Below are 72089 nucleotides of genomic sequence, written 5' to 3'. Positions count from 1 at the left end.
AGAATATATTTAAATGGAAAAGTAATAGAAAATATTTATATACAATACTTAAACATGCAAATACTTGTAGACTAAAGCCTACAAAGAAGACCCACGGTGAAAACCCATGGATAGGATAACTAACAATACTTACCTCTATCATAAATAAGTTTGTTAAAGCATCGAATCTTGGTCTTCAATTTTTTTTTGCATATATCTTTGACTATAGTAAAACCTATTTATTATACGCATACAATTAATTTTTTTTAATTTTTATCATTCTATGAAAGGTGGAGATGAAAATTATTTGAGCATGAGAACCATAAGAAATATGATCTATTCCCATTGTCATCTAAATAGAAATTTCTTCAAGCTCCATAGTATTATGATGCAAAACCTTACTTCAATACTAATTAGCATGAAGGAACATATTCTCATGATCACCAAAATAAAATGTGTTATGTTCAAGCATAACCTCATACTTGGCTAAATAATGCTACTGCTCTAGATAGTCAAAATACTATAACCAAATTTCACCATTAATGTTGATATATTATTTTTAATAATTGATCATAAAGTTGATTCAAATAAAATTGCATGTGTAGTGTGTAGTTCAAAAATTACAACTTACTTTTATTTATTCATTTTGTTGTACCATATGCATCCTCTCTCTTTGGCAATGCATCTATGATTGTCTCATGTTCTTCCATAGAGAGTGTCCATACATGTTTATTAGTAGGTCTCTCATAATATCTATCCAATTTTGTATTAGTTGCCACTACCAAATGTGAGTAGTGTATAATATTCTTCTCTTATTCATAACCTTCAAATGTATCCAATTCGTTCTTTCTTGTTAGATATTTGTGTATCAAGGTGCAAACAACAACCATAGAACCTATTGGATATTCATAACCGTCATTATCTACTCAAGAATGCATTAACTTATATTTTTGCTCTACACATCGAGCCAACCAATACTCTGTCCCCTCTTCATTATCCTCAAGTGCAACAACAACATAGACATACCTTCTAATCCAAGTTCAATTAAATATTTGGTGAGAAATAAAACTCATATATATAGACAAGCATTCATATACATACTATTTAATAGACCAGAATAAATTGAATTGAATTTTACCTTCTTGTATAAGATTTGAAATGTAGTCATAGTCATCTAATGCAAACATATGATCACTATATTTATTTGTTCTTTCATATTGATCATGTATTTCTGTGGGCATCAATGATCTTTGTTGCAATTCTTCAACTGATTTTGTATTCTCACAAAATTGAAAGAAACAAGCAAGGTCCCTTATGAATGTAGTCCATGTGTTTGAATTAGAACTGTTTTAGGAATTCCATTGAGCTGATTCACTATTTGTATTACAAGCATGTCAAGTAGTAATATTGTCTTGCTCAACTAACTATAAGAAACATCAAATTTTTGAGTTGTTGTTAGTTGATCCTATAGATAACTTTGAATTGCACCAATCCACAATTGCACAAACATCTCTAAATTTCACCGCATCCTCAAATTTTAGTTGTTTTCTAGCAAGATCTCTTTTTACATAAGTATTATCTCCATTATGTTCTCCTTTACCATGTCTTGCTTTAAAAAAAGTCTACATATGTTGTATATTGGTTTCCTTTGTTGGCATTTTTAGATTGTTGACATTTTTGCATATAGATTACATTAATGATATGTTGTCATTGATGTCAATTGAACTGGTGAATGGTATTCATGATATTGTTGATGTTATTGTTGTTATTCCTATTGTCTTGTAACCGGTATGATAAACTTTGAGGAAGATGTTGTAAAGCGGTATCTGGAAGTTTGTAAGTTAAACCAGTGTAAAGGGATAAACCTTTTTATGTTATGTAACCGGTAAACCCTACCTATTGTTTTTTGTTAAACCCTAGCTGATCAAGTTTGTTGGTTTAAGATCTAATGATGAGCGGTAATGATGGAGACACGTGTGATCATTGAATGAAGATAAGTTTAGATTGATTTGGCACATTTTTTGTCTTGGAAAGGAGAAAAGTGGATTGCATCTAATGCATAGTGCGTGATGAGTTACAAAGTCCGATGAAGCAGTGATCACAGAGCGGTTGGAATTTTATTGATTAATGTGAAGAGATTGTTATGATTTCTAATGGTCAAGATTGTACCAACTTGTTTGTAATCTTGATGATGAGAATTAGGTTTTTGTTGTGTTACTGACTTAGTTGATTTGTATTTAAGGTCAATGATATTGTTTTGTTAAGTGTTGGAAAAGTTGGCAAGATTGGCAAAAACTATTTGAGTGTGTGGTTGCCTAACTGGCAGATGGATCTACAGTTTGAGTAAAGGAAGATTGAAGCTTAAGAAGGATCTGATCAAGCAGATGTAGTGCTATTCAGACAAATCAAGAAAACCTATTGTTTTCTAACAATTACAATAGAAAATTAAATCCCCTAATTGTGTTAGCTCTAACAAGCTTGGTTTCTTTCTAAATCCCCTCACAAGGTGGTCCATTAGTTTGGATTCTCAAATCCTCCAACAAGGTTACTCCTAATAGGGTATTGTGCTTTTCATCAAGACATATTTGTAAATCCCTTAACCGGGTGATTCCTAACATAATCAGTTCTTAACAAGACTTATTGTAAAAGCTTTAACAGGCTTGGCTCCTAATAGGGCGAACTTTAGAAGAGTTCAGATAGCTATCCTTGTGAGTCTCATCTCACTGTGGTTTTTACCTATTTGGGTTTTCCATGTATAAATATTTGTGTCAAGTGGTGAATACTTGTGTGGTTATGATCTTATTTGTTGATTTGATTAACTACTTAACTATTCTGATAAGGCATGATAACTGGAAGCATTGAGAGATCAATATGTTGACATATGATTAAGCATTTTTTATGTTTACAAGATTGAATTTGTTTACTATTAAGTTGTCATAACAGTCAAACCGGTTCATGTTGGTTGATTTTGGTAATCTTTGAGATATTATCTTGACAGAGTTTGTTGATAAGTTTATTTTTCTGATTGGGAAGTTTGTATTAGTTTTTCAGTATACTGATTCACCCCCCCCCCCCCCCCCCCCTCAGTAATCTACCAGATACTTATTCTTTCATCATACCATCAATTGGTATTAGAGCACCCCAAGTCCTCTTTAACCTAAAATCCTAAAAACTTGAGGAAAAGATCCTGTAGATCATGATGAAGAAAGAAGGTCCGAAGTTCAACAAAGATAACTATAGGATATGGAGTGACAAAATGAAGATTTACGTTAAGAGTCTTGGTAGTCAATATTGAGATCATGTAGAAATTAAGTATACTACACCTATTGGAACTCTTACTGATGATCCAAAGAAAGAACATAAAGAGAGTCATCAAGGATTAGAGGCTAATATCAGTTCCCTGTCTGATGTTGAATATGTAGATGTTCATGGTATTGAAACTACATATGAAGTACAGAAAAAACTTGAAGAGATTTATAGCAGTGATGAACATGTTAAGATTGCTAAAGAGGAGAGTTTAAGAGGAAAGTTTGATGACATGAGAATGTCTGAAGGTGAGAATATCCAACAGTATGGTCAAAGGATAAAAGAGATAGTTGGTGAAATAAAGAGTGCAGGAGGGAAAGTGGAATATTCCACAGTGATCAGTAAGGTACAAAGAAACCTACTACCAGTCTATGCTATCCAAGTTGCAGCTATTCAGGAGCTGAAATCTATCGACAAAACAAGGGTTACTCTTGACTCTATCATTGGCAAACTTACCACTTTTGAACTAAATGGCTATGATGGTAGTGTACAAAAATCATAATCTACATTCAGAGCTTCCATCTCTAACCCATATGTGAGAAGAAGTAGAGATACCAGCCACAACTATGAATCTAGATCCAGTGGAGATGTTGGTGATGAAGACAGTTTAGTGGAGCTTGAAGCATTGTTGGCAAAATGATTGCCTAGAGGCACTAGGAAATACAGAGCTATTAAGGAAGACATATCACATCAGAAGGCACTAGTGTCTAGGATGGATAAATATGATGATTGGATCATTGATAGTGGTTATTCACATCACATGACCATTGATTGGAGCAAATTTATTTCCTTGAAGGAATTTGATGGCGGTGTTGTCAGATTTGGCAATGACTCACCCTGTATGGTTAAAGGTAAGGGAGTTATTTCTCTTAATGGGAAGAGCAGTGCTGACAATGTCTATTGGGTTGAAGGCCTAAAGCAAAATCTTTTGAGTGTGGCACAACTTAATGATAGAGGATACCCACTAGAGTTTAGAAATGGTATGTGCAAAATATTTTGCAACAAAGGTGAATTGATTGCAATAGGAAAATAGACTAGAGGTAATCTATTTCATCTTAATCCTAAAGTTAGCAACGATTTGATTGTAAAGGTAGATGATAGCTAGCTTTGGCATAGGAGATTTTATCATATAAACTTTGATAACATTGTTAAAGTGAGCAAGTCTAAGATAGTAAGAGGTATACCTCAAATAGACAAACCAATTAATGCCCTTTGCAAAGAATATCAATTAGGAAAGATGACTTCTTCAACTTTCAAGAGCAAGTCCTTCTCAGGAGAGAACTTGTTAGATTTGGTTCATACTGATCTATGTGGACCAATAAGAACAAGAAGCATTCAAGGTGATAGGTATTTAATGATCTTCACTGATTATTGTTCAAGGATGATGTGGGTCACATTCTTGAAGGATAAGAATGAAGCTTTTGGTAAATTCAAGGCATTTAGAGCCTTAGCTGAGAAAGAGAGTGGCAAAAAGATAAAATGGCTGAGAACAGATCAAGGTGGTGAATTCACTTCTGAGGAATTCACTAAGTATTGTGATTAGAATGGTATCAAGCGGCAACTTTCTACACCAAGGACACCACAATAGAATGGTATAGCAGAGAGGAACAACCGATCAGTGGTTGAAGCAACTAGAACTATGTTGATCCAAGGAAATGTAGTGAAAACATTTTGGAGAGAAGTTGTAAGTACAACGGTCTACATAATGAACCGAGTTCTGGTGAAAAGAGGTAAGGACAAGACACCTTATGAGTACTAGTATGGGAGATCACCCAATGTTAGTTATTTTAAGATATTTGGTAGGAAATGTTTTATCAAAAGAGGTGATTACATAAGCAACTTTGAAGCTAAGAGTGATCTAGGCATATTTCTTGGCTATTCCACCAGGAGTAAGGCCTACAAATGCTTCAACAACTGGACACAGAGAATTGTTGAGAGTGCCGATGTTTGTGCAGGTGAATGTCTTGAAATTTTAGAAGGAACTAGTTTAGAGAGAAAGGATGAAGATCCTTGCATTTTTCTTTTGGAACTTGAAACTGTTAAATCAGAAACCGGTAAAGCAAATCCTGATGTACTTGTTCAACCGAAACAAATAAATTTAGAGGAAGAAGACAATGAAGAAGTTGAACCTAATGAGAATGATCATGTTATTGCTAGATATGTGAGATTGAATCACAGTCCTGAGCAGATTATTGGGGATAAGGATGTTTGAGTACTAACTAGAAGGAGAATTAGAGAGAACTCTTGCATGATCTTCACCATTGAACCTAGAAGTGCTAAGGAGGCATTTGGTGATGATTATTGGGTTAAATCTATGGAGGAGGAATTGGATCAAATTGAGAAGAATAGCACTTGGACCCTAGTACCCTGACCGATAAACAAAAATGTTATAGGTACTAAATGGGTGTTCAAGAACAAGTTAAATGAAGATGGTGTTGTAGTTCACAACATGGCAAGATTAGTTTGCTAGGGTTATGCACAAGAAAAAGGATAAGATTATGGTGAAACTTTTTCAGCAGTAGCAAGACTAGAAGGAGTAACAACATTACTTGCATTTGCAGCCCATTAGAAGTTCAAGGTATACCAAATGGATGTAAAGTCTGAATTTTTTAATGGGATATTGGAAGAAGAAGTTTATATAGAGCAAGTGTATATAGAGCAACCTAATGATTATGCATTGACAGATAAGGAAGATATGGTATGTAGATTGCATAAAGCTTTATATGTATTAAAGAAAGCACCCATAGCATGGTATGAAAGACTTCATACAAATCTGATGAAGATAGGCTTTGCAAGAACTAGTGATGACAACAACATTTATCTCAAATCTGAAGGAGATGAAATACTAGTCAGTGAAGTATTTGTTGATGACATTATATTTGGAGGTGTTATCCTAGATTTTGGTAGTGCTATGGACTGGTATGTTGTAGGGTGAAAACAAGTCTTTGATGATTGATACAAGTTTGATAGTTTTCTCTAATTCTATGTTAGACCCTGCTTCCACTCTTTGCATTTTCTCATATATTATCTCTCCTCGAGGAGGAATGATGTTATCAAGAGGTGATTCTTCTTTGTTGGATATTGGTTCTTGAACATGATGTACTTCTGTCGATGCTACCTTCTTTTGAATTATGGGCTTCTCTTGATGTTTCTTTCATTCTTGATATTAACGTTCTTTGTGTATTGTCTTTGCTGACTCAAATAGTGCTTCCTGCCAGGAGTCCTCCTTGTATTTCTTCTTGGGTTTCCAATGAGGTTTTTGGTATTTGCTTGGTGTCTTCCTTAGTGGTAGAAGGTGTTCATAGTCCAATCCTATTTTGTCTTTACTAAATTATGAAGGAGGGGCTAAAGGTTCTATGACACCTTCCTGACATTTGTCGATAGGTCCTTTGCCATTGTCTCTCATTTGTTGCATGATCAAGTAGCCTTTTCCGTACAGGTGTGTTGGTATAGCTACTTCCATAGTAGTTGCTCTGTCATTGTATTCCTCATCCTTGTATAGCTAGCTAAGGATGTCTTTTTCTTCTGATTCATGTGCTAGAGTACCTAGTTGGATAAATTTTCCATCAAACTTGGTGATGGGCTATGTTACTTGATGTGTTGATGCTATAGGTAATCCATGAGATTTGGGTGATGCTGGTAAGTTGGCTAAATACAAAGGTTCCAAAGATTATTTGGCCATGCCTTGCTCTTTGATTTTCATTTTCTACTTGAAATCCATAGATAGTGATTTAGACTTTTCTTGTTGAAGATCTGGTGCTGCAGAATTTTGTTTTTCTCTGTTATGTGGAACCAAGCTATCTTGGGCTGCCCCCATAGCATTACAATGTTGAAAAGGGTTATGATCTGCTAATATAGAAATCTCCTATCCATTATAGGGGAATTTAACACATTGATGATAAGTGGAAGGTACTGCTTGCATTTCATGTATCCAAGGTCAACCCAATAAGATATTATATGTGAGGTCTATGTATAAGACTTGGCACATAGTGTCCTTTTGTATTGGTCCTACTTGAATTGGCAACAATACTATTCCTTTGGATGATCTTTCCTCATCATCATATGCTTTGATAGTGATCTTTTTGCATGGATCAATAGACTCCTCAGAGAAGCCTAATGCACGGATAAGTATCAAGGTACAGATATTGAGTCCAGCTCCTCCATCTACTAATACTTGTTTAACTCGATGTTTATAGACCATGACTTCAATATGGAGTGGATTATTATGTGGATGGCTTAATGAGATATTATCATGTTCTGAGAAGGTAAGGTTATGAGGCCCTGTGATGTGAGCCACCATGGCTTCGAATTTGTCAGCATCCAGATCTTGAGGTACATTTGTTTCCAATAATGCTTGCTCCAATATGTCCTTGTGTTTTGGTGAAAGTTTTAACAACTCCAGTATAGATATTTGAGTAGGAGTTTTATGCAATTGACTGACCAGATCATATTGAAGTTTGGGTATGGTGTTTTTTGTTGACATATGCCCCTTCAAGACATATTTTTGAGCTTTGGTTGTTACATTAATGGATTCATGTTCACGCTTGTCTTTGATTGTGATGACATTTTCTTGATTGTCTTCAGCTGATATATGATTGATGGTGTTATTGTATATGTGATTGATACAAGCTCCATGTGTATTGTTTAAGGTTGAAGCTCCATCCTTGTTGTAGTTTGGAAGATGATTCTTAAAGGCTCCATGGTCACTATTTGTCTTGATACCATCGACTGTTAAATCGCCTCTATCAATCATGTCTTGAACAATGTTTTTCAGTTTCATGAAATCATTTGTTTGATGACCTTTGTTGCGATGAAAATCACAAAAGTGTGACTCATTCCACCAGGGTGGTTTTATTTGTGGCTCAAAGTTGTTGATCGCTAGTAAGGAGATAATTTTGTTTTCCAGGAGTTCTCTGAATGCTGACTCTAATGATTGCCCTAGTGGTGTGTAAACACATTTTGGAAAGTTATTGTTCTTACCTCATGAATTTGTATTAGGTCCTCAATTAGTGTTATTGCTTTAGGTATTGTTGGTGTTGTTTGTGTTGAGTTGATCTTGATTGGTATTTTGTGCATAAGTGTTATTGCCTTGGTTAGCACCTTTCAGATTCTTTGTAGCTTGAGGATTACCTGATAATGCTAGCACTGGTTGCTTGGATTTTGTATCATTTGATTCATTTTCGCCTTCATTTCTAGTGTTTTTGTTTCTGGTCTAGAACCTGGATTTGTCTAAGTTGTTGTTGTTTTTATTGTTGTAGTTTGATGAATTTGTTTCTTCTTTGAAGAATTTCAATGTTCCTTTCTTGACACATGCCTCCTCTACTTGGATGCCATTTTCAATTAATTTGGCAAAAGATGGTATGCATTATAGCTTGAGTATGTAACTCATCTCACTATTCAAGTTGTCGATGAAAATTTCTATTTTTTCTTGTTTGGGTACATCGTGAGGATGTCTCGAAACCATACGTCGCCACCGTTGAAGGAATACCATGAATATTTCATTGTTTTTCTGCTTGGTGTTACAGACATCTAGCATAGTGGTAGCATGTTGAATGTTGTAGGAATATTGAGTTATGAATTTGTTCACTAATTCATCAAACGATCTGATAGGAGGTGTGATTTTGGATAACCATTCCATTGTTTGTCCTCCCAAGCTTCTTGGGAATAACCTCATCAAATAGGTGTCATCATGAGCAAATTCAAGACACATGGCACACAATTCCTGAACATGATCACGAGGATTGCTTTTCCCATCATATTTGTGAAATTTGGGAATATCTGAGTTTGGGGGAAAAGGTACCATTTTTAACGGTCTATCAAAAGGATAAGGACAAATTTCATTTAAGGAATACTGTACTATTGATCCTTGTTGCATGTCTTGCATTTGTCTTTGCAGCATTTGCATTTGCTATGTAAGAGCAACCAAGGCTGCATTCATTTGCCAAGGGAAGAGTTCTTCTCTTCTATTGGTTCTAAACTAGTATGGCATGTGTAGTGGTATGTTTTGCTCCAGGATATTTTGCTCGGGTATATTCTGCTCTGGTATGTTTTGCTCAGGTATGTTTTTCTCAGTGTAACCTGGGTCTTCTTCTCTTTCATGTTCTTGATAAGTGTAGAGGTTAGAACTCATTATAAAGCTGTTGGAATCAAATTCTTCTGGAATCCTAACTCCTTTGCTCACAAGCATGAGTAGATATATTTCTTTATCAACCTCTATGAGTCTTTCCATGAGTCTTTGGAATGAGGCACTTTCTTGGCATTCTTGAAGGAGTTCTTCAGTGATCTCCATATCTTCTAGATTTGGGAAGTCGAAAGGATTTGATAACCTTTGCTCTATGTTGAACTCTGGCTCTATTTCCCTTTGTTTCGTTGAGAGTGAGTAATAGTGGGCATCTAGTAGAAGCTTTCTGGGACAAAAGGAATGAACTCTTCTTTGATGTTTTGTTCAGGAGTTAGTGGTTCAAATCACATTATATTGTAAGTGATTCACTCTTCAGGAAAGAAAGCCGAATTGATCTTTCCTCAATTTATGCGTTGACTGAATGCTGATTTTTAATAGAATGCTCTACTCCTTAATGGTTCCTTGTCAAATTCGTTGGTTTTGTTTTGAAGGTATAAGCGGATATAACGAAGGAATGTTCAATGAGATTTGAAGAGTTGGTGATTGATGTATAAAAATTTATTCCATTTTGCAAGTTTCAGAGAACTAGGTTGTTGTTTCATCAACTTAGTGTTATGATAAATACTCTTTCTTCTTAGAATATGAGGATTAGTCATGCACAAGTGATCAATGGTTTCCTTTGATTTGTTTTGTATTTAGATATCTTGTTTGGAAACAAAAGTTTTACTTTATCAAATGAAGGTTTAGATGCTCCCTCATGAAAAAGTGTGTCAAATGATGTGGAATAAGAGGTTTCCCGATATGGAATCTCGATTTAACAACTTGGAGCTTAAAACAAGTATGTTTTTGGATAGAAATTCCTTTTGATTGAAGGACCTATTGATGCTTGTGATGAGGTTTCCTGATTTTGATAGGAGAAATGTGTTTTATCTTGTGACTAGTTTTCAGATTTTAACAACTTTGTTTTATCGATAACTTGCTTTGAGAATAGGTTTTGATACTCTATTTTGATTCTCTATTTGATGAAGTTTAGGCTAAGGAAGGAAAACTCCCTAAATGGTTTTTTAGATTTTTCAAAAATAGCCTCTGTTTTTCCCCCTGTTTTATTAGTTTTTGCCACTCGTAAGGACCGAAACCCAAAGCGCTACATAATTTCCTCAATGCGTTAGAGAAAAGAACCTATGCACTATGCTACCCCTAGTGGCACCCTAACTAGTTTGCTTTGATTTTGTTTCAGTCTAAAATTTTATGCGCTAATATGGGCTGCTAATGTGCTAACTGTTGGTCTCTATGAGTTAATATTTGGTCTCCATGCGCTAAACTAATGCTTCAATGTGCCAGACTATTTGGAAAAGGCACTATTTTAAACTGCTAGTTTTGGATTTCTATGAAGCACCAATGTTAAGACTTAATGCACTAAGGTGAAGGTCAAATGCACTAAAGGATTGTTTCCATGCGCTAAGAAGTTGCTCTTATGCACAAAATTGCCCTGATAGTTCAACTTGGTTGTTTTTCTAAAAAATTTGGAACGTTGTTTATAGTTATGAATGATGATGGATGATATCCTGAAGTAACAACTGAAAGCACGACACAAAAGAAGCAACCATTTTGCTTATTCTAAATAATGAGTGTATGTTCTACGAGGATGTGTTCAAATCCCCAATGTTTTAATAGGTTTAGATACAATAACATACAATTCAGTTAGACTCTTTATTCAAGGATCATAACTAATATCATATCCCACTAGTCTCGATACTCCGTCAGCTCAAACAACCATGTCAACCCCTAGGGGGCGCCTGTTTTTTTGCCTTTTACTAGAAATTAAATCAAAGTGAATTGCTTCACAATTGAATAGTTATCTTGAGAGATATATGGTGAGCGATCTTGGGGGTGGATTCTTCCCCACCCTTGCACTAGGATATTACAAATGTTTGGATACCGACTCGGCTCAAAGTTTCTATGCTAAAGTTCATAATCAAACTTCCTGTTCGGTCTTCAGTGATAAACTCCCTCAGGAGGCTTCCCAATCTTTAGAACAAAGGCTTTACATATCTCAAGGATGATGGGGGAAGACTAATCGCCGAGCAAAACCATTGAAGGGATATTCACCAACCTCCACTTTTGATTATAGTGGGTTGGAACACTTGGCTTCAAAGTCTTTCTCCACTTAGGTCGTTCCCTTCACATCGGCCAAAGAATGACTTTAAGAGTTTTTCAACACCTCAGGAAGGTAGGCCTGCTAAAGGATTTAATGCAATAAACACTGAAAGCGTAAGAGTGGTCACAATTTTTGATCACCCAATTAAGGGGAGAGCATATTCCTTCCACTGTCGTAGCAAAGGAAACAAGTGTTCTTTATAACTCTTCATTGCAATGATTTGTTAAAATCTATATGGAGATTTTGCTCCAGAAAAACATGGTGTTTATTTTATCCGTTCAAAGCAATGATTTTCTAATCTAGGAAAAGAACCTAGTCAACAAAGAAAAACTTTGATGTTTGGTCAACAAGAGAAATTGATCAAAAGGGGAAGATCTTCCCTCTTTAATTGTGAACAAAAATTTAAAGTGCGGTTCATTTTCCTTGCAAAAATTTAAAATTGATCCTTTTATGCACCAAAGGATGGTGAGGTTCTTTTTTTAAAGCTTTTTGTTTGCATAAATGAAAAGATTGCCTTGTTCCTTTTAGAGCCCAAAGTGAAAATTTTTCTCCTAGAAAAAGCAAGAAAGATTGTTTTTGTGGTTCTTTTTATAGCCCAAAATAAGGTGAGTTCAATTTTATCCAACAATAATTAAAAACTCTAAATTTTAACTAACTTAACTAAGTTAGTAAAAATTAAAACCATTTGTAATTCTAAAAATAAAACTAAGCTCCACCTGCAAGAAATTTTCAAAATCTTGCAAAATACCAATCAAAACAGTTAGAAAAATCTTGGATTTTGTGGACTTCTACAAGTCTAAATTTAAGCTCGGTTACAATTTGATTTTTGTTTTCTATCTGTGATGTGCTATAGAAAAGACTGCACGTGCTACAAGATAACAGGGATGCGCTATTGGATAGACCCAATGCATTGAAATGTTTTCGAAATGCGCAGCTATGTTATGTTCCCGCACCGAGACCTACAGGAAAAATGTTAAAATGGATAAGTGCTAAGTGATGGTCTGCACACACTAGGAAATGAATCCCACGCGCTAAACAGTGAGTCGAATGTGCTATAATGTAATCCAGATGTGCTAAGGGATGTTCCCTATGCACTGATTCCTGTTTCCTGCATACCTGCAAAAGTGGTTAGATTCAAAAACCGATTTGATTAATAGGGCCGAGCCCCACAGTGGGCACCAGAAATGTATGCGGGAAAAGCAGGGCGATGAAACTTAAAATGTGAAAATTATGTTCAAAGAGGCTTGTCCACACACCCACAGGACTTCTTGGTGCAAGTTATGGAGTCATGAAGAATCAATCAACTTACCAAGGTAGGTTCCATGGTTCTCTATCTCACAAGGTCCCTCAAGCCAATGCCTTTGCTCTCAGATCAATGAGCAAAGTGACTTAGGGATGACTAATGCAAGAACGAGGGATGCTTTTGATTGATTTTCACATGAATGCATCCTATTTACCCATGATTCTACAAATGAGTTAAACTAGATTATAAGATGACAAGGTTAGTATAAATACTATCCTAACATGATATACTAGTTAATGATTTAAGCTAATGATAAAGGAAATATTCTAAAATGCTATATTAGTTTAATTACTATTGAAAAGAGAGGCTAAATGTATTGATAAAATTGAGCATAAATGAGATACTAAAAGCTTGGATGATCTTTGAAATGGAGGAAGGAGAGCTCTATTTATAGTGAAAATAGGGCAATGGAGGGTCAAGATTGGAGGAGTTATCAAGGGTTAGGATTGAAAGTTATCAATCCATGTTTGCAATTTTCACCAATGAAATGGTAACAATTGTCAACATAAGATTGCTTGAGAGAAGAGGTAGGAAGCATTAAATGCTTGAGGGGACATGATGGTTACCCTAGGGGGTTGGGTTAGGGTTAGGCTAATGTATATTCATTTTATCCAAGGGATAAATGAATGTGCAAGGGTTAAATGGCTACCTTAGTCAAAGAAATAAATGATTTGAACAGACCCATGAGTCAAAATGATGGTTAAGTTAGAGGAAAGTCTCTAACCAAAGGTAAAAGGTGAGTTAACCATAAATGGTTATGTAAGAGCCTTTAATGGTTTGGAAGACTTTAGAGGTTAACCATTTGAAGACATAAAGCCTTTAATGGTTATTGAAGACTTTGAAGGTTTTTGAGAAGTGACTTACTTTTATTTAGGAATGTGACAATGATTAGGATAGGATTAGGCTAATTAGAAGGAGTTAGAAGAATCTAGAAGGGATTTAGGCATGCAAGTGGATTTTGTAGGAGAATGCAAATGAGAGGAATTTTGGGATTTTCAATTAAAATAAAATCATTTATTTCAATTAAATGGTGTAATTTGCATTTGGATAAATATTTAAATAAATATTAATTTATTTAAATGTGAATGTGAATTTTGTATTTAAATAAATCTTAATTTATTTACATGAGAAAAAGGAAGATAAAGCTTTAAATGCTTGAAGACTTTGAGGGAAACCATTAAAGGCTTAAGAAGACTCTAGAAAGAAGCCATTAAGTCCAAAGACTTTAAGTTTGAAGACTTTAAGGGAAACCATTAAAGGCTTAAGAAGACTCTAGAAGGAAGCCATTATGTTTGAAGACTTTAAGGGAAACCATTAAAGGTTTCAAGTTGGTAAGGATAAATAGGATTTTAAATAAATAATTTATTTATTTAAAATAGTTGTGCAACTTGCATTTGTAAGAAAATACAAGTGGGTGGAGGATAAAGGATTAATTAAAATAAATTGCTTTATTTCAATTTGGTTGCAAGTTGGAGATTTAAATAAATTAGATTTATTTAATTGGGGTAAACTATTTAATTAAATGTAAATTTAATTAAAAGTGGAGAGAAGGGATTTAATTAAATAAAATGATTTATTCAATCAAATGATATAAAGGACTTAAGTGAATTTAAATAAATAAATTGAATAATTTATTTAATTAAATAGAAGAATGTGGTGATTTAATTAAATTAGATTTAACTAAAATAGAGGAATGAGAATAAAATGAACATTAAATATTCATTTAAGAATATGGTCATTTTTATATGTCTACATTTTGCCCCTCTTTGAAGTGACGTGTGTGCACATGTTGATTCATAGAAAATGATGTGTCATCATGATTTGGTTATGATCAGTGTGATGTCTTGTCGAGATGCTCATTTCGTGCCCCAGATTTTGATAAATGATGTTGATAATGCCCCCTCGGGAGATGAATCAAAATTTTTAAAATTTGATGTGTTTTGATTGCATTTTAAATTTTTGTCTTTGTTGAACGCGATAAGTTTATTCATCTCCCGATAATGAGCATTTGATATGAGACCATGAGCAATTTACGTATTGGTCCATGCAACCCTAATTTTCATTTACCCCATAAGAGGGAAAAAGTGATTTATTTTGTCTCATTTGTGCTTTGCTAACTTTGGAGAAAGTGACATTTGGAGAAAAAGATAATATGTCGATTCCTTTTGCTTCTCATCGATTTGAGCGCATTTGGAGGTATCAGAGGCCTGCCATGTATAGACCACTGGTAAGTCATCATTTTGGACCCCTTTGTGATTTTTGTTTTGTCATTTTTGATCATGTTTTTGAATTTTTTCCACGTGAATTTAACGGTTTAGGGCATCTAGGTTAAACCGTAGCGCATATGATAGGTTGCATAGCGCGTAGAGTTTAATGAAATTGGGTAGCATCTAGGTAGATTAGGATAGCACAGTGGTGAGTTAGGGTAATGCTTAGGGTTAGGTTAGCACATCCAGAATATAGGGAAGCGTATAGGAAGAAAAGGGTAGCATGTAGGAAAGACCTAGCACATAGGGTTAGCAGGGGCTCGCATGGGTAGTGTAGGATAGCACATAGGTATACCCTAGTGCATAGGGTTAATGGTGTATTGCAGGTTTAGGATAAGATAGCGCATATGGGGTTGTAGCACTTAGGGTAGTTTTGGTGGCGCATAGATAGGATAGGGTAGCGCATGAGTGGAAAATGTTGGGTAAAGTGGGATTTTGGATGAAGAAAAAATAGGTAGGTTTTTGCCATTTTTCTGGGGATAAGTGTGAAGTGGAAGTCTGTGTGTCTGTTGTCATTGTTTAGATAAGTTGTCCAATATGAGTTTCGATATAACTTGATTTGATTTGCAATGTTTCAAGTTGATTTTGATATGAACTTGATTTGATAAGCATTGTTTCAAGTTGATATATATGTGGAACTTGAGTTGTTTTACAAGTTGATAGGGTTGTGGAACTTGAGTTGTGTTACAAGTTGATGTGAATGTGGAACTTGAGTTGTTTTACAAGATGATATGAATGTGAAACTTGAGTTGTTTTACAAGTTGATATGATTGTGGAACTTGATTATATTTTGAATGTTTCAAGTTGATATGAATCTGATTTTGATATGAATTGAATTGATGAGGAAACTGATATTGGACTTGTTTTGTTTTTGACAGGAGCAACTTGCGGTTGTTCAGTCGCGAGAGCGATTTTCGAGACCATGGTCATGGATACCATGATTGACGTAGGCTGACAGGGATATCATTGAGAGGTGTGGCCTATCCTCTTTGTTAGAGATGCCCCAGTTTATCATTAACCAGGGTTGGTTGATAGCGTTGGCCGAGAGGTGGCATAGTGACATGAACACCTTTCATTTGGCTATTGGTGAGATCACAGTGACACCGGAGGATTGCTACCAAATTTTGTAGATTCCTATGGTAGGAGCACTTTTACCTAATGAGCAGGTAGAGGAGGGTGGGACAGAGGCACTTTGCCAGATTCTACAGGATGATATGGTTTGTGGATATGAGATCCCCTGGCAGTTCATAGATTTGGATTATGCTTCACTTCCATCAGTACTGGTAGGATTCATAGGTGGTTTCTTATGTCCTGACCGTAGGTAGGTCGGAGGGACTGGCAGTAGGGTGGGGGTTGGTCCTGGATGATATGGTGACACAAGGTGGAGATGGTGGTGACAAAGGGATTCAGGTGGAGAGAGCAGTGCGGCGAGCTATGGTGGATAGAGGGAAAGGAGGCTTGGCTATTGGAGCTAGGAGTGAGGAGAGGATAGGAGAGGTGATAGCAGTGGTGGGAGGGACTAATGAGTTTAGACAAATGGTGTAGAGGAGGAGGTCAGATGTTCTACCCCCACTAGTGCCGAGGATAGGTAGAGGGATAGGGGGTACCACTTCGCAAGTACCCCTCCAGATTCAGATTTCGATCCACCACGAGGATGCTTAGATTAGGTCCTTATAGTTATCAGTGTAGCACCTATAGACACAGTTACTGGCACATCAGCGATAAATTACACAGCTAACCACTGAGCAGGATACAATTTTGGAGCAGTTGGGTCAATCTGAGGCTTGAGCAGAGGCTTTGGAGAGAGCGGTGGCGGGTGGCTCAATGAGAGATACCCTGAGAGAGGTGGATTTGAGAGCCAAGGAGGTGGAGTACTACCAGAGGCATTATGAGGATGTGGTTCCCAAGGAGCACTGAGTTCCGAGTTTCACAGCTTCAAGATCCAGTCAATCCAGGGAGACTAGGTCGAGGACAGAGAGTAGAGGTGTGACAGGGCCTGTTCGTCAGGATCCACCTGGGGATCCTAGTGCTAGGACATCTGCTACGAGACCATCACCCTCGGGAGATAGTCATACTTGAGAGACATTGTATCTATTGTATTTTGATCATTTTATTGTATTTGGCACATACATGACATATTTTGCACATTGATCTTTATATATATATATATATATGATACCTTTTTCTTCGATCCTCATGTGATGTGTTATGGATGATGCTTTCTATATGATGTTGTTGCTTCTATGATGATGATGCAATGCTTAGATAGATGCATGTGATTTGATATGTGATGAATATGATATGATAATGCATGATGTATGAGATGTATCTTGAAAATGAGATGTATGATAATAATATGTTGTGAGATGTATCATGAAAATGAGATGTATGATAATGATATACTGTGAGATGTATCTTGAAGATGAGATGTATGATAATGATATGATGTGCACAACTAATTGTAAAATGATATGTAACTAATTTTAAAAAGATATGCAACTAATTGTAAGATGATATGCAACTAATTTGAGCATCTTCATTCTGCATTTATCATCCCTGTATAGTCACATGTTTTTGCCTTCTTTGTAGGTATCATCATTGAGCATTGATTTGTTTGAGATATGTTGAAAATTTATACAAGCATAATGGTATAGTTGAACCATATGACCTGAGAAAAATTTACATGATTTTTGATTTTGCAAGATGGCACAAGCATCAAGGTATAATTGAACCAGGACAACCTGAGTGCGGATTGCATATAAAAAGACAAGATTAAACCATTTGTATGCACAAAGTGGATTCATGTCTTCAGTGATATGCTTTGAATCACGTCTTGAGACAAGTATTTGCATAGTACAAATGATCACCTCACAGATAGAAAACTAAAAAGATATTGGAGGCTCCATGACTTTCTCTAGCTCGATGAATCGTTGAGAGAATGTAGAGGATCCAATAGTTCAAAAAGTTTTTAAGTACAAAATAGTCAAAAATTCATGTAAAATGCAAACATTTGATACCTCAGAAAATCATCCATCACGAGTTGTGAATCTGTTAATTGATCAATGTTTGGTTTTGTGATTGTTGATTTGTTTGTTGGATATGATTGGCTGAGTTTACCACAAGTTTTGATCAATGCTGCCCCTAGTTGAGTTTTCCTCTTAATGTGGATATGTACAGTGATTACCAAGCCATGGTGGGATACGATGAAAGGATATGTGGATAAACCAGGATAGTGACTACGCTAAGTATGTCCTAGATAATGTGATAAAAATGTCGGGTGATGGCCGATAGTGCTTGACTAGGGATATAACGACTTGGTAGTAAATATAGATAGAGGAGTTGCCTACTCACAGTAGTGCCTATTGCCAGGTTTTCACCAGTTGCTTTTATTGTACCTTTTTATTTTATTTTTCTTGATTTTTCTTGATTTTTTTATTTTTCCATGCATTAGACTACTCAAGTGTAGTATTTCTTCAAATGTATGGTGTTAGTTGGTTCGTCGAGCACATCTCCTTCTGAAGTTGTTAGTTGATAAGTACTTGATCCATAGGCTGATCGGATGACATAGGGACCTAACCAGTTAGGTTCAAATTTCCCTTTCTTTTCCCGATCTTGCTGATTTCTAGGATTTTCCTTGAGTACTAGATCACCAATTTAAAAAATTCTGGGAATGACCTTGTGGTTGTAGCTTTTGCACATGCGTTGCTGATATGCTTTGAGGTGAGTGTAGGCATATTGTCGTATTTCATCTAGAAGTTCAAGCTCTTGCAGTTGGTTGACTCGATACTCTTCATCTGGAATTAGGCCTTTCAAAGAGACTCTGAGAGATGTAATTTCGACCTCCAGGGGTAAAATTGCTTCAAATCCATACACCAATGAATATGGTGTAGCTCCCATTGGTGTGCGGATGCTAGTTCTATATGCCCAAAGTGCTGGATTGAGTTGTACATGCCAATTTTTTGCCTGCATCATTCACTGTTTTCTTTAGGATTTTCAATATTGTTTTGTTGGATGCTTCTGCCTAACCATTCCCTTGTGGGTAGTAAGGTGTGGAAAAATGATGTTGGATTTTGAATTTTTCATAGAGTTCTCACACATCTTGGTTCTTGAAAGGTTGTCCATTATCTGTGATGATGGAACTTGGAATGCCATATTTGCAGATCAGATAATTAAGGATAAAAGAGGTGATTTGTTTCCCAGTTATTGTGGTCATGGGGACCGCTTCAATCCATTTGGTTACAGTTATAATGAACTTGTGTCCATTTGAAGATGAATGATGAATTTTGCCGACTAACTCCAGTCCCACTGGCAAAAGGGCCAGGATGTTGTGAATGGTTGCAGTTCCCGTGCTGGTGCATGTATAAGATTGCCATGGATTTGGCATTTAGGACACTTTTTTGTAAAATGAAGAATCTTTTTCCATTATCGGCCAACAATATCCCATTCTTAGAAGTTTTTTAGCAAGAGTAGGACCACTTGAATGTGTGCCATAGATACCTTCGTGAAGCTTTTGTAAAGCAGAATCAGATTCATTACGATCAAGGCAATGAACAAGAGTACCATCTAGACCTTGACAATATAAAGTATCAGCAGTGAGAGTATAATGGTCTGCTTGCCGGATAAATTTGCGTTTTTCGTTTCTAGATAGGTCAATGGGGATGATATTGCTTTTTAGATAGTCATATATCAGTCCGTATAACGGAGAGTCAGAACTGGTCAAGGCATAAATAACATGGGATTCAAAATGGTCATAGGATGGGGAGAATAGTTGCTCTACTAGAAACTCGTAACAACTCTATTGCTCTAGAATTTGTAGCAGTGAAGCGATAGTAGCCATTGCATCAATTGCTCTATTGTCCAACCTTGGTATTTACTCGAAGGTGATATGTACAAAATATTGTTTGAAATCATCCACCATTCTTTTGTATGGTAGCAGCTTATCGTCCTTCATCTGATAGTGATTGTTGATCTGATTTATAACTAGTTGTGAATCTCCGTAGAATTTTAGTTCTGTGATTCTCCATTCTACTACCATTTTGATGCCTATGACTAGTGCCTCATATTCAACAACATTATTTGTGCATGGAAACATGAGCCTATATGATCTTGGTATGGTGTGCCTTTTAGGAGTGATGAACAAAATGCCAGCACCTAAGCCATGTTCAGTATAGGATCCATCAAAGTATAGGGTCCATTGTTGTGTGGAAATAGTAAGAACATCCCTGTCTGGAAATTAGATCTCCATTGATTGTTTTCCAGGAAGCGGTTCTTCAGCTAGTTGATCTGCAATTTCTTGTCCCTTTATGGCTCGTTGCTCTATGTAGTGGATATCAAATTCACTAAGAATCATGACCCATTTAGCCAATCTGCCTATAAGAGCTGCTTTGCTAAGTAAATATTTGAGAGGATCAATTTTTGCTACGAGCTGGATTGTATGCATTAGCATGTAATGTCAAAACTTTTGAGAGGAAAATACCACTACCAGACAAGCTTTCTCAATGAGTGTATAGTTGAGTTCATATCCATTTAATGTCCCATTGATGTAATATATAGCTCGTTCCTTTCCTTTTTGATCTTCTTGTGCTAATAATGCCCCCAGTGTTATATCTGTTGTTGAAATGTAGAGAATGAGTGGCTTCTCTGCTATCGGTGGTACTAGAATTGGTGGGTACATCAGGTAGTTCTTGATTTGATAGAATGATTCTGCACATTTGGCTTCCCATCTGAATGGTACATTTTTTTGTAGTAGATGGTTGAATGGTAGACTTTTATCTGCTAGTTGAGCAATGAATCACCTGATTGATTGGAGTTGTCCGTGTAGAGATCTTTAAGTTGGCTGATATTCATTGGTGGTGGCATTTCCATTATGGCTTGTACCTTTGCTGGATCTACTTCAATACCCTTAGCTGAAACTATGTAGCCTAGTAACTTGCCTGATGTAACCCCGAAGACACACTTCTTAGGGTTGAGCCTGACTTGGAATTTTTCCAATCCATCAAATATTTTCTCTAGTATGTCTAGATGCTTTGCCTGAGTAAATGATTTAGCCACTAAATCATCCACATAGTCTTCCATGAAGGTGTGCATCATATCATGACATATTGTTGTCATTTCTCGTTGACAAGTTGCCCCTGCATTCTTTAGGCTAAAAGGCATGAATTCCAATAGTACTCTCCCCAAGGACAGGTAAATGTTGTTCTATCTTGATCCTCTAGGGCTATCTTGATTTGATTATAACCCGAAAAACCATCCATTAGTGATAGCATTGCATGGCTTGCTGTAAGGTCTACAATTATGTCAATACTGGGTAAAGGAAAGTCATCCTTTGGACAAGCTTTGTTGACATCTCTAAAATCAATGCATATTTTGATACTGCCATTTGGTTTGGAAACTAGTACAATGTTGGAAATCCATTCAGCATAGTTGATAGGTTGGATAAATCTGACGTCAAATAGTTTCTTCAGCTCAGCTTTGACCATGAGTGCTACATGTGGATTCATCTTTCACAATTTTTGCTTGACTGGCTTAGCTCCTAGAGTAATAGACAAGTGATGCATGATCAGATATGGATCAATCCTAGGCATATCTGCATATGACCAAGAAAAATTGATTTGCTTTTCTTTGAAAAATTTGATAAACTCTAATCTTTCTTCCTCTATCAAAGATTCTGCAGGGTGTATGTTTTTGGCTGCTTGTGTAGTACCAATGTTGATTGATTGAGTGGGCTCAATCAATATGGGTGATCACTCCTGATAATGTTCAGAAAGAGTATCAAGTCTCCCATATTTAGGTGCCTTAAAAAGGTTTTCACCCTTAGATGCATCCTTTTTTTTTACTTTTTTGTGATCTATTGCTGCCATTGACTGATTTTCAGCAGTAGATCCTTTACTTTGTTCACTTTTGTGACTGAGAGACTTGGCACTCCCCTGATTGCATATGTCATTAATTTATTCACTGGTAGAGTCTATTTCCGGGTTAATGGTACATAACTAATTGATAATGGATTCATCGTTTGGGAAAATTGGTATGTCATGGTTTTCAAGTTCATCCTAGTCTATGAGGTCAGGAAAGACAAGTGGTAAGGAGTCATTAGGTAGATCAAGTTCAGCTACTGTAAGTGTTAGGATGGAGGTATCATTGCGGTTGGCCAGGGTATTAAAGAAGTTAAGGATGTTGCCAAGGTCTTCGATGGTATCATCTTCCGTGTAAACTTACTCATAATGTTGCTGCTCACTTTCTGTGGCGTCATAGATATTTTGTGGACCAAATTCAAGTAGTCTAGGTTCTGTGTCGCGTTCTTCTTGAGAGATGAGTGTATGACTGTCATTTTCAGCAATATCTTCAGTAATATTGGAACAACTGCCCCATTCATATTCATTTGAATAACTCTCTGAGGTATTATCCCAGATTCTGGCAGTGCTGTGGAATGGTATGTTGTACGGTGAAAACAAGTCTTTGATGGTTGATACAAGTCTGATAGTTTTCTCTGATTCTGTGTTAGATCCTACTTCCACTCTTTGCATTTGCTCATATATTGTCTCTCCTCGGGGAGGAATGATGATATCAGGAGGTGATTCTTCTTTGTTGGATATTGGTTCTTGAACATGATGTACTTTTGTAGATGTTGCCTTCTTTTGAATGATGGGCTTCTCTCGATGTTGCTTTCGTTCTTGATATTCATGTTCTTTGCATATTGTCTCTACTAACTTAAATAGTGCTTCCTACAAGGAGTCCTCCTTGTATTTATTCTTGGGTTTCCACTGAGGTTTTTGGTATTTGCTTGGTGTCTTCCTTGGTGGTAGAAGGTGTTCATAGCCCAATCTTGTTTTGTCTTTACTGATTTGTGAAGGAGGATCTAAAGGTTCTATGACGCCTTCCTAACATTTGTTGATAGGTACTTTCCATTGTATCCCATTTGTTGCATGATCAAGTAACCTTTTCTATATAGGTGTGTAGGTATAGCTACTTCCATAGTAGCTTCTCTCTCATTGTCTTCCTCATCCTTGTATAGCCAACTAAGGATGTCTTTTTCTTTTGATTCATGTGCTAGAGTTCCTAGTTGGATAAATTTTCCATCAAACTTGGTGATGGGTTGTGTTGCTTGATGTGTTGATGCTGTAGGTAATCCATGAGAGTTAGGTGATGCTAGTAAGTTGGCTAAACACAAAGGTTCCAAAGAGTATTTGCCCATGCCTTGCTCTTTGATTTTCATTTTCTCTTGAAATCCATAGATAGTGATTTAGACTTTTCTTATTGAAGATCTGGTGCTGAGGAATTTTGTTTTTCTCTGTTATGTGGAACCAGGTTGTCTAGGGCTACGCCCATAGCATTACAATGTTGAAAAGGGTTATGATCTATAGATATAGAAATCTCCTGTCCATTGTATAGGAATTTAACACACTTATGATAAGTGGAAGGTACTGCTTGCATTTCATGTATCCAAGGTTAACCCACTAAGATATTATATGTGAGGTCTATGTCTAGGACTTGGCACATAGTGTCCTTTTGTATTGGTCCTACTTGAATTGGCAACATTACTGTTCCTTTGGATGATCTTTCCTCATCATCACATGCTTTGATAATGATATTTTTGCGTGGATCAATAGACTCCTCAGAGAAGCCTAATGCACGGATAAGTTTCAAGGTATAGATATTGAGTCTAGCTCCTCCATCTATTAATACTTGTTTAACTCGATGTTTATAGACCATGAATTCAATATGGAGTGGAGTATTGTGTGGATGGCTTAATGAGATATTATCATGCTCTGAGAAGGTAAGGTTATGAGGCCCTGTCATGTGAGCCACCATGGCTTGGAATTTGTCAGCATCCAAATCTTGATGTACATTTGTTTCCAATAATGCTTGCTCCAATATGTCCTTGTGTTTTGGCGAAAGTTTTAACAACTCCAGTATAGATATTTGAGCAGGAGTTTTATGCAATTGACTGACCAGATCATATTGAAGTTTGGTTATGGTGTTTGTTGTTGACGTATTCCCCTTCAAGACATATTTTTGAGCTCTGGTTGTTGGGTTAACGGATTCATGTTCACGCTTGTCTTTGATTGTGATGATGTTTACTTGATTGTCTTCAGATGATATATGATTGATGGTGTTATTGTATATGTGATTGATATGAGCTCCATGTGTATCATTTGAGGTTGAAGCTCCATCCTTGTTGTAGTTAGGAAGAGGATTCTTAAAGGCTCCATGGTCACTGTTTGTCTTGAGACCATCGACTGTTAAATCGCCTCTATCAATCATGTCTTGAACAATGTTTTTCAGTCTCATGAAATCATTTGTTTGATGACCTTTGTTGCGATGAAAATCACAAAAGTGTGAGTCATTCCACCATGGTGGTTTGATTTGTGGCTGAAAGTTATTGATCGCTGGTAAGGAGATAATTTTGTTTGCCAAGAGTTCTCTGAATGTTGACTCTAATGATTTCCTTAGTGGCGTGTAAATGCATTTTGGAAAGTTATTATTGTTACCTCATGAATTTGTATTAGGTCCTTGATTGGTGTTATTGCTTTAGGTATTGTTGGTGTTGTTTATGTTGAGTTGATCTTGATTGGTATTTGGTGCATAAGTGTTAGTGCCTTGGTTAGCACCTTTTGGATTCTTTGTAGCTTGAGGATTACCTAATAGTGCTAGCACTGATTGCTTGGATTTTGTATCATTTTATTTATTTCTGCCTTCATTTCCAGTGTTTTTGTTTCTGGTCCAGAACCTAGATTTGTCTAAGTTGTTGTTTATTGATTGTTGTAGTTTGATGAATTTGTTCCTTCTTTGAATGATTTCAATGTTCCTTTCTTGACACATGCCTCCTCTACTTGGATGCCATTTTCAATTAATTTGGCAAAAGATGGTATGCATTGTAGCTTTTGTATGTAACTCATCTCACTATTCAAGTTGTCGATGAAAATTTCCATTTTTTCTTTTTCGGATAGATCGCGAGGATATCTCAAAACCATATGTCGCCAACGTTGAAGGAATACCATGAATGTTTCATTGTTTTTCTGTTTGGTGTTACAGACATCTAGCATAGTGATAGCATGTTGAATGTTGTAGGAATATTGAGTTATGAATTTGTTGACTAATTCATCAAATAATCTGATAGGAGGTGTGACTTTGGATAACCATTCCATTGTTTGTCCTCCCAAGCTTCTTGGGAATAACCTCATCAAATAGGTGTCATCATGAGCAAATTTAAGACTCATGGTACAAAATTCCCAAATATGATCGTGAGGATCACTTTTCCCATCATATTTGTCAAATTTGGGAATATCTGAGTTTGGGGGAAAAGGTACCATGTTTAACCATTTATCAAAAGGATAAGGACAAATTTCATTTAAGGAATACCATACTGTTAATCCTTGTTGCATGTCTTGAATTTGTCTTTGCAGCATTTGCATTTGCTATGTAAGAGAAACCAAGGGTGCATTAGTTTGCTAAGGGAAGATTTCTTCTCTTCTATTGGTTCTAAACTGGTATGGCGTGTGTAGCAGTGTGTTTCTCTGGGATGTTTTGCTTGGGTATATTCTGCTCTTGTATGTTTTTCTCGGGTATGTTTTGCTCAGTGTAACCTGGGTCTTCTACTCTTTGTTGTTCTTGATAAGTGTAGAGGTTAGTCCTCATTCTAAATGTGTTGGAATCAAAGTCTTTTGGAATCCTAACTCCTTTTCTCACGAGCATGAGTAGATATTTTTCTTTGTTAGCCTCTATGAGTCTTTCAATGAGTCTTTGGAACAAGGCACTTTCTTGGCATTCTTGAAGGAGTTCTTTAGTGATCTCTGTATCTTCTAGATTTGGGAAGTCGAAAGGATTTGATAACCTTCGCTCCATGCTGAACTCTGGCTTTGTTTCCCTTTGTTTATTTCATTGAGAGCGAGTAACATCGGGCATCTAGTAGAAGCTTTTTGTGACAAAAGGAACGAACTCTTCTTCAATGTTTTGTTTAGGAGTTAGTGGTTCAAATCATGATATATTGTAAGTGATGCACTCTTCAAGAAAGAAAGACGGATTGATCTTTCCTCCTTGATTTAGGCGTTGACTGAATACTAATTTTTGATAGAATGCTCTACTCCTTAATGGTTCCTTGTCAAATTCGTTGGTTTTGTTTTGAAGGTATAAGTGGATATGACGAAGGAATGTTCGATGAGATTTGAAGACTTGGCGATTGATGTATAAAAATTTATTCCATTTGGCAAGTTTCAGAGAACTGGGTTGTTGTTTCCTCAACTTAGTGTTATGATAAATACTCTTTCTTCACAGAATATGAGGATTATTCATGCACAAGCGATCAATGGTTTCCTTTGATTTGTTTTGGATTTAGTTATCTTGTTTGGAAATGCAAGTTTTACTTTATTAAATGAAGGTTTAGATGCCGCCTCATGACAAAGTGTGTCAAATGATGTGGAATAAGAGCTTTCTCGATATGGAAACTTGATTTGACAACTTGGAGTTTAAAACAATAATGTTTCTGGATAGAAATCCCTTTTGATTGAAGGACCTATTGATGCTTGTGATGAGGTTTCCTGATTTTTATAGGAGAAATGTGTTTTATCTTGCGACTAGTTTTCAGATTTTGACAACTTTTATTTATGGAGAACTTGCTTTGAGAATAGGTTTTGATACTCTGTTTTGATTCTCTGTATGATGAAGTTCAGACTAAGGAAGCAAAATTCCCTAAATTGTTTTCAAATTTTTCAAAAATAGCCTCTATTTTGGCCCCTGTTTTATTAGTTTTTTCCACACGCTAGGATAGAAACCCAATGTGCTACAGAATTTCCTCAATGCGCTAGAGAAAAGACCCTACGCGCTATGCTGCCCCCTATGATGCGCTAACTAGTTTTCTTTGATTTTGTTTTGGTCTAAAAGTTTATGCCCTAATATGGGCTACTAATGTGCTAACTTTTGGTCTCTATGTGCTAATATTTGGTCTCCAAGTGCTAAACTGATGCTTCAATGCACCAGACTGTTTGGAAAAGGCGCTACTTTAAACTGCTAGTTTTGGATTTCTATGAAGCACCAATGTTAAGACTTAATGCGCTAAGGTGAAGGTCAAATGCGCTAAAGGCTGGTTTTCATGCACTAAGAAGTTGCTCTTATGTGCTAAATTGCCCTGATAGTTCAACTTGGTTGTTTTTCTGCAAATTTTGGAATGTTGTTTTTAGTTTTCAATGATGATGGATGATTTTTTGAGGTAACAACCAAAAGAACGACATAAAAGAAGCAACCATTTTTCTTATTCTAAACAATGGTGTATGTTCTACGAGGATGTGTTCAAATCCCCAATGTTTTAACAGGTTTAGATACAATAACATACAATTCAGTCAGACTCTTTATTCAAGGGTCATAAGTAATATCATAGCTCACTAGTATTGATACTCCATCAGCTCAAACAGTCATGTCACCCCCTAGGGGGCGCCCATTTTTTGCCTTTTGCTAGAAATTAACTCAAAGTGAATTGCTTCACAATTGAATAGTTATCTTGGGAGATATATGGTGAGCGATCCTGGGGGTAGATTTTTCCCCACCCTTGCACTATGATATTACAAATGTCTGGATACTAACGCGGCTCAAAGTTTCTATGCTAAAGTTCATAATCAAGCTTCCTGATCAATCTTTAGTGATAAACTCTCTCAGGAGGCTTCCCAACCTTTAGAACAAAGGCTTTAAGTATCTCAAGGATACTAGGGGAAGACTAATCGCTGAGCAAAACCGTTGAAGGGACTTTCGTCAACCTCCACTTTTGATTATAGTGGGTTGGAACACTTGGGTTCAAAGTTGTTCCCCACTTAGGTCGTTCCCTTCACACCAGCCAAAGAATGGCTTTAAGAGTTTTTCAACCCCTTGGGAAGGCAGGTCTGCTAAAGGATTTAATGCAATAAACACTGAAAATGTAAGAGTGGTCTGGATTTTTGATCACCCAGTTAAGGGGAGAGCATATTCCTTCCACTTTCGTAGCAAACAAAACAAGTGTTCTTTTTAACTCTTCATTGTAATGATTTGTTAAAATCTATATGGAGACGTTGCTCCACAAAAACATGGTTTTTATTTTATCCCTTCAAAACAATAATTTTCTAATCTAGGAAAAGAACCTGGTCAACAAAGAAAAACTTTGATGTTTGGTGAACAAAAGAAATCGATCAAAAGGGGAAGATCTTCCCTCTTTAATTGTGAACAAAAATTTAAAGTGTGATTCTTTTTTTCTTGCAAAAATTTAAAATTGATCCTTTTATGCACCAAAAGATGGTGAGGTTCTTTTTTTAAAGCTTTTTGTTTGCAGAAATGGAGAGATTGCCTTGTTCTTTTTAGAGCCCAAAGTGAAAAATTTTCTCCTAGAAAAAGCAAGAAAGATTGTTTTTGTGGTTCCTTTTATAGCCCAAAATAAGGTGAGTTCAATTTTATCCAACAAGAATTAAAAACTCTAAATTTTAACTAGCTTAACTAAGTTAGTAAAAATTTAAACTATTTGTAATTCTAAAAATAAAACTAAGCTCCACCTGCAAGAAATTGTAAAAATCCTACAAAATACCAATCAAAATAGTTAGAAAAATCTTGGATTTTGTGGACTTCTACAAGTCTAAATTTAAGCTCGGTTACAATTTGATTTTTGTTTTCTGTTTGTGATGTGCTATAGAAAAGATTGTATGTGCTACAAGATAACAGGGATGCTCTATCGGATACACCCGATGCGTTGAAATGTTTTCCAAATGCATTGCTCTGTTATGTTCCCACATTGAGACCTACAGGAAAAATGTTAAAAAGGCTATGTGCTAAGTGATGGTCTGCATGCGCTAGGAAATGGATCCAATGTGCTAAACAATGAGCCGAATGCGCTAAGGGATGTTCCCTACACGTTGATTCTTGTTTCCCACGTACTTGAAAAAGTGGTTAGATTCAAAAACCAATTTGATTAATGGGGTCGAGCCCCACGGTGGGCACCAAAAATGTATGCGGGAAAAGCAGGGTGATGAAACTTAAAATGTGAAAATTATGTTCAAAGAGGCTTGTCCACACACCCACAGGACTTCTTGGTGCAAGTTATGGAGTCATGAAGAATGACTCAACTTCCCAATGTAGGTTCCATGGTTCTCTATCTCATAAGGTCCCTCAAGCCAATGCCTTTGCTCTCAGATCAATGAGCAAAGTGACTTAGGGATGACTAATGCAAGAATGAGGGATGCTTTTGATTGATTTTCACATGAATGCATCCTATTTACACATGATTCTACAAATGAGTTAAACTAGATTATAAGATGACAAGGTTAGTATAAATACTATCCTAACATGATATAATAGTTAATGATTTAAGCTAATGATAAAGAAAATATTCTAAAATGCTATATTAGATTAATTACTATTGCAAAGAGAGGCTAAATGTATTGATAAAATTGAGCATAAATGAGATACTAAAAGATTGGATGATCTTTGAAATGGAGGAAGGAGAGCTCTATTTATAGTGAAAATAGGGCAATGGAGGGTGAAGATTGGAGGAGTTATCAAGGGTCAGGATTGAAAGTTATCAATCCATGTTTGCAATTTTTACCAATGAAATGTTGACAATTGTCAACATAAGATTGCTTGAAAGGAAAGGTGGGAAGCATTAAATGCTTGATGGGACATGATGGTTACCCTAGGGGGTTGGGTTAGGGTTGGGTTAATGGATATTCATTTTATCCAAGGGATAAATGAATGTGCAAGGGTTAAATGGCTACCTTAGTCAAAGAAATAAATGATTTGAAGAGACCCATGAGTCAAAAGGATGGTTAAGTTAGAGGAAAGTCTCTAACCAAAGGTAAAAGGTGAGTTAACCATAAATGGTTATGTAAGAGCCTTTAATGGTTTGGAAGACTTTAGAGGTTAACCATTTGAAGACACAAGGCCTTTAATGGTTATTGAAGACTTTGAAGGTTTTTGAGAAGTGACTTCCTTTTATTTAGGAATGTGACAATGATTAGGATAGGATTAGGCTAATTAGAAGGAGTTAGAAGAATCTAGAAGGGATTTAGGCATGCAAGTGGATTTTGTAGGAAAATGCAAGTGGGAGAAATTTTGGGATTTTCAATTAAAATAAAATCATTTATTTCAATTAAATGGTGTAATTTGCATTTGGATAAATATTTAAATAAATATTAATTTATTTAAATGTGAATGTGAATTTTGGATTGAAATAAATCTTAATTTGTTTACATGAGAAAAAGGAAGATAAAGCTTTAAATGCTTGAAGACTTTGAGGGAAACCATTAAAGGCTTAAGAAGACTCTAGAAAGAAGCCATTAAGTGTGAAGACTTTACGAGAAACCATTAAAGGCTTAAGAAGACTCTAGAAGGAAGCCATTAAGTTTGAAGACTTTAAGGGAAACCATTAAAGGTTTCAAGTGGGTGAGGATAAAGAGGATTTTAAATAAATACTTTATTTATTTAAAATAGTTGTTCAACTTGCATTTGTAGGAAAATACAAGTGGGTGGAGGATAAAGGATTAATTAAAATAAATTGCTTTATTTCAATTTGGTTGCAAGTTGGAGATTTAAATAAATTAGATTTATTTAATTGGGGTAAACTATTTAATTAAATGTAAATTTAATTAAAAGTAGAGAGAAGGGGTTTAATTAAATTAAATATTTATTCAATCAAATGATATAAAGGGTTTAAGTGAATTTAAATAAATAAATTGAATAATTTATTTAATTAAATAGAAGAGTGCGGTGATTTAATTAAATTAGATATAACTAAAATAGAGGAATGAAAATAAAATGAACATTAAATATTCATTTAGGAATATGGTCATTTTTATACGTCTACACCATCAATGCGAAAGTGGGAGATTGTTGGCATTTTTAGATTGTTGAAATTTTTACATATAGATTGCATTAATGATATGTTGTCATTTATGTCAATTGAACCAGCGAATGGTATTCATGATATTGCTGATGTTATTGTTGTTATTGCTATTGTCTTGTAACAGGTATGATAAACTTTGAGAAAGATGTTGTAAACCGGTATATGGTAGTTTGTAAGTTGAACCAGTTTAAAGGGTTAAACCTTTTTATTTTATGTAACTGGTAAACCCTACCTATTGTTTTCTGTTAAACCCTAACCGATCAAGTTTGTTCATTTAAGATCTAATGATGAGCGGTAATGATGGAGACACGTGTGATCATTGAATGAGGATAAGTTTAGATTGATTTGGTGCATTTGTTGTCTTGGAAAGGAGAAAAGTGGATTGCATCTAATGCATAGCGTGTGATGAGTTACAAAGTCCGATGAAGCAATGATCATGGAGCGGTTAAAATTTTCTTGATTAATGTGAAGAGATTATTATGATTTCTAATGGTTGAGATTGTACCGACTTGTTTGTAATCTCAATGATGAGATTTAGGTTTTTATTGTGTTACCAACCTAGTTGATTTGTATTTAAGGTCGATGATATTGTTTTGTTAAGTGTTGGCAAAGTTGGAAAGATTGGCAGAAACTAGTTGAGTGTGTGGTTGCCTAACCAGTGGATGGATCTGTAGTTTGAGTAAAGGTAGATTGAAGCTTAAGAAGGATCTGATCAAGCAGATGTAGTGCTATTCAGATAGATCAAGAAAACTTGTTGTTTTCCAACAATTATAACAGAACTTGAAATCCCCTAATCGGGCAAGCTCTAACAAGCTTGGTTACTTTCTAAATCCTCTCATGAGGTGGTCCATTAGTTTTGATTATCAAATCCTCCAGCGAGGTTACTCCTAACAGGGTATTGTGCTTTTCATGAAGGCATATTTGTAAATCCCTTAACCGAGTGATTCATAACAAAATCAGTTCTTAATAGGACTTATTGTAAGAGCTTTAACAACCTTGGCTGCTAATAGGGTGAACATCAGAAGAGTTCAGATATCTATCCTTGTGAGTCTCATCTCACCGTGGCATTTACCTATTTGAGTTTTCCACATATAAATATTTGTGTCCAGTGGTGAATAATTTTGTGGTTATGATCTTATTTGTTGATTTGATTAACTACTTAACTATTCTGATAAGGCATGATAACTTGAAGCATTAAGAGATCAATATGTTGACATATGATTAAGCATTTTTTATGTTTACAAGATTGAAGTTGTTTAATGTTAAGTTGTCATAACAGTCAAACCGGTTGATGTTGGTAATCTTTGAGATATTATCTTGACAGAGTTATTTGTTGATAAGTTTATTTTTGAGATTGGGAAGTTTGTATCAGTTTTTCAGTATACTGATTCACCCCCCCCCCTCCTAATAATCTACTAGATACTTATTCTTTCATCATACCATCATCCTTGTGAGCCATTCTTAGCCATTCAAACTGTTAGATTTGTGTGAATGTTGTCATTGATGTCAAACCTGGTAATCTAATTTGGACTGGATGTTGCACGTTGAGCAGCAATGGAAGATAGGTATGTATGTGATATGAAGCAGTAAGCTACGTATGATCTACTGAAGTCATTTTTGAAAGATTCTCTTCTCTGGAATATTGTGTTTTTCTTATCATAGTTTGTATCCAGTTCCAATACCAACTATGTGAGTTTTGGTATTATTTATATTAGTCATATCAGTTGTGCTAATTGTATCAAGTATTAAAGTTTATATTGCACCATGCTTTATGTTCCAAAATATGTGGCATCTATACCTTGGAGATTGAAGTTGTTGTTCTTGAAGTTTGTGCTTATGGGTTCGAGTCTATGGGTTTGGTAGACCCCTGTTTTGTTCCAATAAGTAATACGTTTTGGAAAATGGTCTATGAAGGAAGTGTGTAGTAGATTGGTAAAAGCCATTTTGTTTATCCTATTTTTGGTCAAGGCATGTTTTGGATAATGTTTTGATCCAAGCAAGTATATTATTGAGTAAATCATTTATGCTTGGCCACATATTATCTCGGTGTATGAGCTTACCGATATACATACATACACATGTACACACACACACACACACTTACACATACACACACATAGTAGATTCATGGATGTCAAGTGTACAAGGAGAGAATATGTGTGTGTGGTATTCAATGGAATATTTTTGTGTTGTGTAGCAGTGTAAGAAGTGTGTAGGAGAAAGAGTTAATATACGAGTAGTATGTATTGTGAGCAGTATATGAGCGAAGGTGTGTGAAGAAGATTCAGAGTGAAGATAGTGTTGCAATAATCCTTTATCGGATCTATTGCAAGCCGTTGGATTAGAAAAGTGCAATATTCTGGTCCATTCAACCAATTCAACACAAACATTATTGCATTTTTAAACTATATGCAATTATCTAATCATATTGAATATGGGTATGTGCAGGATCATGAGGGGCCAAAAAGTCGCGCTATTCTAACTAATGTCCTGATTGATAGGCTGGTTGAAAATATTTGTAACTTTCAAACATTATCACATTTTTTGAATCCATAACATGCATCACATTCTATGCTTCATATACTATAGGATTAAAAGAAATGAATTTCATAAATTTTTGACCAAGATATGGTGGTTAGACATACACATTTTTATATTTTAAAAAAACTATAGTAAAAAATTATAATTAATTTTATTTGTTTTAAAAAAAAATACCAAAAAATATGTCACATCTAGGCATGAGTTTTCTACTTATATCTGAGATCTTATAAAAAAATATTAAGATTTGATTGTGGTAACTGTGGTCAATCAAACACCTACTTCTTATATTTTTCCTAAAATTTTAGTATTATTGCATTTAAATTTCAATTTTTTGTCAAATAGACATTTTTTTAAAAGAAAACAACTAGTATCTTAGAAATTACATTCAGTTTGCTACAGATTCTATTGTTACATATTTTTGAAATAATGTTGGGAACTTATTCAAATTTTTACGTCAAATTGCCTAACTCTATTTTTCTAAGATTCATTACCACTTAAGGGCTTGTTTGGCCCACCATGATCCCACACATAACCATTATATGTTGTGTCATCTTAATTTATCTTTCCTTTAGATTCTCATAAAAGACCTTGAAACAATACTGAACAACTCTAATGAGTATAATCGATTATCATTAATATAGAAATGATACTCCCTCAATTTTATTTTGTTACCTTCTATACTATCATATGCATTTCTATATATATTACACTAAATATAATACTAAGACTAGATTTCTTCTTGTGGTTTTAGAGTGCAGTTTTCTATGAAATCAATAATTGATAGTATTGTCCCAACGGGAAATGTGTTCTTGCATATGAAAAACTCTCCATCAAGCCATTAGGCATGTTGGGAGTGTCTCACATATTTCAGAACAATTTGACTCTCAAACTCATTGATAAATGTATTTACATTGATTTTTTTTGTGATCAAATATAAACGTTTCCCAACCTTCCCATCGTTTAGAGAGTACTCAAAAATTTTAAAGATTTTGACATCAACTAATTTTTTTCCAAAGTCATTTGAAATATCTTCATGCAAACATTCACCTAACAATGAGAAGTTCCCACATACATTACAATGACCAGAAATACATGCATTTGAAAGAAATAGTTGCTCATTAGGTGGTTTGTAGAATAAGTTTGTTGTAAAATCCTTGATAGTTTGAGATGGCGTGTAAATGCCAGAATCCTACATAATATCTTTAGTATGCAATATACAATGTATATATCGAAACACATCATAATAATAATGATATTGAACATGATTTTTACAACAACAAGAGTTTCTTTTTTTATTGATTTTCACATACCAGGGTTTTGTTTTCTCAAATGATTTTTGACTAATACATACATTCGCTAACACAAAATCATTTAATATTTTTTTTTATAAAATTCTGATTGAGTCATGTCTAGAAGATGTTTTGGATGAAGATTACAAATTTTTGATCCCATACTTAACTTCAAAGCATCTCTGGCATTAGATGAAACTCTTGTATTATCAAGCCAAAATTTTCCACTTAATGATTTAGTTTCAATATTTAGTTTCATGTCCGACCTTGGTAATCTACCACTAAAACTCCAACAATGGTTTATTTCACTTTCAATGGTAACTCTTCTCTTGGTTTCTCTTGACAAGGTTTTATGATGTAATTCAAATACCCACTTATATTACTTAACATTCTTTTATTTTTAGTTGTTTTGTTAACTATAGCAGTTGTTATATCTCACTATGCCACATTCTTATCTTTATATCAACTTTTTTTTTAATAGAATAAATGGCACTAGCAATGGTAGATACAAATTTCTTAAATTATTCATCTTTACTTTTTGGTTTTATATAAAATTCTATTTTTTTCATCAATTTTTGCATTTTCAACATTTTTATTGATTGCAACATAAGTTGACATTGAAGTCCTCACTTTTTATTATAAACAAATTATTTATACAATCTACTAGGATGTGTTCTAATTTGACTCCAAGAAACTAAACCATGAAGATTATCTAAGACATTGTTTTCAATATTAAAAAAGTTACGTTCATTTTCATTCAAAGAAGGGGATGCATTATTATTAACTTCTATTTATTTCTATTTAGGAGTAACATTAATATCATTGAATGAATATCAAACTTCATTCAAATATTTAGTTTAAATTTTAGTGTATTTTTGTGGATCGAAAGGCACACCAGGATTCACATCAACATGAACATTTTCCATTTGAGTGAAAGTTTCATTTGAAGACACACTCGTATTTGGTTCTATAGTCACGTTGTCTTCCATATTAACCTCTTTTACATTCACATCATCAACGTTAGTTGCATCCACCATGGTCTCCTGAATGGTTTCATCTTCAACAAGCATCAAACTAGATGCTTCAATATTCTTCAACTGTTGTATATTTGATCTTTTGTCTCTTTGTCATTTTGCCTCCTTTGTGTGTGCCTGAATTTCCTCTATTGTCATCACCTTTCTTTGTCTCTTTTGATGATTATTTGATCCCATATTTACAAAGCTCTCTTGATTATAAAATGATACCTTTATAATTGAAGTTCAAAATAGTTGACTTTTTACAAATTAAGATTGAATAAAAGACAAAAAATGAGTTGGTAATAAGCCAGACAGTGTAATTATTCTCTGCCAGTATAGATTCTAATAAGAAGCTCTATAATCACTATATTCTATCATTTTTTGCAGTAACAACTATTTTTTTAATGAGCCCTCATTTTCTAAATGGGAACCTATTATGTAAAATATAGAGTCCTTGTTATGGAAATGAATGGTTCAAAAACATAACAATGCCCCATTTAGTAAAACAGGGACCCATTACTTAAATTTTGAAAACAAAGGCCACCTTGTGCATTAGATTTTGGTTTGCAAAAGGCATGGAATTCCCAACCCTTAGCCTTGGACATGCAAATACAAGTTTGTATCAATGACATGGAGAAATATTGACTTCTTGCATATGTTTGATGCCCATTTTCACAATTTTTTTCGATGAAATTAAAACCCATTTCAGATTACATCGTGTAGACTATGAAAATGTAATTTATTTAAAGATTTGATAATTTTTTCTATTTTTCAATTAATTTCTACTGAATCTGGTCCATAAACTTGAAATATTAATTTATTTTGTTTATTTAATAACCTTTTTTTTACATTTTCGAAAAAATAATTATATGTCATCAATCTACACATAATTCATTTTAATTAAAAAAAAATTAAAAAAGACAATTAGGATAAATAAAAAATGAATTTAAAAAAATACTATAAAAAAAATAAAAAATATCATCATCAATATTTAGTGTGTTACATATCATATCTCATAATGGTTTATAAAAGAACTTTTATTTGTGTCAAAAAGTGGTGGTCGTACACGTGCATAGAATGGCCTTGAAACAAACATTTTTAAAAAGTGGTATTTAGAAATCCCTTTTGAAAGTCAATTTATATTATCTGGGTATTAAAATAAAATACATATTTGGAAACTAGATTTTGAGTGCTACATTTTGACATTTTCTATTACTAACTTTTTTCAAAATTCAATCTCCAAGTACTTCAACATTTTTTAAGTCACATGTGGCAAAATCTGAAAATCAGGAAAAACGCTTCCACTTTTTTGACCAAAAAATGGACTAAACTTCTTGCACTGACCTTGTTGTACAACATTCATAAGAATGAATTATTGCAATTATGTAAAAAATATGTGTTTACAATGAACCATTAAGAGTTGTATTTAGCCACATTAAATATATATTTAAGTTTACTTGCAAAGTTATAAATAATACTAGGTTAGCTATTTTATATGGGTTTCACATGGAAAAGATCTAATATTTGGAAAACATAGTGCGAGAAACTAAATTTTGGGTACAATATTTTTATAAACATGGTTTTGAGGCACATGTTTGTATCATACTATTTGGTTGTATTTGTGTGAATTTGATTCTATAAAAGCAAACACCTATTTAGTGGTTGAGGTTAGTTGGTTAGAGTATTTGGAATGACTATCATCATATCGCTTTCATTTGAAGATTGCAAATGGTACGAGAAGTGTGGATATATTCTTGGACACATAGAGGTTGCATTGAAAGAGCTTGATGTTTGAAAATTATTCATGGAGACTCTATAATTGCATTGTAATTTTTTAATTATTAAATAATACATTGATGTAGATAATTTAGGAGGATAGATTTTTCTGTCTTGAAGGGTTTTACAAGGTATGTCTTGTGTTATCTTGTGATGTCTTTAATTTTTGTATATGGATTTTTTTTTAAACAAATATGCATGTGTTTTTCTCATTTAACTATGTACTAGCATACATATATTTTTAAAAATATATGTAAAATATGTTGATAGATATCATTTCTGAGAAGAGTTAACCCTCACTATGATGGTTGAAAAAATTCCATTCATCTCATTGAATAAGTAATAGAATTTCTTTCTACTATGAATTTGGCTTTTCATTTGGGGATAGTAAAATGTGTTTCTCATTTCTTTTTAGTTTGAGAAGCATGCGTCAAATAATTGAAAGAAACTTGCTTTTATATTCAAATTATTTAATGTTTTGATAAATACATTATTGTAATATATTTGCAATGCACTTTAATATACTTATACAATGTAGTGAAAAATTCTATTTTGGATTTATTAGATGTAATCAATATTTTGGGACAATTGATAAGTTTTCAAAAAAAGATTATTGTACCTTTTTTTTTAATGTAATGTTTTATTTTCTTGTAAATTTTTGTTTTATATAATCATCACTACTTGCATAGTTACAAAATATAATAAATTTCTTTAAATCCACACCATTTTTCAACATGTGCCAAGATGGGAGCCTTGGAGCAAGGCCTTAGAAAGATTCAAGAAGGTGACATGTGTAAAATGTATCTATTGGAAAGGCTCAGGAACTTTCAAACAAAAACCATTGCCAAGTGTTCAAGAGAAAGAAATTCCCAAGATAGATTTGGGCTCAATTAGAAAAAAATTGTGGAGGGAAAAAAACTTCTCCACAAAAACTTTGCAGATTAAGTAATATGTGTAGTGTGGCGACAGGTGTGGGACCTTACATTGGGAGAGAGAAAAGAGGTGCATGTGCATTATGGTTATAGAGGAGAGTAAATTTGTTAGAGAGAGGAAGAGATGCCATTGATAGGCCAATAATATAAATACATGTTTGTAGATTCGAAAAGAATGTAATATTGTTTCTTGTTCCAGTCTATGTGTTTAGTTGAAAGCAGAAAGCCTGATCTGTTATTTTGAGTTTTGAAATAGAGAGTTGTAGAGTAGAGGGAGTCACTCTTGTATCAGTAAGGAGGTTGTGTCTGTCGGCAATATGCAAGAATTGATCATCTATTGTCATTGATGTCAACACTGCTCTAGTTGGTTGTTGGCCTGCTCTAGTTGGACATGGTTTTGGCGGAGGTTAGCAGAGATTCTACTCCGATATGTTCAGATTGTTGAATTTGGTTTTGCAAGGATATTCATGATGATTATATGTATGTCATATTCAATTGGTTCATGATTTGGTGCTCTAGAAGCTATTTATTATGTTCTAGACTGTCGGTTGATGTTCTTGGTCCCAGTTGGTGATATTTGATGAAATGGTTAAGCAGTTTTGATGCGGCTTCTATAAATGGTTCTTAACGTGCTAAAGGTGTTCTTGATCATGTTCTAATTGTTTGGTGGATTTGCATTGGCTAGCATGAAGATTTGGTGATCCTATTTGGGTCTGGTAGGATATTTTGTGTTATTGTCACTAAAGGTTTTTCTCGGTTGATGTAACATGTTGTGGTTGGTCTTGGTGAGATTTCCAATGGATGTAATTGTTTGGGAATTTGAATTAGGTCCATGCTATGTAATGTAAATCATAATACTGGTCTGGTGGTCGATCTTTGTATCGTGTAAAGTATTTTTTGTAATTATGAGTTGAGGGTATAGTCGACCTTGTTATCAAGGTTGATGATTTGAATATATAGGAGATATGCTCATGTAATTTTGGTGTAGATATTTTTATCTGCATTATCAGAGAGAGGTAAATGTGCGAACAAGGATATATAATTCAACGAAGTGTTGTGGAGAGTTTGGTGTTGTAGGGAAGATAACTGTGCTTAACAAGAACTATAACCAAGCATTAGGAGATGCTATTTCCATAGTTCATTTCCTTTGGATTATAGTTTGATGATTATGTAAGTTTGTGAGACTTCCCTTTTGTGTTGAGGAGTGTCCTGTACGCGGTTGCCCTGATTGCAAGAGCAATCCCAATTGTAATATTTTCACATATTGCTACATAAGTATTATCTGATTGTGGGTAGGGTTTCCCACCATGGTTTTTCTCTTCACCGGGTTTTCTACGTCAAAATATTGGTGTTGTGTGTTGTGTACTCTCATGCTTTATCCTTCACTGTGTTGTTTTCATTTTGCTCTGATAGAAGGTTTATAAACTACAATAACTATTTAACTTGTGGAAAACTGATTCACCCAACCACCCCCTTCCCTCACCAACCCCCTCTCAGTTTTCTTCTTGTTCATTCTAATAGTGTCATCACTTTTAATCATTATCATTGTCTTTAAAAACTTTCACATTTTCATCTTTGTATTTATTTATTTTTTTTACCTATTTATTAAAGTGAATAAACAATATTTTTTAAAAATTGAATCACTAAAGCATACCAATCTAAAGCATACCAATCTACTTTACACTAAATTAAATTATACACAATTATTCATAACTATTGAAATTGTTAGTTCACATTGACATACAATTAATAATTTTGTAAAAACTATATTTCAAATATAAATTTAAGCTAATAAATGACATGCAACAATGATAAATATATAAAATTATATATGATAAAATTTAATAAATATAAATACATGTAAATAAAATAAGTAATCTCTATTCAATTTCAAATTGATCACCTTCAAATATATTTTAGAACTCACATATTTGTCTAGATTGATTTAAATTATTACCTATTACATTATTTAACTTATTAAGTTAGACATCCCACTCAACCTTTTTTTTTTCGTTATTTTGTTTTTCCACTATAAAGTTAGTTATTTCACATACACTCAATCTTTTTCTTAGACGTGAAGGGTTGCATACTATTATGAATTACATCAAACATCTTGATTTGTTCAATGATTTATTTTAGGGTAATGAATTAAAAAGTTTTTCTTCACCAATGGATAAAGTTGCATCATTTAGAGATCACTTAGGAATAGATACCTTAAAGAAAATGAAGACTAAAATAGTTGGTAAACTTATCACTCAGATATCTTAAAGAAAATGAAGACTACAATAGTTGGTAAACTTTTTAACTAATAAGACTGCCAACAATTTATATTTTAAAAAAAAATATTTTAAGATTTACTTAAAAGAAGTATAATGGGTAATTGTCACAATCATATCTACATAAAAGCAAGGACTTCGAGTGAAAAGAAGAAGAAGAAGAAGAAAGAATAAAAACAAGGAGACGTTTGAACATAAAAGCAATAAAATATATTTTTAGAAAAGACGTAAGGAAGGAGGAAACTGTGACAGATATTTTGGAGGGCAGACGCCATTAAAATGTATTTTAATGGAGACAGCGTGGAAAAATGTGTGCAGGTGATGTCAATGGAGGAGCATAAGCGAAATTGAGATGGGCCAGTCAAGAGTTGCAGGGCAGAAAATCTGCACACGTTGGCTGACTCTTAAAAATAATAGTAAACAAAACCATTAAGAAACTACAAGTGGAGGATTCGGGGCTCAGTAATGCGTGTCAAGTCAAGAAAGGTAAGCGGAAAAGACCCGCAAGATTGTCTATGTTGTTGCACTACGTGGTTTGGCTTTTTGTAGCTTCTGTTATTCTTCTATTCTCTCTCTTATCATGTTTGATATGAAATGAGAGGAAGAGAACAAAATCTTATATATTATACCAGTTCTAGGTAATCTTATTTATGTGCGGTTTGGTCCGCTCTAGGTTTGGATGATCTTGTTTAGTGTCGTTTGGTCAGTTTTAGGTTTGGATGATTTTGTTTATGTTTGTGTGTCGTTTCGTCTGTTTTAGGTTTGGCTGATTTTGTTTATGTTTGTGTTGTTTGGCCTGTTTTAGGTTTTGATGATCTTCTTTTATGTTTATTTGCAGGGTGGTTTGTTTATGTCTTCGTATTAAGCATATGTATGTATGTATGTGTAGCTTTCTTAATTGAAATCAATTTAAGAGTATTTATTTTATGATTAGATGAATGGTTGAGGATAACAATTTTGAGTATGTAATGGGTGAGTGTGTGAGATGTAGATATTCTGATGTAATTCTTCTAAAATGCATTCAAGAAGAAAATGATAATATGATAATTTTAGTAGAAGGTGATCAAATTGAGCATACCTAAAATGAACTATGGTTGGCCTTTAAATATAATTCTTTAGTACCTTGGGAATGATCAGAATAATAAGATATCTAAAATTTAAGATTTTGAAATTTAAAAGTAGATCTATTAGTTTTGTGAATTAAAAAAATGATTAAGATCATTTTTATGATTTTAGTTTTGATTTGATACGTGAAATGGGTAAAACTTATAATTCAAACTAGCATAATTAGTGCACATAGGAATCCATAATTCTTATGTTACATTCCCAACATTTCCAACCTTATTGAATGAAGATTATTCTAATTGTAGTGGATCCAAAATGAAAGAAAAAAAGGGCATGGGTATACAATTGTCACTATTACAAAGGAAAAATAAATATAATTTTAATTAAAATATTAATGTGTTGCATTCACAACTTTTGAGAGGATTTGTTAAAAAAAAAAAGTGTGAAAAATATGTAGGTGTGGGAAATGAGACACCTTACATCAAGGAATATAAAGAGTAAAGAATTAATTATATTAGATCATATCTTTTGAGAGGATTTGTAAAAAAAAAAAAAGTGTGAAAAATATGTAGGTGTGAGAAATGAGACACCTTACATCAAGGAATATAAAGAATAAAGAATTAATTATATTAGATCATATATTTATTTAAGTGTGCTTATATTGACAAATTTAATCTACCATGTTAGCAATTTGACAAAGTGATGATTTAAATACTAATATGAAAATATAGATTAAAATATTAATGTGTTGCATTCACAACTTTTGAGAGGATTTGTTAAAAAAAAAAAGTGTGAAAAATATGTAGGTGTGGGAAATGAGACACCTTACATCAAGGAATATAAAGAATAAAGAATTAATTATATTAGATCATATATTTATTTAAGTGTGCTTATATTGACAAATTTAATCTACCATGTTAGCAATTTGACAAAGTGATGATTTAAATACTAATATGAAAATATAGAGTACTTTGTTTATGGCAGATTATTGACATTAACTACCTGGACTATCCAAACCTAAGATAATATTGATATGCTAAATGTGGTTGCAAGTTGTACCTTTTTACTATCTATTATTGAACTAGAATGATATCTTTTTCATATACCCTGATTAGTAATTGTTATATTCCTAGAAAGTTAACCTAGGAAATAAGGAGATTTAAATCTTAATAGTCAAAAAAAAATTAAAAATTGGGTCAATACTGATCTAAATAATCTATATAACATGGTTAAAAATTAGAGTCAAATGATACACCAAAAAAAACTAATTGAATTTTTTGACTAGATATTTACAATATCGAAATAAATTGATATAAAATGATATGTTAACAATATGATATTGCATCCACAATAGTAACAAGGGCTACAGGGCAGGGCAGCGAAGTTCCTGCTCAAGATTGTAAAAACAATTTTTGTTTTGTTTAGTTTGTTTATATTAAAAAAGTGGTTTTTAAAAAAATTTATTTACTTTTAAAAATGGTTTTATCTAAGGTCAACAATTGGACTTGAACACATTGACATTAGATCAATTGGAAACTGCACGAGTTCAAATGGCAGCATAAACAATTGTAATTTTTTCCACTTCTTCATATACAAATTATTATAGCTTATTTCTAAGTAAAATTAAAAAGATCAAAATCTAATTAGATTAAAAAAAACGTGTATGAATTCACAAATCTATTAGCTATCTCACAAAGCGAAGGAAGGATCATGTGACATATTTAACTGTAAATGAGACAAATTATACATAAAGTTACATACTAAATCTGAAATATGTAATTTAATTTCAAAAATGTTAACTTGACATAGATAAAATATAATATAATTAATCCAAACAAAAAATTATACAAAATTACAAGAATGATTGTGAGCTCTCCTCTTTCATTTTCTACTGAACAAGCATCTTTCCATTTAATTTTGAGTGTTCCTCACCTTAGTCCTTTTCCCCTCTCTCCAACTTTTCATTTCATAAATGTATAGGTTATGTGAAAACAATTCAATAAAGCATCCAGATTATCATAAAGTAGGCCTTTGATCCGATTGCACTCTATGCACTGATCTATATATACCCAGTGACCTGCATTGCACTCTATGCATCTCAATTTATGAAACAACAGTATGGTCTGGAATGCCAAATACTCAAAACAAGACAGGAAACTTTCTAGAGACTGAAAATAAAACCTCGTCCCTTCATTATTACTGCAGGTCTGACACAGCACACGGTGCAAGCCTATTTTTCAAATTGCTCCATATTAGCATCACCAATAATCTCCACAAGAACATTTTCCATGTTTAAAATGATGGAAACGGTTAGCATCTCTCACAACAATTTCTCTTGCAACAATCTTGGAGATAAATTTTGTTGCAGTGTGGCAATCAGAGCAAGAGTTGTTCCGGGTGGTGTGTTTAACAAACCAAAATCAATTGCTAACTTTTCACTATGGCGAGAGAGAAAAAATTCCTTTTCCTCCTCTTCCACGTCATTAGATAAATGTCTTGAATCTGGAAAATACCCTGCTGCCTTCATCTCCAAAGCCAATTTCTCCAACTCTGCATAGATCTCCGGTGTCTGTGGATGTGATCTGTCTCCTACACAAAAAGCATGTACCATTTTATGGCCTTCAATCCAACTGCATCCAGGTATCTTTGTAACTCCTCTATCTTTCATCAATCTCCTTACCGTTTCAACCTCACCCCGCCTGCCTACTTCTGCGTAGATGTTCGAGAGAAGAACATAAGTTGTAGCATTATTAGGATCCAAATCTAAAATCAGCAGCGCTGTAAATACTCCTAAACCTATATTCATATGTGATTTACAGGCACCAAGGAAACACATCCACACAACCACCACTGGTTTAATTGGCATCTTAATGATAAAGTTTAGGGTGTGCACACATAATGATCAATTGTAGGTGTAATGCAATAAGGATTATGCATGTCACTGAAGTATGTACAGCCCTCATCTACTAAACCTATATGTCTACAGCGTCAGGATATGCTCCAGAGTGCTTCATTAATTCAAAGATTTTAAGAGCATCCTTGCAAAATCCATTGTGTGCATACCCTGCAATCATGGCATTCCATGAGACCACATTTTTTTGTGGCATTTTGTCAAACAGTTCACGTGCCTTCTCCATGTTTCCACACTTTCCATACATGTCTACCAAAGCATTTCCAACTATAATATCTGACAAAAATCCCCCTTCCATAATGCTTTGATGGATGTCCATACCTTGTTCCAAAGCTCCCATTTTGGCACAGGCAGGAAGAATGCTGGCAAATGTTGTGGGGTTTGGCTTTAGACCTGCCAATTGCATTTGCTTGAAAGTTTCTAATGCCTTTTCAAAACTCCATTTTGTGCATTTGCTTGAAAGTTTCTAATGCCTTTTCAAAAACTCCATTTTGTGCATATCCTGCAATCATGGCATTCCAGGAGACCACATTTCTGTGAGGCATTTCTTCAAATAGTTCACAAGCCTTGTCTATTCTTCCACATTTTGCATACATGTCTACCAAGGAAGTTGCAACTACAACATCTAACAAAATTCCTCTATCCTTTATGCTTTGATGGATGTCTATACCCTGTTCCAAAGCTCCCATTTTGGCACAGGCAGGGAGGATGCTGGCAAGGGTTGAGGAATTTGGCTTTACACCTGCCAATTGCATTTGGTTGAAAGTTTCTAGAGCTTTTTCAACAAATCCATTTTGTGCATATCCTGCAATCATGGCATTCCACGAAATGATATCTCTTTGCTGCATTCTGCCAAACAATTTGCGTGCCTTGTCTACGCTTCCACATTTTGCATACATGTCTACCAAAGTATTTCCAACTATAATATCTGACAAAAATCCTCCTTCCATTACGCTTCGATGGATGTCCATACCCTGTTTCAAGGCTCCCATTTTGGCACACATGGGGAGGATGCTAGCAAAGGTTGTAGAGTCTGGCTTTACAGCTGCCAATTGCATTTGCTTGAAAATTTCTAAAGCATTTTCGACAAATCCGTTCTGTGCATATCCTGATATCAACGAATTCCATGAGACGATATCCCTTTGAGGCATTCTGTCAAACAGTTCGCGTGCCTTGTCTATGTCTCCACACTTTGCATACATGTCTACCAGAGCATTTCCAACTATAATATCTGACAAAAACTCCCCTTCCATTATGCTTTGATGGATGTCGATACCCCAAACCAAAGCTCCCATTTTGGCACAGGCAGGGAGGATACTGGCAAAGGTTGTGGTGTCCGGCTTTATACCGTCTAATTGCATTTGCTTAAAAGTTTCTGAAGCCTTTTCAGCAAATCCATTATGTGCATCCCCTGCAATCATTGCAGTCCATAAGAAAGCATTTCTTTGAGGGATTCTATCGAACAATTTACGCGCCTTGTCTATGCTTCCACATTTTGCATACATGTCCACCAGGGCAGTAGCAACTACAATATCTGACAAAATTAGTCCATCATTTATACTTTTATGAATGTCCATACCCTGTTCCAAAGCTCCCATTTTGGCACAGGCTGGGAGTACGCTGGCAAGTGTATAGTGGTCGGGTTGGAGACCTGTTTGTTGCATATGGTGAAACAGTGTGACTGCCTCGCGACAATACCCATGTCTTCCATATGCTGCAATAATAGTATTCCATGAAACCCTGTCTCGTTCTTTCATGTGGTCAAACAATCTGCGGGCATCTACCAAACTTCCGCACTTGACATACAAGGAAATAAGCTTATTATGAATAGTTGTGCGTGTAGAAAATGTAAATCGCCCGTGAACGATAAAAGAGTGGACATTTTTCCCTTGTAAAAAAAGCGTTCTTGAAAATAAAGGTCTGTAATAATTGAAGATATGCAGAGTAGTTTTCAGGGGGTTTGTGTGTAGTAAGCAGAATGTGCATCGCCTCCTTCAACTTAATGCTGTGAGAGAGACATTTTCTAATTGTAATTGGAGTTATTCAGTCTACGTTTACCACGACAACAATGCCAGTGGTAAGCCTGTAAGCATTATCACTTACAGATTTTTAAGCTTTCAAAACCAAACAAACATTAACAGTAGAAGGAGAGGGAACCTTAAAAAAAAGGGGCCGAGCTCAACAAGAAAAATAACTCTACAATAAAAACAAGAATAGAAAACTGAAACTTGCAAATTTATACAAGAATAGAACATCTACGGGGTAGAATGGTTGCCATAACAAGTGTATACTAATACTGTTAAACCATAAATAACCTTTTTCTGTAGGCCAAATGCCAAGAATTATGGCTAGTGAATTTCTTGTTGTGCACAGGCTTTGCTTTTTGGAAGCGAGAAGAGCATTATGCAGACGTGAGTGCAATCTTCAGAGGGCACTTATGGAAACAAGCGTGGAGAGTGGTGAAATATGGCCATCATTTCCTGTACTATTGAGGACCTACGTATGCCGATATTTGGATATTAATCCAGATTCCTTCATCAAGATGTAATGCCAATTACATGTGTTCGGTGAGTAGACTGTTTGCATGTTTGATCCTAAGTCTTGTCTTGTTCAAATTACAAGTGTTTTGTAAGTAGCAACGTGGAAGATCGCGAGTTTTTAGGTTTGCAACACCTACTGACTACAACCAGTGTCTGTCCCTGCAATGCACTGACGAACTGACCTTGCTAATCTTGGACAGCTCAGAAATTTGTCTTGAGGTTAGTGCGTTCTCTTGTATTGAGAACAGATATCTTACCTGACATCCCTGCAACCTAAAATATAGCAAATAGTAGTGTGCCAAAAAAGTTTGAATTAATATTTGTGTTAAGAAATATGCAACTTCATTGAGAAAATAGTATATGGAAATTTAATCTTCATAAATGCTAAAGTCTGATTGGCTGTTTTCATGGAGTTTAATCACTATTTAAACTGAAGCCTCAACAATAGTTCCTAGCGGAGCAGGAACTAAGAAACCATATTGCATTTAAAAATGTATGGTACCTAAATTTGGAGTGGGGTTAACTCATGGCATCATCTAGGAAAAGGTTAATCATTTAAACTGAAGCCTCAACAATAGTTGAGGCGGAGCAGGAACTAAAATTGAAGCCTCAACAATAGTTCCTAGCAGAGCAGGAACTAAGAAACCATATTGCATTTAAAAATGTATGGTACCTAAATTTGGAGTGGGGTTAACTCATGGCATCATCTAGGAAAAGGTTAATCATTGAAAATTATGATTTTCTAGGCGCAAATATAAAAATTACATATGTACCTTACACATTACCCCTTTATTTTGGACTCAATTTGACATGTTTATCTCTATTGAAGTGACTAGTGCAAAATGATGTACTTCTACATAGTGGAAGTTAAAAAATTACTTTATCTAAGAATGATTTCCGTTCCATTAATTCCTAGATTATTGACTAAACTCCTAGTCTATCAATCCATAAAGCTAGCTTAGTTCCATGGCTTAAAAAAATAACCTTTTCAAAATTTAAATTTAAATTGTGGCCCTAGATCAAGGAACTAGGTTTGTATCCATGAAAATAGTTTATACCCACACTTGTGGAGATGTAATATAAAGTCATGGAAGTGAACTAGCTATTTGATAATTGTTTTCTTTATTTTGAGATAATATTACAATAGGTTTGAATATTTTGGAGCATTGACAAATTCATAGGTGACACTTGACATAATCAAATCAACATCCATTATAGAGTTAAATAACTTGTAAAGAAGTTAAGGTTGTGGAACAACTTCCTACACTAATCTTGAGATGAGGGTAATGCAAAAACTTTTTAGATATTTACAATAGTTATATAGACATAATAATTATAAAGCATAAATAATATACATATCACAACATAGTTATTTACATGGGAGAGTGTTTTCTGGGAGAAAAGCCCCACACTCCAAAAGTTTCCCAATATATTATTCATAAATCAACAAAATACAAATGTTTGCAGAACAAGTTTCTCACAAGAGTATCACCAACCAAAGATCTAGAGGTAACCCAATAGCTATAATAATTTTATGCATAACCTCCACCTCACACATATAATATGTAGGATAAATGGTACATGAAATCAATAGATGATATATACAAAACTATGTGCTCAAAACACCCAAAAAGTGCAACCAACTTATCTCCAATCCAAGATGCCCTATGATGTATCAAAATAGACACCAACATATGTAACTCCCTTTTACAACTCATTTATGTGTTTGATACATTTTTTATATTTCCTATTTTAGGAGACCCAACTAGAGGCGATAACTTTTGAATCAAGCATCCAATTGATGAAACATGTGAAGCCTCATAAAACCGGTGAAACATTCTATCAAGCTATAACTTGCTTTGCTAGTTACACACATTTTTAGGATATTTTGAAACCTTTAAGGCTTTCAAAATTAACTTTTAAACTCTTATTCACAACTTTAAAAACTAGATACATTAATATCTTCAAATCTAGACATGAGCTTGTAGCTAAAATTTATTGGCACTCTTATTTAGCCAACCCTTAGCTTGAGGGAAAATTTTAGACCAATTATTGCTCCAATATAAAATTACTATAAATAATAACCTTATGCAAATATAAGGTTAAGATACCATTTTACTAACATTCTCCCACTTGTTGAACACCTTGAAAGAGAAAATTAATTATCTACACTATAATTTAATTATTAGGGACCATGAGGGCCATAGACTTTGAACAATATTTGAAATTCTTTATGCTCATAGCCTTAGTTAAAGAATTTGCAGTATTCATCAAAGTGTCTATGGTAATGAGCTTTACCCTACTATCTTTCACCATCTATCTAACAAAATGATACCAAATATTGGTTTTCTTGGTCTTGGCATGAAATGTTGGGTTCTCTACTAGGTGGATCGTAATCTAACTATTATATTGATTGATTTTGGGAACTCATGAAGTGGAATTTGAGTTCATTGATTGTTAGATGGCTTTGTTTGATTCTAATGTAGAGGATGGTTTTATCATGATGTCATGGATATCTTGGTTACATTTTCAGTGGAAGATTTTAATAGTGATGATGTGGTAGTGAAGGATTGGTTCTTGATGTGTTTGTTGGTGGTTTTTTATCTTCTTGAGTTGGATCTATTGGTTTACTTGATGCTATTGATATTTCAGTTGTATGTGTGTATACCTAAATGATCTTCATTTAGGAAATGGTTATCATGATTCTATGGAGAGCTTGATATCACAATTTAATGAGAGCTTGTGGTAGCGATGTGTATACACCATTGAATGGTAGATGATATTCTTAGTCTGTAGATGTTAGATAATTCCTTAGATCCTATTGTTACATAATTGTCTATCACATTTGCATGTCCACTAGTAGGATATTGTGATCTTCATGATATTTGAGGATTTTAACATCTTCAGGGGCTCGAGGAGTCCTTGGTTGAGGTTTCATTTATGATTTCATTTGACATGTTATCCTTGTTTGATAAGATAGTTGATATTATATCATGGTTTACTTTTAATTCTAGATTAGAGTTTTGGCATGATATGGTTATTTGATATGTTCATATGGAGCATGTTGTCTCCTTAGAGGGGATGGTTATATCATGTTGTCATGTTTATGTTCTTTATTTTGCAATTGGATATTTAACATTGATATTGATAGTTCTCTTTGTATTAGGTAAATGGTCATTTTCTTGATTACTTCATGTTGGTGCTATGTTGCATTTGGAGTTTGTTATGGATTGATTGGTTACATGTAGGCATGGATACATGGAGACATAGGTGATACTAGTATTCTCTTGTGATTAGAGACATGTGTTGGGACAATTGATGGTTTCAACAAAAATATTGAGGAGCATTAGCCTAGTATGGAATTGCAAGAAGATTGTTCTTAGTCTGTGTCATGATGACCTAGATAGCTTGATGTGGATTCTCATTCCCCACTCTTGGTCTAATTGGTGGTTTACTACTTGAGAGATATTTCCCATTGTTTGTTTTAGGTGCATTATTTTTATGCTTATCTTTCATAAATATGGATCTTGAGCTATGGATAGATGGTTACAACTGGAGGATTTAGTTTGAGATATGTTTGGCATTAGTTATATCCTTGTGCATTTGAGTTAATATTATGATGGTATTTATTGATGATTGAGTTTAGAAGATGGTTTATTGGGCTTATACTCTATGATTGGAAATGGTATTGGTTTGATCTTCTTGGCTAAGAGAGGATATTATCTATTTTGACTACATGATATATATGTTTATTTGTTCTAAGATATTGAATAGTTGTAATTGTAATATTTTATTTTATTATGTGAGTTGAACATGGATGTCTAAAGTGCAGAGATTCTCTTGGAATATTCTCGGGGCCACTTGATGAGTTGAATTGTAAGATTAGGATATAATAAATTTTATATTTATTTAATATTGGGGAAAGTAAATTTAATAAAGTTCCCAATATTAGATGTGGGATCAATGGTGTAGTTAGCCCATGGTTTTGATGTAATACTACTTGGTGGTTTTGTGGGAGATTGTGTCTATAAAAGCAACCACAAGAGTAGTTGTTTGGGTGATCCAAGTTTAGCATTTGTGGAGGTTGGAAGCATGACATGAGATGTGTGGTTACATGATGGTTTACTTGGATTGCTTGTTGATAGCTGGAGTTTCAAAAAAATTCATGGTTGTATTTGTAATGGTGCATTTATGATAATACATGGTGATAGATACTTTTGGAGGCTAGCTTTTTTCATTGTGAGGGTTTTCCTAGGATATATCTTGTATCATCTTTGATGGGTATGCTATCTATTATTTACATATAGATTCTATGTGTTTATTTAAGTAAAATATCAATTGGGTTATGTAGAAATTGTCATATCTATGGCTGCAAGTTTTCTTTCAAACATCACACACACTAACACACCTCCTCCAAGGTTAGTAGTAAGGTAACGCGTAGCATATAACTAGTTGTAACATCCTAAAATTGTACCCTTGCAATTTTTTATTGTATTTGGGTCTTTACCTTAGTGTTTATGCCCCTAGGCCTGATCGGAGACTTGAATATGCTTATACAAGTCAAAACCTGCATTTTTCTCAGCTGTGCACTCAAAAACCACCTTGATCTTGCCCCAAAATAGGGTAGGACCAGGGCATGACACCCTAGGATCCATTGTGACTAGGGCGTAGTTCCTTGGGATCCCCTAAAGGGGACCTATCTTGAGGTCCCTCCCTTTGGCCTATCTCAAAATAGAGTGGGAAAATCTCCCTATGTCAGCTTAAGTCAGAAAATTAGTCAATTAAACCTACTAGAAAGTATATAAGAGGAAAATCCACTCTCATTTGAACACCTATACATGATAATACACAATCTATCAATCCATTACATCAAGCATTCAAGAATTCAAGAGTAATTGAGCATTTTTAGTCTTCCTTCAAGCTTTGGAGCAACAATAGAGACAAGATTTTAAGCATTGAAGAGGAGATCATCATTCTACGTCATGAAATCATAATTCCATTTTGAGGCAAGTAAAAATTTACAAGGGGGTATAAGCATTTCATTTTCAAGAAATTTAACATCTCCTTAAAGACGACGATTTCTACTTTCAGTCATTTCATTTACATTATTTCAACCACTTCGTTAATTCCAAAACCAGGGTTTGACCTGAAGGCAAACCCTTATTCCCAACACATTTCCCTTTATTTATGTGTGCATGAAATAGGTGCATAGTTATACTTTTGTAATTAAGCTTTATTCGCAAAGACAGAAAAACCCTTTTTGACACATGAAAATTTTGGAGGAACAAGTAGAGGGCATCCCTGTCTAGACACATGGTCCTTGCAAATTTTGTCTATTTTTGCAGAGCATCTCCGAATCATCTCAAACTTCTCAGATCCAGGTGCATGACTGAATCTCGAATCTGTAGCTCACCATTTTTGCATACTTTGTCTTCATTTTTAGCACTTTGCCTTAATTCAATTAATCAACTTACAAAGAGCGTCAATTGCATTCCAATAAGAACCAATCTACTTAGTATTCAATCCTTGCATCTTTTGGGATTGGATCTAGTAGATCCATCCCCCTCTTTTGAATGTAAACTTTTCCCAAGTAAAAATTGAGCTTCGTATAATTCCCCTACCTTTCCAAGTGGAGAGTTGGCTAAGCCTCCAATTTTTCACTTTGCACAATTTTCTCAAAATGAATTATCATGATATGGATCCCCACAAGACATAGTACAACCCAAATAAAAATCAAAACATCTTCCAATGTTGGCAAAGAATCCCAAAGATGCACCACAATTAGGATACGAATTCCTATTGGCTAGATAAATGCAAAATTTTCCTAAGAAACCAACACTAGACCAATTGCAACACAAAACAAACCATCCAACATCATTCTAACAATATCGAGGAGTTCCATGAACCCTCAACATAATGGTCATATATTTCTTTCATACTTTCAAGCCAAAACAAGCAGGAAAAAACCAAGCTATACATAGTTCTTCATTGTCAAATTGCCAAGAAACACACTCATGAGATTAAAATTGGCAGACACACTTCCAGAAAATTTCATTAACTGAAATATGAACTCAAATAGCACACAAACATTATAAGAACATCCTTCAATGTGAAACAACATGATCATGAATTATAGAAAACATTGCAGAGAATTCTCTAAACCAGTCTTAACTAGTCAGTTGACATGTTGCCAACATAGTGCCTTAACTAGAAACATTACTTGGAACAACAAGGACCCTAAAAGATAGTAGTAAAAAATATCCATATATCATATATGTTAAATCCAAAACCACAAGACCATATCTCCAAATGTAAAGAAATGTAGAGCATTCTTCTAGATGTTTTTCAACACACTTTTTTGCATTCACACACTTTATCAATTTCCAAAGACATGGATATCTTTAACTATTATTTGATCAATTAGGAGCAACAAGAGAATTACTACAAGAAATTGTAGTATGCACAAGATTATTCAGAAAACATCTCTTCAATATCATCCAGTTCTAATCCTCAGCTTAATAAGATATCATCATGATACCATCTTTTCTATCCAATCATGATCATTAATATGATCACTTCCATAAGTCTTTGCATACAAGGTAGCCGTAGCATATCAACACCAAGAAGGTGGACATCCATAACATAAAAAATATTCATCCATCAACCAACAATACTAATACATTCAATGAACATGAACTAGAACAATTTACATCATACCCATAACATATACCTATATCATCAAAGATGACACACAAACTAAGGGCTTTCACAAATAGGCAATACCATTATTGCACTAAAAACAATCTCTAATGTCCTTTACAACACAAATTTTTGACATCAATGACAACACATAATCAATAATGACAACAACTGTCGACAATGATAGACATTATAGATAAGAGAAAGTGAAAATTTTAAAAGGTGATAGAGTGTAATGAATTTTCAGCTATCGTAAAAGAAAATTACATTATTCTATTTTTCTCATTGTTAATACACTAAAGAAAACTCATATTTTTAGTTGTGGTGCTAGTTTTATGTTGTTGATGTTGATACAATCAATCAACGAGTCACTAATTTTAGAATTAAGAAAATATAAGGATAAATTTCTAAGGGTCACTAAATTATAGAAGAATTTGTGTACTTGAGATTTCAACTACAAGAATTGAAATTTACTGTTTACATGTCTTTGTGTCAAGAGTTGTATCGATGGTTTAATACAATTGTCAAAATATATTTTTCACTTGTAATTAACCCATGTAATTTTGGGGATCTATTGAAATGAGATGTTTTGAGTATCATGTTTTCTTGTCAAACAAATTAATCTATCTATTTCCCATGATCATCATATTGCAAGTATTGTTTGTACTAAGATAGTCTAGCATGATATGTTCTATTGCATAGAGAAAGAATCCTATTCTTGTGGCATCTCGGTTTAGTTTTTCTAGATGGCTACCATGTTGGATTATAGGAAAAGAGAATCAATACTGTGAACATTTATATTCTACGATAAATCAAAGTGGTTTACTATTTCTAACATTGATTTGAGATGTAGGAATCATATTGGGTTTATCGGGGATTAATCAAAGATTGAGTTAGCAATTCTCAAGGAAAATAAATATTTTGGGTGAGAGGACTATGATTTCCCTATTTTGTGTCATTCCAACATGTCATATCCCATATCCAAAAATAGTTCTTACTATTTATATTAAGTCCAATTATCCAGAAATAGAAAATTAGATTCTACAGATTGATTAGTAAATATTATCATTCATGGTTAAACATAAAATATGGTTTAATGTTGGATTAATAAATAATATTTGAAATATTTTGGAGGAAAATTATGGAGCGAGGAATTGGAAATTACCATTTATAATGTTAAGTGGCAATGGAAAGTTTTTGACAACATGAGCATGTGGCACATTATAACTAGGAAAGTTGGGAGGTGGAAGACAAGTGGAGGGGAAGTTACATTCTTGTAAATGAAAGGAATCTTCCCTCTTTGTTGTGAGTTCTAATTATGGAGGTTATTTAGAAGTTTTTACTACCATTTCACACATTATTGACTTGATATTTGCTCATTGTTTTGTTGTTCTTCAAAGGTTGTCAAACCTGTGGAGGAGACTGAATAATGAGTGTTTAAATATTTCTAGGAAGGATAAGGATGGGAGTTTGAGGCTTTTCCAAGTGCAATCTCACACAAAGTTTTTCACTGTGCAAATTGGTACCTATTTCATAGTTAATTTTAGCAATTTGTAAGGGTTTTTGTTTGAGGGTTTGTGTAAGTGGCAATTAGAAGTTTTTAATAACATGAGCAAGTGGCACATTATAATCGGGAAAGTTGGGAGGTGGAAGACAAGTGGAGGGGAAGTTAAATTCTTGGAAATGAAAGGAATCTTCCCTCTTGGTCATGAGTTTTGAGTATGGAGGTTATTTAGAAGGTTTTAGTACCATTTCACACATTATTGACTTGATATTTGCTCATTGTTTTGTTTTTCTTCAGAGGTTGTCAAACCTATGGAGAAGGAGACTGAATAATGAGTGTTTAAATATTTATAGGATGGATAAGGATGGGAGTTTGAGGCTTCTCCAAGTGTAAGCTCATACAGATTTTGTCATTGTGCAGAATGGTACCTATTTCATAGTTAAGTTTAGCAATTTGTAAGGGTTTTTGTTTGAGGGTTTGTGTGAGTTGTGTGGATTTTTATTTCTAGATTTTTCTACATTTTTAGAAATATCAATGGGTTCATTGTATATTTTTATTTCATGCTGAAATCAGACATTATATCCTATAGATCTTTGGTTGTGAGTTGGGTTGTGTTTCCAAGCATTTTGTGTTGTCGGGTGGCTCCCTGATTGAGAATATTTGTGTGATTTGTATTTTTGAGTGTGTTTAAACCCTTTGCAGCATTGAGGCCATGGGTATTATTTTTATTTGAGAATTTTATCATGTGCCTTTCTGTTAATAAAAATTATTAATAAATTGGAGAGCTTATCTAGTAGTTGTTGTAATTTATCTCAATGTTTGAGCTCTAGATTTGGGGTTCTATTTGATGTAATTTGCAGCAAAAATATATTATTGATATCTGATGTATTTAGCAGAAAATGTGATGTTAAATCCATGGAAAAAAGGTAATATACATTCTACATTGGTTTCATCAAGTTCTAGTTTTGTTTGGTTGTATTTTGGAGGGGTTTCTGGTAAAACTTGATTTCACCATTTATGTGTATTTTACAAATCTGAGTTGAAAAGAAGTTTTATTTTTTAGATATGATATAAAATTGTGCAACAAGGGATATTACAGTAGTATTAGAGCTTTGATATTTCTAGTTGGAGGGATTAATTGAATTTTTGTAGCCTAGTGAAAGAGAAAGAAGATATCTACAACGAGAGGAATAAAGGGCTTTTAGATAGTTCTTAAAAAAAAGAAACTGAAATATAAGTTTCAAAGAAAGTGAGCATGGGTGATACAGATGAAATGCATAGGAAGTTCCTTCAAGAACTCCAAAATGGTCAAAATCAAACTACAAAAAGTTTGGCACAAACTAGAGAGGTGATGAGATTACTTGTAGAGAAAGTGCAAGGTTCAGTGTCTCCAAATGAGAAGGGGAGCCCTTTAGAAGTTGCAAAACCTTCAAATCCATCCTCTTCAAAATCCTCACAAACTATTTTCTTAACTACAGATGAAGCACCCACTCAAAATCCACCTTCCAATTCTATGTAAGGAACTACAGGATATTTGGTTGCAATGAGGGTAACCTATAATAATCTAGATGATGAATTTAGGAGTTTGAATCCTTTTAGAGATTATGTAGGCATGATGTATACCTTTTTGACAAGTAAGGGTTATAAGAAGGACCAAGATAGTAGTGGGAAAGAGCACAAGGATAAGCTAAGAAAAATCTTAGCTCGTACCTTTGATGGGACAAACAAGATTTCAGCAAGAGCTTGGGTACAGAAGTTACAAACCTTAGTCACTCTCAACCCCATGAAGAAGAAGGGTGTTGTTCAATATGCAACTCTCCTCCTTGAAGATGTAGCTTATGACTGGTGGTATCATGGTATGACTGCTCAAGGTCATGATCAGGTAAATACTTTTGATGATTTTAGTCAAAGATTGATAGATATATTTTAACTCAAGGATGAGGAAGAGTATTTTAAGGAGTTATCAAAGTTGAGACAAACTAAATCTGTCAATGAATATGTAGAATATTTTTAGAAAGTTTTTGTTATAGTACTTAACATGTCTAAAAAGATGATTATTTATCTCTTCCTTGAGGGCCTTGAAGAACCTATTAGGGATTTGGTTAAGGATCTTTCACCTTTAACCTTGTAGGAAGCTATCAAAAGAAGTTTATAGCTTGAAACTTTAATGCCTAAGAAAACAGTGACTAATCAAAAGCCCCCTAATTCATGGAAACATAAGAGGAATTTTCAGAAAAATAAATTCCCACCTCTACCATCAAAGAATGTACCAAGTGCAACAAATATCAAGGTGGATGATGAGACAAGGAGTGAGGTTCGAAGGGAAAAACTTTATTTTACTTGTGGAGAACCATGAGATCCAGGACATAGATGCTTGGGTAAGGGGCAAGTACACTTTATTGAAGTTGTTTCAAATTCTGATTTAGATGGTAATGAGGAATTTCATGATACCCAAGAGGAAGAAGAAGAAGGAGAAAAAGTAAAAGAAATCAGCACAAGGGGTTCTTTTGTAGCTTTATAAGGAGCTCCAAGGTATCATCCTTTTAGGATTCAGTGACTAATAGCTAGACAAAGGATGATTGTTCTACTTTATAGTGGGAATACCCACAACTTTATAGATGAAGGATTTGTTGTGAGAAGAGGAATTAAAGAAGAGTAATTTGAAGGTTTAAATGTCACTGTTGTAGATGGGTTCACTATGCCTTGTACCTAAGTGATTAGGCAACTCAAGATGTCTTTGGGTGCTTATGAACTATGTGATCACTTCTATATAGTGGGTATTATCGAAAAAAATATTGTTCTTGGTGTCTAATGGCTGCACTGTATTGGAGGTTACTATATGAATCACCAAACCATGGAGTTCAAGTTTCAATTCAATGGAAAGGAGGTTCTATTGAAAGGCTTATCAAATGAAGCACCTTGAGTAGTCACTAGAAAAAGGATGGAGAGGAATTTTCAAAGAGGATAAGTAGCTTGGGCAGAAAGAATCATAATTCATCCAACAAGATCCTCCAAGAAGCAAGCTAATTTTCATTTTGAAATTCTGAAAATTCTTGATAAGCATAGTTTAGTTTTCAATGTTATGCCTCCGACATTACCCCCAGATAGGGGATTTGAAAATGTTATTGAGCTAGAATGGAGTGCCAAACCTGTTATAACTACTCCATACCATCACCCAAGTGATTATAAGGAAGAGATAAAGAAGACCATTAAGGAGCTCCTTGACATGGGATTCATAAGGCCTAGCTAGAGTCCATTTGCTTCCTTAGTGGTACTTGTGAAGAAAAAAGATGACACAATGAGAATGTGTATAGACTACAAAGATTTGAACAAGAAGAACATAAAAAATAGATATCCTATACACAGGATAGATGAACTCATTAATGAGTTACATGGTGCAATGTACTTCTCTAAAATTGATTTGAGATTAGGGTATCACCAAATCTACATGAGGAAGAAAGATGTGGAGAAGACTTCTTTTTGATGTCACTATGGGAAATTTGAATTTCTTGTCATTCTATTTGGTCTCACCAATTCTCCAACAGCATTCCAATCTTGCATGAATAAGGTATTTAGTAAACATCTCAGAAATTTTGTTTTGGTGTTCTTTGATGATATTTTGATTTACAGTAAAACATGGGAAGAGCACTTAGAACCTCTAGATATTGTTTTGAGAATTTTGGAGCAGCAATGTTTCTATGCTAGGTTGTCCAAATGTGAGTTTGTTTCAACAGAGATTATACATTTGGGACATGTCATAGGTTCTAAGGGAGTCCAAGTTGACCAACAAAAGATTCAGAAAGTATTGGATTGGCCACCACCAACCAATCTTACTCAGTTGAGAGGGCTCTTCGGTTTGTATAGTTACTATAGAAGATTTGTCAAAGGTTTTTCTCAGCTTGCCACCCCTTTGACTGATTTAACCAAGAAAGGATCTTTTTCTTGGACAAAAGAAGCACAAAATACATTTAACAAGTTCAAAGAGGTAATGAGCTCATTCCCAGTGCTTGCAATTCCATATTTTTCTCTACCATTTGTTGTTGAATGTGATACATGTAGAGAAGGTATAGGGGCTATCCTAACTCAAAAGGGGCATCCAATAGGTTTTTGAAAGTAGAAAATTGAGCCAACTAGAGAGACGATACTCCATTAATGATAAAGAAATGTTAGCAATTATGCATGCCCTTGATAAGTTTAGGAAATATTTGACTTGTGGAAAGCTAGTTGTTCAAATTGATCATAATAGTCTCAAGTTCTTCATGAACCAAAGAGATTTGAATTATCATCAACAAAAATAGGTGAGTAAATTGCAAGCTTACTATTTTGAGATTGAATATATGAAAGGGAAGAAAAATGTAGTTGTTGATGCTCTTTTTAGGAAGCCTACTTTATGCTCTCTATCTTCTATTTTTGTCGATTGAAATGTCTCCATCATTTCAGAATATACTAAGGATTATTTTGCCTCTAATGTATTAGATGAGTTAGTGGAGTATGACAGATACACAGTTATTGATGGGCTAATCTACTACAAGAATAGAGTATTTTTGGTATCAGGATCAAAGGTTAAGGAGAAGATATTAAGATATTTTTATAATACACCTTTGGCTAGTCATCAAGGGTATTTTAAAACATATAGGTAGATCTAAGAGATATTTTCTTTGAAAGGGATGAAGAACAATGTCCTCAAACATATCAATTAGTGCATTGCTTGCCACCAAAACAAGAGTGAGAATATTTTTCCAGTAGGATTACTACAACCACTTCCAATTCCTAAACAAAAGTGGGAAAACATATCTATGTACTTTATCACTAGTTTGCCAAAGGCTCAAGGTAAAGATTGGATATATGTTGTGATAGATAGATTGACCAAGTATGCACATTTATACCCTATCACATCTAATTTAAGGCATCCCAAGTAGCGGAGTTTTTCTTTAAGGAGATACTCAGATTGTATGGCTTAGCCAAGAATATTGTCAATGATAGAGATAGTAGGTTCCTTAGTTCTTTTTGGAAGAAAATCTTTCATTTGACAGTTACAAAACTTGCACCAAGCACAAGTTTTCATCTTGAAATAGATGGGAAAATATAAATAGTTAACAAATGGATAGATGGATACTTTAGGAACTACATTTCAAATCAGTAGAGTGCTTGGGTAAAATGGTTGCATCTAGGGGAGTATTGTTATAATACCTATCATCATATGTCTATTGGTATGCCACCTTTTAGAAAACTTTATGATTGTGATGCAATTTATTTTGTTCATCTTTTATTTTTAGATAGTAGAGTTCATGCAGCAAGTGATTTTGTCAAAGTCAAGAGGTTTTGAAGTCACTCAAAGACAATTTGCATCATGCTCAAAATCAGGAAAAGATGCATGCAGATAAGAGGAAAACACAAAGAGTGTATTATGTTAGAGACCTGGTTTTTGTTAGATTGGTGCCATATAAGAAGAGATCTTTGAAGAGAAATGGAGTTGATAAACTCAAGCCAAGGTTTTATGGACCTTACAAGATTTACCAGAAAGATAGGAGAGGTAACCTATGAATTGGAGCTCCCACTGAACAAAAAAATACATAATGGTTTTCATGTTTCTTTTCTTAAGAAGGTTGTGGGATAGGAAGTAGCAGTTTCATCTGACCTACCACCTTTAGATGATGATAAGGAAAGATGGTTTTGATTCCCTAAAGAGGTGTTGGAAACAAGGGAGAAGAAGTTGAGAAATAGAAGCATAATGGAGCCTTTGATCAAATGAAAAGGTTTATTGATTGAAGATGCAACTTGAGAAGGAGCAAAAGTTCTTGACCATCCAAATATCCATTGCTTGAGGACAAGAAATATTTGGGAGGGGGGTATGTGCAGGATCATGAGGGGCCAAAAAGTGGCAATGGGGAAAAAAACGCATTTCAAACTTTGCCAAACATGCCAAATTCTACTTTGACTTTTTGTATGGATCAGCCAAAATTTGAATTTGGTTTTTTAATACCAAACCAAAATGGATATTCATTAATAACGGGTATACGATATTGTGAGATTTTGCCAAGATCAAGGGCACAATGAAAAGTATAAAAATAGAGACAAAAGAATGACAAGAACAAACTGTATTCTCATCAATATGAAAATGATCAACTGGATTCACCAATACAATGAATATAGGCCTTCTTATATAAGCAAGGCCATATGGATGTACGAGAACATAATCATGACATGTGGCTGAATGAGAAACAAGGGTAGGTAAGAAATACTAGGGGTAGGTAGGAGAAATAATATAATATTCCACAAGAGGTGGATGACCCACAGAATGTGGAGTGTAACAGCAAAATAAGACCACAAAAGGTGGAATTTTTCCTACAAGCTTTGTCCCTATGTGCACACTTCCCTAAGTGTCTCAAATCCAAACTACGAAGAGATGCATTATGCTAAGTTAACTTAAGTAAAGTGTAATAATATCCATAATGAATATTTATTTACACCAACACCCCCCCTTAAGTGCAACTTAGGGGAATGAAGACTCAAGTCAACAATGCAAGATGGGTCCCGGCTACTAGGCCATGAGAGGTACCCATGTACAATATGCAAATGCAAGCAAAACCATGCAATGTAATCTCTCACAAATGGAGAAAAGGAGAAAACCCAGTGGGAAAAAACTCCCCCCCAAAAGAGAGATGAAAGTAAAAAAGACTCTCAAAGAAGAAGGACAAAACCTCAAAGAGGAAAAAGTCCCCCCCATAAGAGAGGAAGGAGAAGTTAGATGACCCCCCCTAATGACACATCTCATACCCCCAAGAAAGCTCACAACTACTGGAACTTACTCTCGGTGAAAGGTTTGGTGAATATGTCTGCAACCTACTTCGTTGTAGGACAATACTGCAAATCAATGACTTGCTCCTGAATGAGCTCTTGGATATAGTGCATATGAATCTCGATGTGTTTGGTTCACTGGTGCTGGACCGGGTTCTTTGAGATAGCAATAGCACTCTGATTGTCGCAATGTAGAACTGTCGGTCATGGAGTGGTAAACCCAAACTCTGTGAGAATCTGCTGAAGCCAAATGGTCTCAGTTGCTGCATTAACAATGCCTTGATACTCAGCCTCAGTCGAAGAGAGAGAAAAAGCATGTTGCTTCTTGCTTTGCCAACAAATGGGGCCTGACCCAAGGTGAAAACTGTAACTGGAAGTAGACTTACGATCATCAAGATCACCAGCCCAATCAGAGTCTGTGTAACCAACCAAGTGAAGTCCTGTGCCTATTGCATAGTGAATCCCATAGTGATGTGTACCCTGGATGTAATGAAGGATGCATTTGGCGGCTTTCCAATGAAGCTCATGTGGTTCCTGCATGAAGCAGGAAACCATGCCAACTGCAAATGAAATATTAGGGCGTGTATGGGTCAAGTAGATGAGACTACCCACAAACTGATGATACAAAGTGGCATCAATTGGTGGAGAAGAACACTGAGCCTCAAGCTTGACTCCTAAAAGAAATGGAGTCGAGGCAAGCTTACAATCAGCCATATGGAAGCGTGCAAGTAGATCAAGAGCATACTTGGGCTACGATAGTGTAATCCTGAAAGGTGACTGTGAAATCTCTATCCCAAGAAAGTAGTGCAAAAGACCCAAGTCAGTCATAGCAAATCTGTCATGCAAAGTAGATTTGACCTTACTAATGATGGAGGTGGTACTCCCTGTAATGATCAAATAATCAACATAGAGCACAAGTATCAAGTGAGATTCATCCTATCACAAAATGTAGACATTCAGATCAGAATGACACCTGGTGAACCCTGTTGAGAGAAGAAAGGAATCCATCTTGGCATACCAAGCCCTAGGGGCTTGCTTAAGGCCATAGAGAGATTTCCTTAGTCTACAAACCAAAGAAGTATCCTAGATGAAACCCTGTGGCTGATCCATATAAATCTCCTCATCAAGATCACCATGAAGAAAAGCACTCTTCACATCCATCTGATGTACAGCCCAACCATGAGCTGCAGCAATAGCAAGTGTCAAGCGAATGGAGTTCATCTTGGCTACAGGCGCAAAGGTGTCAGTATAGTCAACACTTGCAACCTGAGAGAAACCTTTCACAACAAGTTGAGCCTTATACTTATCCACACTACCATTCGTGGCAAACTTGGTCCGATAGATCCACTTACATCGAACCATCTTTCTCCACTTAGGGAGATGGACTAAATCCCATGTGTTTTTCCTCATCAAGGAACTATACTCTTCCTCCATAGCTTGCTCCCACTCAAGAACCCCAGATGCTTCCTTAAATGTCTGTGGATCGGAAGCAGTAGCAATGAATGCATGTGGTAGATCCTGATGCTGTGATCAAGTTCTCTGTGTATCTAAAGGATCCCCAACAAGAGAACCCATAGACTCAAGTGTTTGTCAAGCCCAACGAGGTCTAGGTGGAGGTGGAGAACAAGGCTCCTCAACTGCAAGTGGACCCTGCGGAGGTGTAACCCTGCAAGTCAGAGTTGAAGGAATCTCATCATCTGAATCACTAGCATCACTATCCATAATGGAGGAAGGTGGAGGAGGTAGAGAGGCTAAGCAACTTTCCTCAAAGTGAACACTCCTCTCAATGAACACCTCATGTGTCGCAGGATCCATCAGTCTATATGCCTTAAAACCCTCAGGATATCCAACAAATATGCAAGGTCGACTTTGTGGTTCCAATGCCTTGCATTTCTGCAAAGGTATGCGAGCCCATGCTAGACACCCAAAGACTCTGAAATGTCTTACAATTGGTTTCCTACCAGCCCAAGCTTCAAAAGGAGTAATACCTTGCAAAGCTTTGTGAGGAACCCGATTTTGGATGTGTGTGGCACAACTGATAGCCTCGACCCAAAAAGCAGGATCAAGAGAATGTGCATGAATCATATAGCTAGCCATTTCTTTGAGAGTTCTATTCTTGCATTTGGAACTCCATTCTACTATGGAGTGTATGCTACAGAATGCTAAAGATCAATCCCCTCAAATGTACAAAAATCCTCAAGTCTCTTGTTCACATATTCCTTTCCATTATCTATATGAAGAATCTTCACCACTTTCTCGGATTGCTTCTCCACACGAGTCTTGAAGTCCTGAAATCTGTCAAATACTTCACTCTTATGAATGAGAAAGTAGACCCAAGTGAAGCGGGAGTAGTCATCAATGAAGGTGAGGACATAGTGGACCTTACTAAATGAAGTTGCTGGAAATGGACCTGCTACATCACTATGAACAAGTTGAAGAACTTCCCAAGCTCTCCAAGCTTTCCCTTTATCAAACTTTTCCTCGGGATGCTTGCCCATGGAACACCCTGAACATACACCCTCTAAAAAATTGATTCGAGGTAGACCTATGACCATGTCTTTAGTGCTGAGCTGCTAAAGATAGCGGTAGTTGAGGTGACCAAACCGCTCATGCCATAGCTTACTTTCAGAATTTGAATGAGTAAGCAAGGCTCTAGAAGGTGAACTTGGCACAAAGTGGGAGAATGAATAAAGCCTTGAGTTGTCATTGACTTGTCCCACTGCTACCAAGGCATCATCATCAAGTTCCTTTACCACAATTGAATCTAGTGTAAACTCAACCTTTTCCCCATTCCCATAGTGAGTGATTTGGTAGATAGAGAGAAGGTTGGTAGACAAGTTAGGAACATAGAGAACATTCTCAAATGTTCCATCATCCATGTCAACTGAACCTTTCCCTTCAACCTCTACTTGTGTATCATCACCTATGTAAATGTGAGGTACCTTAGATGGCTACAATGAAGAAAACTTCTCCTTTGTAGAACCCATGTGATATGAGGCACCTAAGTCAAGTATCCACTGTTGTGAAGAACCTATAGTAGCCACAAATGCTTGCCCTTTTCCCTTAGACTATGAGGAAGAGGAAGGAGTTGAATCCTTCTTTGTGTAGGTAGATGGCAAGTTGATGTTGTTTTTATTGAGAAGATTAGTTAACTCATCAACTTGCTTTGTGTGGCATCGATGCTCATCATGACCATACTTCTTGCAATATGCACAAGTTGGCTTATCCTTCTTAGGTGGTGTCTCCTTCTTGGAAGAGGATGAAAAATCACCTTGTGATGGAGAGGATGATTGTCCTTTTTCCTACTGTGGCTGTGACTTAGATTGCTTCTTCTTGTTGTTGGAATCTTTGCCTTGACTTCCTTGATTCCCTTGATTAGCCACCAAAGCCTTGGACTTTTAAGACTTGAGAAACCCCATGTTCAACAACTTAGATTGTTCCAATATCAACATTTCTGTGAAAGCATCAAATGAAGGCATAACATAGGAGCTCCCCACTGTCAAACAATGAGTTTGGAAGCTAGACACAAATGCTGCATATTCTGGTGCAAGCTTGTCCAACAAGTTGAATATCAACTGAGCATCCTTTTTGTCAATTCCACAATCCTTAAGATTTTCTCTTAGCTCATTTGCTTTGGTGATATAATCTTGGATTGTATCAAAACTCTTTGGATCCAATTTGGTGAGCTCATTGTCAATCTTATAACCTCTGATTTCATCAACTTGACCATACAATTTCTTAAACATATCCCAAGCATCTTTGATTATAGTACACTTTTCAATATGAAAGATGAGGTCATCTGATACATACTTGCACAAAGTTCCAAGAGCCATAGAATTCTTAGTGAGCCATTCTAATTGAGCTTGAGGTTCAGCCTTAGGATCAGGTGGTGCTACTATTGTTCCATCTATGTAATGCATGATATCTTTTTCCATTAATTTGCTCCATACTTTAATTTTCCATGATGCATAATTATGTGGAGTTAAAGGTGGAAATTTATGAGGACTCATTGCAACAAAAATGAAAGAGCACAAGGAAAAAGAGGCACAATCACACAAGACACCCCCCCAAAAGTGATGATTTGGCACTTTATACTTAGTGCATGTACAATGAGCCACTTGCAAAAAATGGCAAAGTGGACTTCTGATTTCAATTGTACAACTGCCTCAATAAGGCCAAAAGAGACTCAAACTAATAATGCAAGAGATCTAAACTAAGATCCAAGCACTTTACAAGTACCTAATAGGCCAAATAAGACCAATATCTGAAAGTGAAACTTCTACTCAAAATCTCTGAAATCTAATCATAGATTATAAAAGTAGACAAAAAAACATGCACTTTAAAAAAAAATGGCACCTAAAAAGGAAGTCGTATGAGCTCAAACAAGGCCTTTGAAGTTGCAAAATTGAGGATTAGATAGGTACAGCTAAGAGAATCCAAAAATTCCAAAACACCCATGCATCAAAACCAAAAAATACCCACACCACTGTGAAGAGTATGAAAAATTAGCCCAAATAAAAAAAAATTGCACCCAATAAGGAGCAAAATTGAGTAAGTTATGGGCCTCCAAAGTTGACCCAAAAATCCAAACTGCTCAACAGAGAGGGGTCTAAAAATTTCCAAAGAAAATGCTAATTGGGCGTTGACTGGGTGCTGCTAACTGGGCGCTGACTGTGCGCTGCTGACATACCACCTGAATTGGGCAAAAAATTTCCTCCACACCCAAAAATCAATTTTCGCCAAAATAGGTCGAATTTATACTTGATTTTTATGGAAACAACCTCCCAGATGCAATGGTGAGGTCAAAAATGCTCCAAGATGCCTTCAAAAAGCACAGTTCCTCATATCCAAAAATAGAAGCCTTCCACAATGTCTCCAAAAACCAATCAATGAAGCCCCAATGGCTCTGATACCATGTAAGATTTTGCCAAGATCAAGGGCACAATGAAAAGTATTAAAATAGAGACAAAAGAATGAGAAGAACAAACTGTATTCTCATCAATATGAAAATGATCAATTGGATTCACCAATACAGTGAATATAGGCCTTCTTATATAGGCAAGGCCATATGGATGTACGAGCACATAATCATGACATGTGGCTCAATGAGAAACTAGGGTAGGTAAGAAATACTAGGGGTAGGCAGGAGAAATAATATAATATTCCACAAGAGGTGGATGACCCATCGAATGTGGAGTGTAATAGCAAAATAAGACCACAAAAGGTGGAATTTCTCCTACAAGCTCTATCCCTATGTGCACACTTCCCTAAGTGTCTCAAATCCAAACTACGAAGAGATGCATTATCCTAAGTTAACTTAAGTAAAGTGTAATAATATCCATAATGAATATTTATTTACACCAACAGATATTAACAGATATCCATTTTGTGACATCATTATTGTGATGTCATGTTTTTCTAAATCAGATATCCATTTTTCTCAACATTAGTAAAATGTGCATAACCTTTGTGTTTCTTATCGAAATTTTGATCTTTTACAGGCATTGGAAAGGTAATTCAGAGACCTATAAAATCGATAAGATAATTTTATTATAAATTAGACCAAAAATTAATTATAATTATTTGGATTTAATCATTCATTTTTAAAACTTTAAATACTCACAAATTTTGCATACAAAGTCTCTTTTTTTTCCTATCACCTCCTTTATCTATCACTTGTCTATATATAGTTCTATAAATATATTTTATATATCTCTCCCTTCTCTACTTATATCACTCCTTTTCTCATCCCATATATATATTTCCTAAGTTACATCCATCTCTACATATATCTCCCTCTTTCTATTCCTATCTCTCCCTCTCCCACTCTATCCTTGTCACTCCTTATTTTTATATCTATCTAATAATCTCTCCTCTCTATTTATCTCACTCCTCTATCTTATCCTACCTATAACTATTTATTACTTGTCTCTATCACCTCCTTTATCTCCCTATCTTATCCCCTCTATCTCTATCTCCCTATAGATCTATCTTCATGTATATTTATATCTCATTATCTCTAAATCTCACTTATTCACTCCATTTCTCCCCCCATTTGTCCTACTCTCTCTATCACTTTCTATCCATATCTCTATCTATCTCTTTCTATATGTCCTTCTATATTTATATATATTCCTCTATAAAAGATTAATCTACCTCTCCCTCTCTTCATCTATCACCCTCTCTATGTGTCTCCCCCTTTCTCTATCTTTATCTCTTTATTTTCTCCCTCTCTATATATCTTTGACTCTCTCTCTCTCTCTCTCCATCCTTCTATATATAACCTATATATATATAGATCTCTATATCCCCCTCTTTCTCTCTCCCTCTCTATATATCCTTATCTATAATCTATATTTCTCTCTTTATCAGTCTCTTGCACTATCTCCATCTCTCTCCATATATCCATATTCCTCTTCCTTTATATCTCTCGATCTATTCCTTCCACTCTCTTTACCCCTATGGTATAGGAGCACCTCATCAACAAGTTATTCATGACCCTAAGAATGAAGAATAAGATTTTTATGATGTGTTAGTGTGTCTTGTGTTTCATGTATGCAAATAAGCCCCACCATGTAAGCCCATGTGACCAATTAGGCAATTTGAGAAGCCAATTGGGACAATGTGGTAAAAAGGGGTAATAGATGGTTTAGATTCATGTTTAATAGGTTTTAGACATGTTTTATGTGTGTTTGGTTGGTCCATGTGTGTGGATCCCAACCTTAGGAAGTATGACAACTTTTTGAGCAAAATTGCAAAAAAATGCAACTTTTGTAAAATGTAACTTTTGAGTGCAAAAGTGCAACTTTTTATAAATTAGTTGGAGAAGCCTTTCAATGGCTCCAACCTACTCCAAATTTGATTGGAAATAATTAGATATTTTTATAATCCTTTTGGGAATGATTTCCAAGGCTTCTGGTGTTAGAGTTGGAGTTTGAGAATCAATTATACACAAAATACTATAGTTTTCCCAGAAACCTTGAGTTTGTAGGTGTTGTACATGATTGTACGGATTGATTGGAACCCCACCATCCTTGGAGTAGATAGGGTGATGAATTATTTTTCTTTTAGTGGTGTTTTGAGTTCTTAATTATTCGGGAGTAGAGAGAACCCTTCATTTTACTGTCTGTGACCTGGAAATTGAGGGTTTGGAGAGGATTTTGAACCAAAATGGCTCTATCTTGCACTCTGGTCCATTAGAAGACTCTTCCGTTCAAGGGATGCAGGATAAGACTTTGTATTTTAGTGTTTTTATGTTTTGTTTTCAAGGGAGACCTTGTTGTGTGGATAAATGAATAGATTTAGGTAGGCATCTCTATGTGACTACCTAGGGCAAGTTTTAGGACAATCATCATAATTTTTCTTAGCGATGAATTCTAGGAGTGCAACTCTAGAATTAGAGGTTTTTCACTACCCCCCACATGCATATTAAGTTGGTTTTTCATTTGGTCTACCGGTAAAGGTAGTTTCTTTGGAAAATAGGGCCAATTGCCCCTATTAGGTCTCTTAGTCTCTAAAGGGAGCAGACCGTATATTTGTAGATATTACCAAACCATTTTTAAGATCAGTATAACTTCCAAAAGGGTGTCCGAAATGGTAATTTTTTTGTAGGCATGTGTGGAATATTTTTGAGTTAAAGCCAAAACACCGGTATAAAAGGGCTACTAGCTGAAGGGGTAGGTTTACAAAGGAGGTATAAGGATTTTATACCCTAGATCAAAACCAAGGCTAGAAAGAGGTCTTAGATGTTATTTGTAGACCAAATACAAAATCCCAAGGAGTAGGGATCACCAGTAAGATACTTTTCAAGAGTTGAAGCCTTTTACTCATCTTGAGTAGGCCCATGACTAGTGAGTGTGCGAGTAGTTTCATCCAAGGTGTAGAGTCATTCCTTGCAGGACCCTTGTGAGTAGTTGAAGGGTCACTAGCTTAGCCTTATTTGGGTTTTTTATTAGGAGTTTTTGTAGGCCTCTGCATCAATTGGTATCTAAACAAAGGAGTGTCCTTTGGAAGAGAAGGAGAAGACAAGATGTCAGAAGAAGAAGGATCCCATGAGGAACCTTCAAGAATGACCAATGCAGAGTTGAATGTCCTAGTGAGGAAGCTAATGGTAGAGAGAAGAGAAGTTAGGGCTGATAATCAAGCCTTGAAGAATGAGATGGATTAGTTGAAGGACAAAGTGGAGAGGAGAGAGAGAGACTCTGGAGAAGAAGGGGATGAAGAGGAGATCCCTATGTAGGGAGAGCTAGAGGTACCTGCAGACCAGAGACCACTGATGAGTATCCTCAAGTCTATGGAGAGAAGGACAATGGATGTGAAGATGGATCTGCCAGTATTTGCAGGAAAGATAGATCCTATCACAGTGATAGAGTGGATAGACTCCTTGGACAATTTTTTTGAAAGTGAAGACATACCAAACCACCAGAGGGTGAAGATGGCCCAAGCCAAAATCAAAGGGGCTGCATTAACTTGGTGGAATTTCATCCAAGATGAGAGGGTGAAAGAGGGAAAGAGAAGAATAGCTACATGGAAGAAGATGATTGCTTTGGTGAAAGAAGCATGTGTCCCAATGGATTACAATATTCAATTGCATAGGAGATAGAATTTGAAACAAAAGGAGATGGACGTGAGTTCCTATACCGAGGAGTTCATGAAGTTGTGTGTGAGGACTAAGGTGAAAGAGAGTGAAGATGAGAAGGGGGCAAGGTATCTCAATGGGTTGAGGTTTACAATCCAAGAAGACTCGAATCTCCACACCCTAGACAATCCAAAATTACTTTCAATTGGCATTCAAGGTGGAGAAGTTGAAGAGAAGGCAAGATAAAAATGGCAGATGTAAAGGGAGACAACAAAGAGGAGGAAGAGGCCCTTTCAAAGGTAGAGGAAATGGTTTTGGTTAGTAGGGAGACTCTAACTAAGAAGGCAATAGAGGAGAGAGTAGTTACAACCATGGAGGAGGCTACAATCCAAGAGGAAGCTTTAGGGGTAGAAAACCACCCTCTAGAGGGAGATCCCAAGGAAGAGGACCTCCTAGGTGCTACAACTATAATCAAGAAGGGCATATGGCCAATAGGTGTCCAAAGAAGTCTTCTAGCTCCATGGGAGAAAGGAGAAGCAATTTGGTGCAAGAATCTGATTGTCAAAGTGTGGCAAGTGCAAGCACTTATCAAAGTGTAAATGTCCCTAATAGTTATGGATATCCTGAAAGAGGAGAGGCTTTGATGATGAGGAGAGAAGCAACCACCATGAAAGTACCTGACAAGGATGTTGGCATTACAATAGAAAGGAGATTGTTGGCATTTCAATAAGGATATTGAGAAGGTTGTTGGAGATTGTTGATATAACTAAAGAAGGATGATTACTGTCTTAATAATATTATTTTGTCATTGATGTCAAGAAATTAATTTTTTGATTCAGTATGATGTTGCCATATCTTGAGACGTATGTGTTGATGAGTATTAGGAGGTCAGTAAGCAACACAGAAAGAATTTGATAATAAAGGGGAGATATAAGTTATTCAATGGGCAACTATTATCGAGTTAGATAATGATGAGATCATGTTGTTTTGATTGTTTTGATATCCTACACATGTTGTTGATTATAAGTTTAATACTATATTATGTCATCGAGCAAGGAACCTCATCGGTAAACCCTAAGGTTATTGATATCGATTAACGAAGGAAGAATGTCTACTGAGTGAAGTTCAGTATTAACTGAGTAACAACTGAGTTATAATAGATTGCATTGGATGGATAAAAACA

At 35.0% G+C, this 72089-nt stretch overlaps 1 protein-coding gene across 1 annotated transcript; it reads right to left on the bottom strand.

Moving 5' to 3' along the window:
- Positions 1–44196: 44196 nt before the first annotated feature.
- On the bottom strand, positions 44197–46544 carry LOC131072507 (pentatricopeptide repeat-containing protein At1g08070, chloroplastic-like). Its single transcript, XM_058008677.2, has 4 exons — positions 46439–46544; positions 46064–46321; positions 45803–45991; positions 44197–44672 (listed from the first exon to the last, which is right to left on the bottom strand). Exons 1-4 carry the CDS (start codon positions 46542–46544, stop codon positions 44197–44199), a joined length of 1029 nt encoding a protein of 342 aa, XP_057864660.2.
- Positions 46545–72089: the final 25545 nt, after the last annotated feature.

This window comes from Cryptomeria japonica, chromosome 10 (assembly GCF_030272615.1).
Source record: "Cryptomeria japonica chromosome 10, Sugi_1.0, whole genome shotgun sequence".
Taxonomy (NCBI): domain Eukaryota; kingdom Viridiplantae; phylum Streptophyta; class Pinopsida; order Cupressales; family Cupressaceae; genus Cryptomeria; species Cryptomeria japonica.
This window is presented reverse-complemented; position numbering and strand designations above follow the sequence as displayed.

Coding starts and splice junctions, on each gene's coding strand:
- LOC131072507 (XM_058008677.2), bottom strand. CDS start 46,544: ATGAAAGAACGAGACAGGGTTTCATGGAATACTATTATTGCAGCATAT. Junction 46,322..46,438: donor TCACCATATGCAACAAACAG/GTCTCCAACCCG, acceptor TAATTTTGTCAG/ATATTGTAGTTGCTACTGCC. Junction 44,673..45,802: donor AGACTCTACAACCTTTGCTA/GCATCCTCCCCA, acceptor ATATGAATATAG/GTTTAGGAGTATTTACAGCG.